At 42.4% G+C, this 72,089-nt stretch overlaps 2 protein-coding genes across 4 annotated transcripts; one reads left to right on the forward strand and one right to left on the reverse strand.

The window, feature by feature from the left end:
- Positions 1-12,487: 12,487 nt before the first annotated feature.
- On the forward strand, positions 12,488-30,754 carry LOC147613826 (alpha-soluble NSF attachment protein 2-like). Of its 3 annotated transcripts, XR_015263272.1 has the most exons (10): positions 12,494-12,786; positions 13,344-13,393; positions 13,728-13,800; positions 13,918-13,997; positions 27,602-27,753; positions 27,849-28,008; positions 28,123-28,170; positions 28,273-28,353; positions 29,044-29,205; positions 30,069-30,754. XR_015263272.1 is itself a non-coding variant. In XM_086781790.1 (9 exons), exons 1-9 carry the CDS (start codon positions 12,642-12,644, stop codon positions 29,122-29,124), a joined length of 870 nt encoding a protein of 289 aa, XP_086637916.1. In that variant the 5' UTR covers positions 12,495-12,641; the 3' UTR covers positions 29,125-29,459. The 3 variants fall into 3 exon arrangements, 2 of the variants coding, with proteins under 2 accessions (XP_086637917.1, XP_086637916.1); XM_086781790.1 differs by lacking the exon at positions 30,069-30,754 and having other exon boundaries at positions 12,495-12,786; positions 29,044-29,459; XM_086781791.1 differs by lacking the exons at positions 28,123-28,170; positions 30,069-30,754 and having other exon boundaries at positions 12,488-12,786; positions 29,044-29,459.
- Positions 30,755-38,501: 7,747 nt separating this feature from the next.
- On the reverse strand, positions 38,502-40,174 carry LOC147613827 (24-methylenesterol C-methyltransferase 2-like). Its single transcript, XM_086781792.1, has one exon. The coding sequence runs from the start codon at positions 40,004-40,006 to the stop codon at positions 38,906-38,908; it is 1,101 nt and encodes a 366-aa protein (XP_086637918.1). The 5' UTR covers positions 40,007-40,174; the 3' UTR covers positions 38,502-38,905.
- Positions 40,175-72,089: the final 31,915 nt, after the last annotated feature.

Consider the following 72,089-nt stretch of genomic DNA (forward strand, 5'->3'; position numbering starts at 1 on the left):
GGGTAATATCCAGGCCGCTAGTGAAAAGCGAGCATCAAGCAATATCTGTCTTTGTTACCCAAGAAACAAAGCAGGCTGCTGCTAAGCAGCCTATAGCATGTAAGAGCTTGAAGGCGGGAATTTTAGCATAGAAGAGCCAGGAGCTAGCGGGCAGCAGCCATAGTGCTGCAATAAAGAGCAGGCGGACAAGGCTATGTGTGTGGTGCCGGAGGAAACAAGCAGCAGATGCGGGACTGATCAGCAGGGAGTTAATCTTGGGGCAGCACCTGCAGGAGAGGCTGCAGAAGTCTCTAGCTCTCTGCGCAATGCACATTGCATGTATGTGCCGATAAGTGCATGTATGAGCCGATAAAGGGGGTGGTGCTTGCAGAGATGGGCACGAAGGAGCACGCTACACGAGAAGGCACCATGTTTGCACACATACAAGAGCCGCAGCAGAGGGGTCGAAGCTTGTAGCAGCGCAGGGATGAGTGTGGTTGAGAGAGGTCAAAAGCTTATCCTCTTCCTCCAGTGCCCCATGCACACCCACGTGGACCTTGCAGAGATGGGTGTGTGCATGCGCAGATAATTGAGAGGGGCGTGTGTGAGCACGTGGGCTGCAGGGATATCTTCTTTGCCTCCGTGTAATGCACGCTGACAGCATGGTGCTTCAACTCCACACAATTGAATTTTGTAGCCTTTGAATTTTTAAAAAGGATTTTTAAAAAAAGGGGGTGTTTCCCATGAGAGTAAGGCCCCAGTGCCCATATCGTAATTCGTAGCAGTGCCTTTGTAGCCACATGTACACCTTACTTATGCCGTAGTGCATAAGATCGAATCATAGAAGCACTCACTTCTATGCTACGGACATAGCCCACGTGACATAGCCCACGTTTATGCTGGAGTCGATCGAAACTCCTCCACTGGCTCTAATGTAGAAAATGATTGCGACAATAGTCTTTACACCTTGCCTATGCGCAATGCCTGCATCCTCCAATGTTTGGTACCAGTTGTGGATGCATTGGTAGAGTCCAACCCAATCGTGTCGTAGTGTACGTATGCCCTCATGTCTGATTCGTGCCGTAGTGCACATGCTTTGCATTCATGGTGTAGTAGACGAATATATGTGCCGTAGCACACTAACCAGAAGTGTGGCACAGTCGTGCCGTAGTGCACCCTGGCCATTTGTGGCATAACGCACTTGCTCGTGCGGTGCACGTACGTCTAAGGGTGCCGTAGCGTGCCCATGTCTGCTGAACCATTGACAGTCTTGCACACACGTCATGTCATGGCGTGCACCTGTTGGTGTCACGTCGTAAGTGCACTCATACCCACATTGTGCCGTAGTGCACTAGAATTTTTTTAAGGTGGCAAGATGGAAATCGATGGTAATGTTCTCGCGTAGTTCGAGAAGTATTCGTTGACAATACATAAATACATGATATAAATTCTCTCTGTTAGTGGTTTAACCATGTGGTTTACCACAAAGTAATATGAGAGCAGATCAGACACATTGTTCTTGTTGAAAGTCCACAAGAAGAAGTTCGTGACTCCAATGTGCTTAGACCCAACTGCAGTGTGATGAAAAATGTCTACTTGGATGTGGTCCATTGACGAACAAGTGTAGTCCGTAGAGACACTTTTGCAAGCGTAGTCTTGCCATGGTCATGACTTCTAAAATTGGTGCGATGGCATTTAAGATAGCTGGGATTGAGGTCGCGTTTGTTGATTACCTGCTAGTAGCCTTGATCACATGATCCCATTAGCAACGTACTCTCTAGACATGACTAGTGTTAGACTCTAGGAGCGTAGCCTCGCCAGATTTCAATTTCCACTTTTGCGAATGTCGTCTTGCTAGAGTTAAAGTTTTTGTTCGGACAAATTTGTGTTTGTTTTGTAGTGACAAACAAATGTGTTCTTCTGTAGACACACCTTCTCTGCAGTGTCACCACTCAGGTCTAGTCCGGAGTGACTTGGTCCTAGTTCGAAGTGAATTGAAGGTAGCACATGTGGTGATCACACATTTGGTTCAGGGAGACTAAATTTAAGCTGAGCATAGACTTAGTATTGACCATCAAAGTCACGTAGTTTGGCTATAGTGTAAATCTAAAACTGCGGTGTGTTTTACTTGGGCTAAGAGGATCGGCAGTGGCGTCAGTTGTGCCCAAATTAGACGAAGTGCTTATCACGAGAAATCAAGGTAAGCCTAATTGAGCCGTAGTGCTCATAACCCTTCACAATCTTTTAACAGTTGCTAGAAGATTGTGATAAACTTTGGCAAATGAGAACCATGTACAAGCGTAGTCTTAATGTGGTTATTCCTTGTGTCCAAACAAGTTGCTTACTGTTTGTAGCAACAAGAGAGCCTTGGCCCGTAGAGGCAAGCTGGCCCTTGTAACAAAATAGTGTCACTACTTGGGCCTAGAGAGTAGTGACTAGTTTGATTTAGTCACGTAGATTGCCTTGTAAAAGTAATCCCTAAGGTGTGTATTACTTGGGATAAAGGGGCTAGCAATGCTGCTAGCAGTACTCAATTGAATGGTTTATCTAGGAGTACTAATCTGAGGGATTAGCATACGCCTAGATAATAATAGCATATTTAGGATTGATTTGTAGAAATCAAAGGTAAATCTGAAGGGGTATAGTCTTGAGATGTAATGCTCAATGCCCTTATAGAAGTTGATCGAAGAGAACTGTTCTTAAACTTACTAGCATGGTTTTCTCTTCTTTTTATTGCCATGCGTCGACATCCCACTGCTCGAGAGTTTGTGGTGATCTTTCGAGGGGGGAAAGAGCCTTTTTATATGTCACATCAATTGGTTTGGTGGTAATTTGATGGTATGGGACATCAAATTCTCACGGAATCGATTGTAGTCTTGGTGGAATGGGACGCCAAGGCTTGTGCATGTAACTTGACTCTTTGGCAGGTCTATATGTACACTTGTCTGTAGTGATAAAGTGTGCAAGATAAAATTTGAACTTTGAAAATTACCAAATATAGCCATAAGTTGGGATAAAACCCAGTTACAGAGTTCGGAGAAGCTCTAGGTAGCAAGACCATGATGGTGTACTAGTGCTAACAGAGTGATTTAGTTCCGAAGTGATCTAAATCTAGAGGTTAGCAGTAAGACTAGTTTGGTTAGACAATTTCATGCATGGGGGACGCCCTATAGCATTTTGCAAGCGTAGTCTTGCCTATGTTCAACATAAGTGTGCGAGCACATTTTAGTTGCTACCATATGAATTTGGGAAATATATTACTTTCCTACATAACAATTGTAATATTGCATGACAGGCTATTTTGCTTACAAAGTTCATGTGCGTGTAAACCCTATAAGTCGTATGACCCCTGGGGAATGAGTGGAGCATTTCTAGGATTTAATAAAGTTTTACATGGCAATAGTGAGTAGTATCTCACTCCAGACGAGCCTGGTTGTTGTTAGTATCGGATCCGACATATGTAGTGTACATAAACTCGGGCTGAGTTAGGATAGGAGGCTAAGCCGGAGAGCTTAGTGGTAAATCCTACTGTATCTGGTGAGTTTTGACTTAACCAGAGTGTTAAGAAGTAAACTCAAAGTCTGGGGCTGATTTGGAGTGTTCGGAGGCAGACATATCTTTTGTTAAATCGGAGAATTTAGCAACAGATGAGCTTGGGGTGAACCATAATACCCAGGAAAAAAGCTCTTCACACTAAAATAGTGCACAATAATTTTAGGGTGATAAAAATCCATCGCAAGAATGTTTTACAACTTTCCATATATGATAGATGAAGACCATGTACTTTACGGAGTTAAAGTACATAGGTGGTGACTTCGGCGCCACATTTTTTGTAAGAAGTCACCAGTGGTGTGGTTAGGTCAACCGAGACTCCACAAGACCTATGCACTAGTTTTTAAGTTGACCTCTATGATAAGGACGTCCAAAAATTCGTGTTGTAATACCAGAGATTGTACTGCAATGTGCAATGGAGGGGTCAATTTGTGTAGTCACATCTTAGCAGCAAGTGACTTAAGCATCTTGTTATAGATGGTTGTATATGGTACTCCCACTCGGGGGAGGTACGCCATTGGGTACGGAGTTACTCACAGACTAGTATGGAGCTACTAGTGTGATGATAGTGGGTACGTAGTTACTCACTACTAATACATAGCTGCTAATAAAATTAAGATCCTGGAGTGAAAGATACTCTAGATCAACATTTTAAATTACCGAACCACAATCCATGAGTATCGAGGTACTCATAAATATGTTGACGTTGCTCAAATCGAGGGACCGATTTGTTCGATGGTATGGAATAAGCAAGGAGAGTGGAGTAACTTAAAAGTTACACATCACTAGTCCTAGTGAGTTGTCAAGGTCATCCGTAGCTTGATGATCCCCTCTACCTATCAGACAACATTCAATTTTGCAAGCCCTGGCATTTAATCCGTAGTGATTATGAGTTTGGTGTGAGATATGGTTATGAAGTTCTTACAAGAGTACTCGTTTATTTGCTTGTCATCGGTTATAGCTTGGTAAAGATTGCCACCTGTGATGGGTAGGTAGCTTTGCCGCTATAATGAGGAGGCAGCAAATAATGTTCTCATAGTTATACTTCATACCAACACCAAACAGGGATAGGATGAAATTCCTAAGTTCATCATCACGAAGTACTGTGATGTTTGCATTTATATTGAATGTATGATGTAATGAGACATTGGGCTTGTGTAATTACCATCAATTATCTAGCAACCTATGGCTTCGCAGCAAGCTCAGTCATTATCTATGGATTGATAATGTGGTTATTAGTAGTTTGGAATTTTTCTTGATAGATGGTACAACACACCCAAATGATTCATAAGTGTGTAACCGCTTATGAAGGGTAATAATATGCAACAATGAAGCACTTTGTTACAAGTGTGAAACCACTGATCTGTTGCAAAGCAATTTATCAATAGTACCACCATATGTGCGTAGACACTATACCACATCTTCATTGCAAGATGTTTAAAAGTTTCTTGGAAGGACTCAAGAATATAACATATGATATTAAACACGGTCTAGATTTGTTCTTGGACCTATGACACTAGCGCGGCTACAGTCCGCTTGAGAGTAGAGTTTTTGAAGGTTTTTGAGGACAAAAACATTTCTTGAGGGAAAGGAGGGATATCCTCAAATATCACATAAACTCGAATAGTTGTGTGAGTCCAGACAATACTTGAAGGGATGTGTCTGGTAATAGCAACAAAGAGTTGTAAGTGATTGGATGTAACTCCAAACACCCGTAGTGGTGCAAGAATCTTTATCAAACATCTCCACATACTATATGGTCTGCCCGCAGATATAGTATGGCATAAGAGATAGGAAGTTTGATTGTTATATTTGAAGGGAAATTTTCAAAACTTACATTTACTCTGAGTTAGAGTGGAGTTTAACCATCCGTAGATTGATGGTAGTTAGAAACTCAACAAGATTCTAGAGCATATGCTTGTGCAAAGATGTTACTCTAAGAAAGTATCTCTCAGCTTTGGAACTAATCTTTGTAATGCATGATTAGATTGGCTCTAGTTTATTTCTCCTATGGCCATAGAGCTTTCCAAGGAGAAGTTTTAACAAGTTGGTGATGCAACATGGTAGTGTAGTCTACAAATATCTAGTAGCATAGTCTAAGAACTTGCGCTACTAGAGTGCTCTCTAGTACATTAGCTTCTGTGCTAATGACATGCAAAATCAAGGCATGAAATTTGCCTTGGGGTTTTGGTTGAAATACCAAATCACGGCTTGCGTGAGTACTACTAGACATTTGCTTACCAATGACTTCCCCAGTTTGTTTTCGAGGACGAAAACTCTTTAGAAGGGGGGGGTAATGTCACGTAGCCTGTAATGGCACGTCGGATTGCCCGTAGCGATGGTTGAGCTCGACCGGACACGTAGACCACACGTCGGAGTATGGGTGGCGAAGGTGTCCGGGGTTTAGGGGTGAGGGCGCCTTGTCGGAGTACCGCGGGCGGTCGGGTTAGTGTGGGCAGGCAGGCCACCACTATATATGACCTGGTCATGAGGTGTTATCCTCATTCTCATATATGGCTCTCTTGAGAGCATGCCCTCTATGGTTGGGTGGTGACCACGAGCTCCTTACCCTCTCGGCTATGGCGGAGTCCATGGCGTCGTTACGTTGGCGTAACACCCTATGTTGGGCAAGCTGTATGTAGTGGGCTAGGCTAGGAGAGTTGTGTAGTGAACAATACTTGACTAGAAGAATTTTAAGTGTCTTTTGGATGATTAGAGAGAGGCATCTACACAACATCTTAAAGGGAATCACCAACGGATTGCATAGACTTAGCTATACCTAACCATTGGATCACTATGGTACAATTTTTAGATGAGTACCTTCACTTGTGGTTAGGGGTTTTTTATCGGATAGGCATGCCCCTTTAGGTGTTGGAATTCTCGAAGTTAGAGGAGGAAGAGGGTGTTTCCTTCTATTTCATTCAGTACGTATGGTGGATGGAGAGATGTGATGTACATGTGATCACACTTGGCTCTGTGATCCATCCAATAAAGAGTAGTGGGTCACTTTGGGAAGTGTTAGTATACTAACTCTTCCCCAATGATAGTTACTCATGTTTTGTGGTGCCTATCGCTATATCGTGAATGCCCTATTAGATATCTCCATTGGGACGACCTTGGTGAGTGGGAATGGACTTATGTGACTAACACCATGAGGAGCATACCTTTCTAGATACATTGTGTGTAACATCAGGTTGCTCATGCTTGGATAGTCCTAGAGAATTCCCTCTTAGACCTCATTGGGAGGCGTATGACATTATGTCTCCCATTACCCATTCAAAAGAGATTATGGTAGAGACTCTGGCACTCATACAATGAAAAGATGCAGGGGGGAAGAGAGCTTGAGCTCTTGCAAGCACACACACACACTCACAAAACCCTAATAGAGAACACACAAGGTGAGAGGCTGAAAATCTTCTTCTTCTTCACTCAACACTCAACACACCATATACAAAGATAAGAGTACACAACAATATGAAAGGTACTCAACCAAATACATACACGGGTTCTCTATAGTGTGAACCCGACTAAATGAGCTGGCGCTATAACTATGCCAGTCTCTAGAATGGCTGTCACACAGCCTGTCATCCAACTGGCCGCATATCACCCAAGATCTCACCAACCATGCCAGTGGTGTAAGTGTGAGGCCCATCCCCCAGGCGGGTCATCAGTGGCCACCGCCTCACTAGACGAGCTCGATATCTCAACATACAAGAGAAGCTAGATATCTTTCTTCTCTGGCTATTCCTACACGGTGGGTTGCCCACCAACTAGATCTATTTTTGGCATGGACCCCTCTTATCCTCAATGCCCAGCTCCATCTAAGATAATGTGTTAACCCTTGCTGGAGACCTCTACGGTGTCGATGCTGGGCCACCGTATCATTTTCACCACCTTTGGGCCATAGGCATCGAAATGTGCAAAATTCACTTTAAAACCATGTATTGTATATTTTATGTGTGTGCTCATCGCTTGTCTATTAAAGGCACACCACGGGATTTTAGGTAGAGAGTACTATTTGTGGATTAGGTGTTACACAAGCTAGAGTGGCCGAATGAGCCCTAGGACCTAATTTTTAACTTTGGCTGCCCAACAGTGTAAACCCTAGCAGCCACACATAAGAGGCAAAATGTAACTCTCACAACTCATTATTTTATGCTAATTCAACAGAGTGCTCTTCTTCTCTACTATCTTATGCTATTGGTATCTTATGCTATTTCTTGCTTGCTTGTTTGAGCTCTTATGTGTGCTTGTTTGCTTGCATGTGAGAGAGTGAGTGTGAGAGATTAAGCTGTGAGGAGGGTTGAGCTTTCTTTGGAGTACAGTGGCAGTGGTGGAGTGGAGATTTTGGGTGCGAGCTGCATGGCAACATTGTCTCCTACAAGAATCCCATGCAACAAGCTTTCACGAGGTGAGTGACACACCTTGATTGTGCATTTATGTGGTAGGCATGATAATTTGGTTTCTTGGTTGAGTTGTTTGTGCTCTTGAGTGTGGTTGGACAAAGCCCCACAACATTGGGTGTACCCTGCATTCTTTCTATGGTGCAAGGGCTTCCCATAAGTGGCACCACTATCAGGGAATAGCCCCAATGCATGGCATCAATGCATTTTGAAAGCTTTTGAATGGTTAATTGATCAATTTCTAGTTTTTGAAAGAGAAGAGTAGATAGGAAATCTAAAAACAACTCTGCTTTTGTTGCACATTCTTGTTTTTGTTGTATTCTTTTGTTATCTTAGGAATTCTTTGTTCAAATTTTCATGTTATCTTGAAATTGTGTGTTCTTTGAATTCTGCAATTTAAGTTTTTGTTTTGTGCATTTTTTCAATTTCACACATCAAAAACAATAAATTGGGCTTTAAATTTAAGGAATTAGGTGAAACAGACCTTGAAATGGGTTTACTCCAATTTGGACTCCTTACATGGAGAAATTGGGTTAGAATTAAAAATTTTGGGGTAGGATTTGCAAACTAGAATTATTTCTATGTTTTGCAAGTTTTTTTTACGTTTTTGCACTAGTGCAAATTATGTAGATTAACATAACTTAATCCACCTGTACTTTGGGACACAAGTTGTAAGTCTCTTAGGTGGCCGTGTTTAACGTGTGCAAGCTTTAGGCCCCAAGTCAAAAGGGAATCTTGGAAAAAACCCTAACCACCCATTTTCGGGTAGTTGTGGTGGTGAAATCAAAAACCACAAAAGCGAAAAGCTTTAAAAAAAGTAAAAAAACAAAATTCAAAAAGTTTTAAAAAAAAGGAAAAAAGAAAAGGAAAAAAGAAAAAGAGAAAAGGTAAGGCCCGTGGGCAAAAAAGGAGAAAAGTTTTAAAAAGTGCAGGCACAAGTTTGCCTATTATATAGGTTTTAGGCCGTGATCATTTTGGCGCACTTGATACAAAACCTAAAAAATTTGTAATTTTCTCGACCCACAACCCTTTGGTCGGCCCAAAAAATTACATGTACAACCCTTCAAAACTGTCTGAAACCCATTTTTGACAAGATTATCGAACACCAAAAAATAAAAAATTAAATTAAAAAATAATAGTAAAAATCGGCCATTCAGTTCCTTCGTCCTCCCTGACCAGCCTTAAGTCACATGCACTTATGGTCTGGACGTGTATTAGAGGTCTATTTAGACAATGGTGTATCTATCAAGCTAGGTGTGTACCACCTACACTAGGCTCAAGACCTTCGGTCTAAATCTAGTTTAGCATTGTACAAGGGGGCGAGTGATACTTTGTCTGACTTCGAGTCAATAGAAGGATCCCCAGTTCCAAGAAGTGAGAACCCTTACCTCACCTCACCTCACCTCACCAGTCTGCCGAAATCAGTCTTTTTGACCACATAGCTAGCTACCTCAGAGGTTCGGCCTTAACCGCCGCTACCTCTGAACCAAATCTTACTACATACCGACCACATGATGAAGAAGTTCAGGTAAACTCTAGAGAGACACTTGGTGTAGTCTCATCATTACAAGCAAGGAGAATTCATGTTGATATCCCTCTCCATAGCTCCTATTGCACCTACCCCCTGCATAAGTGCTTATGCCTGATGGTAGAACATTAGAAGTGCAGGCAATAGAGGCACTAATCTAGGTTGCTAGAGCAAAGGAAGAAGAGACTTTGCAATTGGCACAGATTACCAACCCAAATAGCTCAGTATGCCCAAAACGAGTCCCAAGCTATGACTGCACAAGTACTGCCCGACAATCCCGACCTAGGCAATAACATTGCATCTGCCTCGGGGTGGAAAAAGAGCTATGCTTGCAAATCTAGGATCAACATACTCACAAATGATTGGGATCATGACGCATCAATAGAGATTCTTGTGGATTTTGCTACAACCCAAGCTTATGGTGTTAGTTGGGAAGGGATTGTCCAGTCAATATGGGGCCACAACAAAGGAGGAACAATTACATGGCGTCTGTAATTGCATACATAGGATCATTGAAACATAAAAGGATCCAAAGATCTATGGTGCAAATCGAGATGTCTAAAGCAAGAATTCCCATAATGAGTGAAATGGTAACAGCTCCTATGAGCCCATTGGATTCTACTTTTGTAGTATTACCTGGCTACATGATGGACCAAGCCTCAACTGCTGTCACCAAGAAATGCTAGGAGAAGATGGCCAGGAACGCCTAGAAGTCTTAGACATCATTGTCAAGATGGTTGATGGAACTATCGTCATACTTATTGGGATGCTATAAGGTCTAAAGATCAAGGTTCTTAAACATCAAGTTAAACATACCTTCATTATATGGCTTTTCCAAATGACCTGAATCATATGAAATGATCTTAGATCACATTATCCTAGCTAAAGGTATTAAGGTAGACCTCAAAAAAGTTTAGACTATTAAAACTTGGCCTACTCCTAAAAATGTTAATGAGGTTCAGTCTTTTCTTGGTCTTTGTAGTTACTATAGAATTTTTTTCCATAAGTTTTTTTAATTGCTTTACCTTTGATTACACCTGCACATTTAGTAGAATGATGAGCCACATTTTCTTGAAACATTAACATTTCGTTATTGTTTTCTTTGATAATATTCTTGTAGTCAAAATGAAGTAGAACACCAACAACATTTAACCTTTGTCTTCAAACTTTTGAAAGAAAACCAATTGTTTGCTAATCCTCAGCATGTGATCTAAACTTTTTTGGGGTCTACCCTTAATAACATTCTTAGGAGTAGGGCAATTCTTAATAGTCTAACTTTTTTGGGCTTTACCCTAATACCTTCAGCTAAGGCAATGTGACCTAGCTATTATATTTTCTTTTAAAAGAAAGAGATTTCTCAAGGTATTAGGGTAGACCCCAAAAACGATTAAATCACATTGTCTTAGTTGAAGGTATTAGGGTAGACCACAAAAAAGTATAGACTATTAAAACTTGGCCTACTCCCTAAGAGTGTTAATGAGGTTCGTTCTTTTCTCGATCTTTGTAGTTACTATTAAAAAAATTTCTTAAAATTTTTAATTGCTTACCTTTGATTATGCTTCTTTAAAAGTAGAATGTTTTTTATTGGGGTGAGCACCACGAGAAATATTTTGACATTCTCAAGCATATTTTGACTCATGCCTCAGTACTTCAATTACTAGATTTTTCTTGACCTTGCTTATTTGTAGTCACTAATGCCAATGGATCAGGCATTGGTGATTTTCATGATGCATGGTTAAAGATGCACTCTAATCATTAATTACATGTTAATAATTATTCCTACACAATGAAAGATTTCTTTTCTTTGAAAAGTGTTTATGCATTACTCTTTCATTTAAACAACTGTTCTTAGAAGAATTGTATAATCCTCCTTACATAGGTCATCGAAGTATACTTACTAATTTAAAAATAGTAATAGATGATTTATATTGGACTAATGTAATGAATGATGTTTCCAAATTTATTTTTTAAAGTCTTGTTTGTCAAAGAGTTAAGCGGATCATGGGAAACAACATGGCTTATTCATGCTATTGCTTATTTCTAATGGCCCTTGGGAAGAAATTGCTATGGTTTTTATTACTGGTTTACGTGTTACTTCTACACATGAAATGATATGCTTTGGACTATTGTTCATAGATTTAGTAATAAGGAAGCATATTTTATTCTATGCAAGAAGACTTTGCGTGCTTCACAAGTTGCATATCTTTTCATTAAGCATGTTTTTACATATCATGGTTTGCCTAAAGTTATTGTATCTGATCGAGATTCCAGATTTTGTAATCATTTTAGGATTGCTTTATTTCCTAATCTCGGATCTAAAATTGATTTCACATCTGTTTTTCATCCCGAGAGTAATGAACAAACTAAAGCAACTAATAGCACTATTCTAAACTTGTTAAGGTCCTACACTATAGCAAGTTATTTTTGCTTGAGATCGGCATATTTGTAAAAGGGAAGCTATCTTGAGCCCCGCAAGTTATTTCAAGTTAATATACTTAAAATACACTAAGGGGAAGCGTGGGGGCAAATTTGACCCAATATCGTGATTTTGTCTCTACTCTATCATTTTTGATGCAATTTATTATTGAAGGGTCTTACTCTCCCAACAATCCCAATCCGAATAACTGAAAATCTATTCTAATATATATTGGCCTTTTACTGAAATAATACTTCTTTCTTTTTGTGACATTATTATGGAGGCAATTGATTTTGATGGTTATATCATGTTGTTTTTTTTTTGCATCTCTTGGAAATAGTATGCTCACATTCTTGCAAGTGATCATAAAATTTTTTTTGGGTGAAAATGATAACCTGAAGGCCTTTATCTAAGAGGTGAAATTCAGGTACATGTTCTTAAAATAGCCCCTTTTCTAATCGTGAAGTAGACAACATTAAAAATGACCAATCCAAAATTTCAAGCTTCAAGCAACAGAAGATTGCGGAGTTATTGGAGTGGATAGAGGTGTTGCTTGAGAGTCCCAAGGTCATGGGTTCAAGCCCTAAAAGTGTGACTGAATTTTCAAATTCGAGCCTAGCTTAAAAAGTGTGACTGAATTTTCAAATTCGAGCCTAGCTTAAAAGAGAAAAAGAAGATTGCATTTCGGTCACATCCTTCAGGATTCTGTCGCCTTCTTTCACAAAATCGTTTGAAGTTTGAAGCTCTCTGTCTGCACGCGGTGATGACCGATCAGGAAGCAAAAGGGGACGATCTGGAGAAGAAGGCAGAGAAGAAGCTCCAGGCGTGGGGGATCTTCGGTTCCAAGTACGACGACGCCGCCGAGCTCTTCGAGAAAGCTGGCAACTGCTACAAACTCGCCAAATCCTGTATGTACCCTTTCCTTCACATCTGCGATGCAATCCCTGTTTATGCGATCAAGAAAATCTAGGGTTTGCAAACTATTAGGGTTTTCCGAGAGGGTTTGCAGAGAGAAAAACATGGCAAGAATGTAACAGAGTGTCTAGGGTTCTGGCATCGCAATCTAGGGTTTTCAGTAGACAAGCTATGCCGCTGTGACAAGGCCGAATGGGGTGCTTTATTTTTTATTTCCAACAATCAAATAATTGGATGATAGTATGCACTAGGGTTTAGTTCTAGGGTGAGTCAATCCTCGATGAAGCTTAAGATTTCAGGTCTATCATACTCGTCTCTATGTATGTATGTATTTGTGTGTGTGTGTGTGTGTGTGTGTGTGTGTGTGTGTGTGTGTGTGTTATGGAGTTTAAAGGGTGTCTCAAGGTTAAGCATTTAGGGGGTGTGTATATGTGTGCATGCAAGCATTTGGTTATGTGGTTCTGGAGTTCAAAGGGTAATTGTTATGGTTTAACATTATCACGCTTACGATCGTTGGACATCCTAAACATAATTATGATGTTTATTTCAGGGGTTAAAGCAGCAAATGTGTATATTAAGCTTGCAAATTGCCACGTAAAGGTATAGGGCTCAGGACACATCCTGCTCTACACTCTATCAATATGACTGGTACTTGATCATGGATTTTTTTTGGGTGTTTCTGGATGATACACATCTTCTGACTGCAAACAAACCCATTAGCAAGAAGTATGTCAGTCACTTGCATGCTGGGTGGCTTGCAAGCATGGGCTCAGTAACCATATTCCATATGCCTTATGGGTGTGTGGAGTGGAAATGTACAGTTGCACCTGCTACCAAAACATTGCTAAGAATCATATGATTAGGTGTAGGAAAGGTTTGTTCAACTTGTAAACCGTTTGAAGCTGAAGATCTAATTGATCGGTATACACCACAGCTTGAAAGCAAGCATGAAGCTGCCTCTGCGTATGTTGATGCTGCTAATTGCTACAAAAAGTTCGACTCCGAAGGTAAGGGTTCTTGTTTAGAAGCTTGATCCTACCATCGATGACCCTTTAAAGAAGTTCTCTTCAAAGTTATGTGTTGATAATTGAGTTTGAGGGATGCTTATTTGTTCCTTTGAGCAGAAGCAGTGAGACATTTGAACCTGGCAGTTCAGTTGTTCATGGAAATTGGAAGATTATCAATGGCTGCAAAGTATTACAAGGTTTGTTCTTTTTTCTGACTACCAGAATTAAGTTTGAGGAGGATTTGGAATGGAAACACGATCATAGATGCACATGGTGCCACAAGAAGTCTCATGTATGTGCACAAGTCATGGGTACCTCCTGTATATCCTCATGTCTACCTTGGTCATGCATCAGGTACTCTGGCAGAAGTGTTTACTTTCAATCAATGTTTTAATGCCATTGAATTGTAATATTTATGATGAGTCACCCACATGAGGGATACCAGCACGGGTCCCAATTGTCCAGCTCGGCCCTCTCAAGGCAAAGTATTTGCTTTAGGGCTAACTTACAAGAAAAGGATTTGATTGCTAGTTACCTCCTGCAGCAAGGAATTTGAATTTGTAATCGAGAATACACAAAGAAGAGGAGAGAGGAAGAGAAATCAACAGCAAAAGGCGCAGAGTGTTTCAAATCAAGCCTACAAATTTACAAAGAAACTTGCTAGATCTCTTAAGAATGGAACTGCGTACAAAACTCAAAGAAGCAAGATTGTAAATGTAACCCACCTGCAGGTACAAGGGCAGGTTTGGGCCTGCAAGTTGCCAGGCGCCCACATGTGAGAGTTGGACCTTTATTATATGGTTATTTTGGTCAGTTTATTGCAGGCCAACCAGCCCACAACCCACATAAATATACAGCATTTTGTTATCAAAGATAACTGTTATGTCCCAAGGCTAATCAAGGTTAACACCGTCAGGTTATTAGGTTAACCTCTGTCTGGGGTTAGGCATCTTAAGTGGGGGTTAGTAGCTTTTACGAGACACGTGCTATATTTGGCTAATTGGTCCCTGGTTTAAAGGAGGCCCATATAAGTGACTTTATGAGTCAGTTTGAGGGAGAGCTCCTTAGACGTGGACTCGAGGCCTTGAGACTATTCTGGGCTTACATCCGATGGGTGTACTTTTGGTATGAGACGCCAAGGATTTTGCATGTGGAGCCGTGTCTCGGATGCTACCTTCCCCCCTGCGCTCAAGGGTGAGATTCAACGGCTCTAAGGTTGGGCGATGATTTAGATGCTAGTGTCCGTGTTTCCATGTTTTGCTTATTTGTAGGGTCTATTAGCCTGGGGGCTTTACATTGGTATCAAAGCCAAACCTGCTGGAATTAAGTGTTGTAAATTCCGAAAGGAGGAGAGGAGGAAATCCATCGCCGGGTTTCTTCCGAATTTGAGTCTGTGGGCTGCTTTTTGTCTACCAAGGCCTAGTGATATTGGACACTTCAGGCGGAAGACGGAGCAATGTCATACGGTTAGATATACGTGACTACAGTCTTTGTGCTGTTGTGTATATATGGAAAAAGCAGGAGCTTTTTGCTATGTCAGTTTTGCATGGTCCTTGACTGGCCCTTGTATGCGTGTGTTTGTGGGTGAAACCCTAGGCCTTGGTTGTTTTCATGCATAAGAGGTTTTGGAACTGTTTGTTGAGTCATACGGAGAGCTGGTTGAGTTTTGCAGAGGGCTGAATCCTATGCGCTTTTGGGTGTGGATGGGAGTTTTTGCTTTTTGGGACTTTACTGGATGCTTTTTGTGTATGTGGATGCGAACAGTAATAGACTGTAGGAAGGGTAAACCCTAGCACATGCCGGACGTCCGTTTCATGGGAGAGGAGCGTGTGGAAGAAAGAGAGAGGTGTGTGAACTGTAGTGCATGCCAGAATATGCTTCAGAACTGCTGAAGGGTTTTGTTGGCCTTGTGCACATGTTTGTGATGGTCCTTCTATAGCTGGCCATACAGTAGGAGACCCAATGTGAGGCGGATAAAGGGCTGAAGGTGGCTATAGGCATGGGCGCACTAGAGATACACGCCCATCTCAAAAAAAGCAGGTGTATGAGGTATGTGCAACCTCTACCTTTTGGGCAGCCTTCACCTGCACCTCAACCTCTTGCATCTCTTGTGGATACTAAGTACTCCACTGTTCTTGATTTGCAGAGATAGTTTGCGGAGCTACGCTTCCAGGCTCCCCAAGCGGCAGCTAGTAATCCTCCTCTGCAAGTCTCTTTTCATCCGAAATCATTTTCGTGAGATGAAAGAGTGTGAGGAGCTTACTTGGATACCTATTAGGATAAGTACTTTAAGTGCGTTCACTTTTTAAAATAATGTATATATAATAAAATATATATATTATAAACCATTCATAATTTAGTAACATTGGTACACAAAATCGCACAAAAAACAATTGAAATTTAAATACTATGCTCTATAAATGTCAAATGGGTTGCGGGCATACAACATGAAGTCTTGTTGAGTCTGAAATCCTTGTACAGTAACCACTGACTAGTCACATATTCAACTTGTAGCTACTAGCGCCTAGCCTTGTACTTTCATGATTTATGATCAAACATGTATGATGTCGTATTATTTTGTGCCGGCCATATGGCTATTGACGTTTACTAAAATAAATACTATTATGCTAACTGCTAACTAGTAAGAGCAACTAGTCATCACAAGGCCATTGGCTAATAAATCAAATCTCATGAGTCACCACTCACTCATCATCATCCTGAAGATGAGAATGATGGGTAGTCTCCATCTATGAGGAGATTTCTATCAACACCTAGTACATCAGTACTCGGTATCTCCTCAACAATGGTAGAGGGTCCAGGTCTCTCCTCTGGAAGAGTGTGGTTTTGGTGCTCTGGATCACCTCTACTGGTCGCTTTGGCAGGTCTTTGGTGCACCACAAGTATACGCCTTGGTGTCTTTAGAGGTGGAAGAACGACTCTGCTGAGTTGAAGAAGTGAGGGAAGTGGTCGTGAGAGCTTGAGAGTGAGCTTGAGTGACTGTGTGTGTGTGTGTGTGTGTGTGTGTGTGTGATAGTAGCATTCCGTACTCATATTCATCCGTTTGCCGTTTGGTACTTTCAATATGTACCATACTGGTACCATGCTTTCCGTACCTACACACACACACACTCTCTCTCTCTCTCTCTCTCTCCACACTTTTTTTTAGTCAAAATGCTAGGTTACACACACACACACACACACACACACACACACACACACACACACACACTATCTTCAACTCCCCCAAGCTTGTCTTTTGTTGGAGGGCTGGTAGGCAGAGTGGGGACGTGCCTTAGAATGCCACTACCGTGGAAGGCCCATGCGGATGTGTGTGCCTCTAGGGGTACTAGCGGCTATAGAATGCACGCTGGGCACATATGCCGGCCTGCCGCCATCTATTCTGATCTTGATGTGAGAACCATGACACATCATGGACGGTGGTTCTCTCTTTGTATGAAATGTTTATGCAACATCTGGGAGAGGTATGAAATGTTTGTGAAACGCTTTGCATCGGATCTCTCTTATTGCACCTTTTGTTTCATGTGAGGGCTGTTGGGGTAAAGGCGTTATGCCCACCCTTATAGTGTGTACAAGCCCATAAGTTATAGTACATAGTACACTTAGTACTTTTAATGTACTAAGTGCACTATGTGTACTAGTGCAATATACATGTGTGATAGGGGAGTCACACACTCATATCATGAGTTGACTTATCCCCACAACTCTCTCTCTCTCTCTCTCTCTCTCTCTCTCTCTCTCCCTTGCTTCTCCGTGTATGTCTCCCACATGAATTAACCTAACCCTAATTCTCCCACACAACTGGTATCAGAGCCGGTGCCCTTCGAATCTCTGTGCAGTAGCAATCAGCTCGACTCTCCCATTCAATTGGTCGTGGCAAAAGGTAGCCAACAGCCAGTTGTAGGCTTGCAGCAAGGCAGTGAAGTGCAGGCAGACGGAGTAGTCAGGCGCCTACAGCAACCTAGGAGAAGAAGCGCAAGGACACGACAAGAGTAGCTTGCAACAGGCTAGGCGAAGGCAGCGCTGGCTCTTCAGCGTGAGCAACGAGCGAGAGGAAGGCCCGTCGCGTGTAGTGCTATCCATTAGGTGGTGGGCGTTGAATCACACGCAGGCGAAGGCGAGCTCGTATAGCGAACCAACACGCGAGGCCACCTAGCAGCACGGCGAAGCCGTAAGGGAAGCAACGCACAAGGCGTAAGACACGTATGCGAAGGCAGTAAAGCGTATTAGCGTGGAGTGAACACAAGCGCACAGCAGAACGAGACACTCCACCAGCCACGCCTCCTGCTATCAGCGACTTGCAGACAGTCACGACGTTGCTTCCAGGCGCCTTGACATCAGCTGTTGCGAGCTTCGCCTCTCCAGCAAGTGTAACCAGGGTGGAGGCCGCAGATTCCTCACCATTAACATACAGAGGAGATCGCTGGCAGAAGGCTACGTTATCCTCTTCTGTACGAGCTTGGCTGCCATACTTCTTTCGTAGACTGGACGTTGTGGCCTCCGTCTGAGAAACCATCGAGAGCAGGCAAAGAACTGGAGCTACTCTAAGAGGTGAAAGCCGTAGCTGATTAGGGCAAAGAATCTGCAGCACGCCTGAAGAGTCCTCCAACAGCATCAGGTTTCTGCAGAGCAGTACCAAATTCAGCACACCCTCCTTTCCTGCAACAAAATTCAAAAATTACAAGGTATTCTGCTTCAATTTTTTTTGGGATTTGCAATTGAGCAAGTACAGTAATCAATTGAGCAGGTACAGGTGCCCAAGTGCTCAATTTTTGAGCAAAATTGGCAAAATTGGGTGACATTGGTCCATAGTCACAAGGGAACGGGAACGTTTTGGGGAACGGATGACTGTTTGGAACGGGAACGAAAAGCTTGAATAAAAGGGAACGGAATCGGGAACGCCACATCATTGCATAAATGTGTTTATAAATGTACTTTATATATCTGTAAATGCTTTGGAAAGAGGCATAGTAAAGAAAGAACCTCAAACCATCTCAGTAGTGGCCATGATAATGCATAGATGTGTTCTACATGATACATAGTTCACTTATATTTCTTACATGGTCTGCGGTGCCATTTTGGAACGGGAACGGGAACGGCTATCTCTATGGAACGCGCTCCCCCGTTCCAAGAGCTTGGAACGACGTTCCCTTGTGACTATGCATTGGTCACAATCAGGATCAATTTGCAGGAAATTGGTCACAATCAAGATCAATTTGCAAGAAATTGGATGTCAAAATTTGGGGCTTTTGATGTAATTGTGCAATTAAGCACTCATACATGTTGTATGATGTGAAAAATCGCACATTTGGGCAAAATTGCAGCAAATTGCAGTGCAAATCAAGGGGCTTTTGTGCCGATTGGATTGATTTGCATGTAGGCAATCGCATTTGATGCTGTGGATAATGTGTTGATGCCTTACAAGCACTCAATGTGCCTGTAAATCAAGGGGCTTTTATGTACTGGATGTATATGTGGCCAGGGGGAAGCATCGTGAACACTCTGGATGCCTTCATGTGCGTCAATGTACCATGTATGATCAAAAATTGATCTTAAATCAAGGGGCTTTTCAAGTTCGTATGCTTGTTGAGCTTGGCAAAGCAGCAGGCAAGACATTAAAGCCTTGAATCCTCAAAAAATCAGCTTGCAGTCAAGGGGCTTTTGCCCAATTTCTGTTCGGGACTGTTGTATGCAGTGTACAGGACTGTAAAAGTTTGTTTTTCACTCATTTGGACAGCCAGGAGAGCATTTATTGCTATTGTACCTGCTGGTACAGATTTGGCACAGCTTTGTGCAAGTTTTGGCATGGCTGTACATTGTTTTGAGTGACCAAAAGGTTCAATTTCAGCTGCTGTACTTGCCGGTACAGGTTTGGTACATCACAGGTGAGCACTTAGTACTGCTGTACAGTACTTTGGAAGGGCAATAGAGCACATTTAAGGTGCTGTCCAAAATCTGCAGCAACCAGATTTTGGTGATTTCATCACATAAAGTGGGAGAAAAGTTGCATTCTTGCTTCCGCAGTGGGAGATAAAGCTTGGGAGAACAACTGTGAGCACTTTGTGTGCTTTTGGTGCAGTGTTTGCACATTTTGCAGGGAGTCAGGCATTGACAGGTTGCATATTGCTATGGCAACCACAGGTGAGAGCTCTTCATTGCTTCACATCAAGAAGCTTGAAGGCTCGCATAACTATGATATTTGGCAAACCCAGTGCTACAATGTGTTGCTCCAGAAAAAGCAGCACAAGCCTATCAAAGAAAGGGGTGTAATGCCCGCTTCTCTTACTGCTGAAGAGTGGGAAGATATGGATGAGCTGGCAAGATCTACTATCATGTTGTCTGTGTCAGACTCATTACTTTTCAGCATTCGTGAAGAGAAGACAGCTTGGGGAATGTGGCAGAGATTGCAGGACTTGTATGCCCAACAAAGTGCCTCAAGCAAAGTGTATTGGTTGAAGAAACTCATAGGTCTTCAGATGAAGGAAGGGGCGTCTATGACAGCCCATCTAAATGAGTTTAATGGTATTGTCAGCCAGGTCATTAATCAAAAATTGGCAATGGACGATGAGTTCAAAGCCACTTTTCTGTTATGCACTTTGCCAGAGAGTTGGGACACATTCAGGACAGCCACTAGCAATTCGCATGCTATGCTGTCATATGCAGATGTTGAGGGTGCTCTTCTTCAAGAAGAGATGAACAGGAAAAACAACTCTGTTGGAAAGTCCAATGCAATGAATGCACGTGGGAGATCCCAACAAAGGGGAAAAAGCCAAGAACGGGAAAGGAGCAAGTCTCGCTCCAAAAAGAATTTGGAATGCCATTATTGTGGCAAGAAGGGACACATTAAAAAGCAATGCTACAAATGGAAAAATGATCAAAAGGAAAAGGGAAAAGACAAAGACAAAGAGAAAGATGAAGCCAAAGATGTAAAGCCAAAGGGCAAAAGTGGAGTCAAGATTGAAGAAATCAATGTGTCACATGCAGGTGACAGGGAGGATGAGGTCCTATTCACGTCTTCACTTGATGCCCATTCACTTCTTACAGGTGGTCATGGTATGCACTCATGGATCATTGATTCAGGTGCCTCCTTTCATGTCACAGGTTGCAGAGACTTGTTTGTCAGGTATACTGCTGGCAATGAAGGAGTGGTTTATTTGGGTGATAACCATGCATGCAAGATTCTTGGCAGAGGTGATGTGAGGCTTGTGTTTTCAGATGGCTCACAGCTTATGCTCCATGATGTCAGGCATGTGCTTGAGATCAAGAAGAATCTACTTTCTATTGGACAGCTTGATGATGCTGATTATGTTACCACATTTGGTCGTGGAAAGTGGAAGATTAGTAAGGGCTCACTGGTTGTTGCCAGAGGCTCTAAGGTGGACACTCTTTATTTCATGCATGCAGGTGTTTGTCACCATGCTAATGTAAATGCAACCGAGCTGCCGGAAATTTCTATGTGGCATAGCCGGTTGGGACACATGAGTGTCAAGGGAATGGAGCAATTGTCTCGTTTGGGTTACTTGCCTTCTCTAAAGTTTTCAAGTTTTCAGTTTTGTGAGCATTGTATATATGGTAGGCAACTACAGTGCCCCCACAAGAAAGCTCTTGGACAGAAAGATGCTCAGTTAGAGCTTGTGCCTACAGATGTATGTGAGATGCCTCAGCTTTCTTTGGGAGGGGCAAAATATTTTGTCTTTTATTGATGATGCCACACGCAAGGTGTGGGTTTATCCTCTTCGTTTGAAGAGTGATACATTCTCAGTGTTTCAGAAGTTTGTTGCTCTTGTTGAGAATCAAACTGGCAAAACACTGAAGGCTTTGCGTTCCGACAATGGTGGAGAGTATATGTCCAAACAGTTTCAGGACTTTTGTGATGCTAAAGGCATCAAGAGGGAGCTCTCTACTCCTTATGATCCTCCACAAAACGGGACAGCAGAGAGGATGAACAGGACCATTCAGGAGAAGGTCCGTTCTATGTTGTCACATGCTGCACTACCTCATGGTTTTTGGTCTGAAGCTGTTATGACAGCCGTTCACCTTATAATTAGGTCACCTAACACGAGGCTTGGTTGTTGGGGTAAAGGCGTTATGCCCACCCTTATAGTGTGTACAAGCCCATAAGTTATAGTACATAGTACACTTAGTACTTTTAATGTACTAAGTGCACTATGTGTACTAGTGCAATATACATGTGTGATAGGGGAGTCACACACTCATGCTTTTCATGAGTTGACTTATCCCCACAACTCTCTCTCTCTCTCTCCCTTGCTTCTCTGTGTATGTCTCCCATGAATGAACTCTAAACCCTAATTGACAGGTTTCTCCCCATCAACTGGTATCAGAGCTGGTTGTTGTTCCTGCTCCTGCCTGGTGAAGCATTTTCGTCGCGAAGAACCTCTTCTGCTCTGCTGGCCGCCCCCTCCCCCTGCTGATTTCTGTCGCCCTGCTCCTTGCAGCACAAAAGGGGCTGGCCAACCAGCTGCCTACACAACTGGTATCCAGCCAGCCCACGTGGCTGCCCAGGCTGCTACTCGGTGAAGAGGCTAGAGGCGAAGGCAACGGCAAACACGAGTGAAGAAGCGATAGGCGAATACGTCATCTAGCGGAAACCACTGGAGCGAAGACTCGTTGGGCATCTGAGCGTGGAGCGAAGACTCGTCATCTGCACGTGCGGGCGGCCTTGGAGTCTCCCCACTACATTCTGGGCGTACCTTCTACTGCCCAGTGTGAAGAGAGAGATATTCTCCTAGTTGGCCATGGCAGCACTTCGAACGATTTTCACAGCAAGTCTGGTTCGCAGAGCTTACGCAAGAGCACGTGTGGGAAGCCTATCACCTTCTTTTTCGTCTCGTCCAGTGCCAGGCAGCGGACCTTCACCTTGCACCTGAGCACGCCTGAAGAGCCCAGCCATCCGTACATCGCACAATTGCAGCAGCAACTGCATAATCATCAGCATCAGCAAACCCCCCTCCTGCAACAGAAATCAACCTGCAAATCAGAGAAATTCAGAAATTTACAAGGTATTTTGCTTCAAATTTTTTTTGGGACTTGCAATTGAGCAGGTACAATTATCAATTGAGCAGGTACAGGTGCCCAATTGCTCAATTTTTGAGCAAAATTGGCAAAATTGGGTGACATTGGTCACAATCAGGATAAATTTGCAGGAAATTGATCAAATCAGGATCAATTTGCAGGAAATTGGTCAAATCAGGATCAATTTGCAGGAAATTGGATGTCGAAATTTGGGGCTTTTGATGTAATTGTGCAATTAAGCACTCATACATGCTGTATGATGTGAAAAATTGCACATTTGGGCAAAATTGCAGCAAATTGCAGCAAATTGCAGTGCAAATCAAGGGGCTTTTGTGCCGATTTGGTTGATTTGCTAAAGGCAATCGCATTTGATGCTGTGGATAATGTGTTGATGCCTTACAAGCACTCAATGTGCCTGTAAAACAAGGGGCTTTCATGTATTTGATGTATATGTGGCCAGGGGAAGCATCGTGAACACTCTGGATGTCTTTACGTGCGTCAATGTACCATGTATGATCAGAAATTGATCTCAAATCAAGGGGCTTTTCAAGTTTGTATGCTTGTTGAGCTTGGCAAAGCAGCAGGCAAGACATTTATGTCTTGAATCCTTAAAAATCAGCTTGCAGTCAAGGGGCTTTTGCCCAATTTCTGTTCGGGACTGTTTTATGCAGTGTTCGTGACTGTAAAAGTTTGATTTTTACTCATTTGGACAGCCAGGAGAGCATTTATTGCTACTGTACATGCTGGTACAGATTTGGTACAGTTTTGTACATGTTTTGGCATGGCTGTACACTGTTTTGAGTGATCAAAAGGTTCAAATTCAGCTGCTGAAATTGCCGGTACAGGTTTGGTACATCATTGGTGAGCGCTTAGTACTGCTGTACAGTACTTTGGAAGGGCAAAAGAGCACATTTAAGGTGCTGTCCAAAATCTGCAGCAACCAGATTTTGGTGTTTTCATCACAAAAAGTGGGAGAAAAGTTGCATTCTTGCTTCCGCAGTGGGAGATAAAGCTTGGGAGAACATTCGTGAGCACTTTGTGTGCTTTGGGTGCAGTGTTTGCACATCTTGGGTGCAGTGTTTGCACATTTGCAGGGAGTCAGGCATTAAAGGTTGCATATTGCTATGGCAACCACAGGTGAGAGCTCTTCATTGCTTCACATCAAAAAGCTTGAAGGCTCGCATAACTATGATATTTGGCAAACCCAGTGCTACAATGTGTTGCTCCAGAAAAAGCAGCACAAGCCTATCAAAGAAAGGGGTGTGATGCCCGCTTCTCTTACAGCTGAAGAGTGGGAAGATATGGATGAGCTGGCAAGATCTACTATCATGTTGTCTGTGTCAGACTCATTACTTTTCAGCATTCGTGAAGAGAAGACAGCTTGGGGAATGTGGCAGAGATTGCAGGACTTGTATGCCCAACATTGGTGGGAAAGTGCCAGAGGAAGTATGGACAGGGAAGCCTCCGTCATACAAGCACTTGAGAGGGTTTGGTTGCGTTGCGTACGTGCACATACGCAGGGAAATGCGCACCAAACTTGATCCTAAGTCTCACTCATTTTTGATGAAACATGCATGTATAAGGAGCCTGCAAGGCAACAGGAGCCTGGAAGAGTCATCTTTGATGATGATGGACATCATGGACAACAACCAAGGGCTGTAAATCAGCCATTACAGCAGGAAAACCAGCCCTTAAATGGTGCTGAAAATGGTCCAAATGGACAGCCAGAGATGGCAGAAGATATCCCTATGGATATACCACAGTTAGAGGAGATACCGGGCATGATTTTTCAGCCTTATGGCATGGAACAGGAGCCACCAATGGGTGATATGCAGGCTGGACAGCAACCTGCAAATGATGGTCATTGGGTACGGAGGTCCACAAGACCCTCGAGAGCCCCTGACAGGTTTGTTCCAGGGGTTGACTACTTGATGCTTACTGACTGTGGGGAGCCCTCATGTTATAAGGAGGCTTTACAGAGGGCAGACAAAGCTCTATGGGAGCGTGCCATGAAGTCAGAGATGGATTCTCTTCACAAAAATGGAACATGGAAGTTGGTGCATTTGCCTGCAGGCAAGAAGGTTTTGCCATGCAAGTGGGTTTACAGGCTCAAAGTTGCACCAGATGCAAAGCCAAGGTACAAAGCCAGGTTAGTGGCTAAGGGCTTCAAGCAGGAATATGGTGTGGACTTTGATGAGATCTTCTCTCCAGTGGTCAAAATGACCACATTTAGAGCTGTATTGGCTTTGGTTGCTCATGATGATCTGGACTTGATTCAGATGGATGTGAAGACTGCTTTCTTTCACGGTGATCTCCATGAGGAGATATATATGCATCAGCCAGAGGGTTATGCAGTGAGTGGAAAGGAGAAGCTTGTATGCAAGCTGAAAAAGAGTCTTTATGGGCTCAAACAGGCACCAAGGGAATGGTATCATAAATTTGATACATTCATGAAATCCTAGAAATTCAGGAGAAGTGACATAGATCACTGCTTGTACACCAAGAAAGCTTTGGATGGCAGTCTATTGATCCTCATCTTGTATGTTGATGATATGTTGATTGCCGGGAAATCTCGTAAGGAGATGGATACCTTGAAGCAGAGGTTGCATCAAACCTTTGATATGAAGGATTTGGGTGATGCAAATCACATCTTGGGTATGCGAATACTTCGGGACAGAAATCAGCATGTGTTGTATTTGTCTCAAATGGAATACATTGGCAAAGTCTTGCAGAGGTTCAATATGGACGGGGGGAAGAAGACTAGTACTCCTTTGCCTCCATATGTGAAACTCAGTGCTATGGACAGCCCACAGTCAGATAGAGACAGGGCTGATATGGCCAAGATTCCGTATGCTTCAGCTTGTGGCAGTCTCATGTATGCCATGGTTGCTACTAGGCCGGACATTGCATTTGCAGTGGGAGTGGTTTCTAGAAGCATTGGGAAGCAGTGAAAGGTGTCATGAGATACCTGAAGGGCACACAGGATATGTGCATATGTTTTGGCAAACAGGATGCATTAGTGCATGGTTACACGGATTCGGATTATGCCGGTCATCCAGATAACCGGAAGTCTACTACCGGTTATGTATTTACATTCACAGGAGGTGCTGTGTCATGGATATCCAGGATGCAGAAGTGCACTGCCTTATCTACTACAGAGGCCGAGTATATTGCAGCCACAGAGGCTTGCAAGGAGGCATTATGGCTATCTCGGTTAGTGGTTGATTTGGGTTATACAGGGGATATTCCATTGTTGCATTGTGATAGTCAGAGTGCCATCCAGTTGGCAAAGAACCCTGTCTTTCATGCAAAGACAAAGCATGTGGATGTGAAGTATCACTTCATCAGAGAGGTGATAGAGAACAAGCAAATTCAGCTTGTTAAGATTCACACGGATGACAACCCGTCTGATCTGTTGACAAAGAGTTTGCCTCCGGAGCGGTTTGCTCATTGCAGACACTTGATGGGCATTGGATGAGGCTAGTTTCAGCCTTGATATGGCCTTGTATATTATCATGTACATGCTGATTTTTTCTTTTCCTTTACTTAAGGGCACTTTGCCTTTAAGTGGGAGGTTGTTGGGGTAAAGGCGTTATGCCCACCCTTATAGTGTGTACAAGCCCATAAGTTATAGTACATAGTACACTTAGTACTTTTAATGTACTAAGTGGACTATGTGTACTAGTGCAATATACATGTGTGATAGGGGAGTCCACACACTCATATCATGAGTTGACTTATCCCCACAACTCTCTCTCTCTCTCTCTCTCTCCCTTGCTTCTCCGTGTATGTCTCCCACATGAATTAACCTAACCCTAATTCTCCCACACAAGGGCAAATGAGAATATGATCGGATCTCTCCTATTGCGAAGACACATAACATCTCTCTGACCACAGCTCCCCATCCACCATGATTGTTGTCATTCCACCAACTCCATGTTAGGTTTTGAAGGCTGGTCTTTTCTTTAGACAAACTCTCATGGAATGTATTCCAGTTAATAAACTCCGCAGCTATCTTCAAAAGAAAAATCTGGACATGTCAAAGACTCCGTCAAACACCTCTAATGGCATTGAAGGTTCTTGATTACATGACTGGAAACCTTGTGGTTTTGTGACCGCTTTCCACTTGATAAACCCCACCGCTCTGCCAAATCGCAAATGGTTGGGTGGGCTGCTTGTTTGAAGCATTATGCAAAGATAGCTTTCCTGATAATAGACGAGCCTCAAGGAAGAGGGAAAGATTTCACCATAAAACTACATCATGTCTACACATATATGCCTCTAAACCATGCATGTTGTAGATTGACTAAGATTGTCGTCATGCCAACACTGCACGTACGGCAAGGTCTCAAAGAATCTGGAGTGATGGAGTCCCCCCGGCGCCCCCCCCCCCCCCCCCCCCCCAAAAAAAAAGAAAAAAAAAGAAAGGAAAGAAAAGATCCTTCCATTAGTTACCAAAATGTAGCGGAAACGGCTAAGTACATGACCCAGTCTCAATCGAGGGATGGAGTTTTATGTTTTCATTGGCTTGAAATCATTATTTTATTGCTGACAATGGATGCCATTTCGGACCAATGCGGTGGTCTCTCCCCAGTGTGAGGCCTTTTGATTTAGGCCACCTGAACAGTCCATTGTAGCCTCTATGGTGTAGATGACCCTCAATTCTAGTAGATGTTGCATGCACAGACTGATTTCTTTACTCAGAGATGAGTTTCATTTTTTTTTTTGGGGCCTGTTGTGCTCGACTCAGGAAATTGCAGAGACATATGAAAAGGAGGAAAAACTTGCAGAGGCTATGGAGTACTATGAGAAATCTGCAGAACTTTATGAGGGTGAAGAGGCCACCAGTCAGGGGAACCAATGCAAGCTGAAGGTTGCCCAGTTTGCAGCTGTGCTTGAACAGTAGGTGTGATGCTATCATAATGTTAAAAAAAAGAAGAATTGGTTAGTTTGGCCTCTTTTGAAATAATGATGGGGAATCTCCTCTCGTTTTGCAGGTATGAGAAGGCCATAGAGATTTTCGAGCTGGTGGCTCACCAGTCTATGAACAACCACCTCTCAAGATATAGTGTGAAAGGCTACCTATTGAATGCGGGTCTGTGTCAGCTGTGTAAATGCGATCCCGTGGCTATATCAAATGCCCTTGAAAAGTATCAGGTGAGCTGATGGTGTGTCAACATGCCATAATCCTGGTCATCATTGGGATGATTACGACTGCATGAGGAGTATTTTTTTTGCGTGCTTTGGATTTGACATTGTTTAAAACCTCAGGAGTTGGACCCATCTTTTACAAACAGTCGAGAGTGCAAACTTTTGTCAGTAAGGATCTAACTGTGCCTAATTTTGACTCCTTTTTTTAGTAGAATGTGAAAGGTGGTGACTTGACCTTTTTGAATCGTTGTGTTGGTTACAATGAACCAGGACTTGGCAGCTTCGATTGAGGAGGAGGACGTTGCAAGGTTTACGGATGCCATGAAGGAGTTCGACAGCATGACTCGCTTGGTACACCCTCTCAATGGCTTTACAACTGAATGTGTGACTGCATGTGAGAAAGTGTAGAAGATCTGTTACTTTTGGAAGGGTACAAAAGCTCACTGGATGTGTTAGGCATCTGGCCTGGGCACCCTGGACATAATTTTTTGCTTGGTGAACTCAATATGTCAGCAGGCACAGACGTTGTGAACAAGCCCCCCTTGACTGGGCCATGTAGCCATGATCCACATTCCGCCTCTGTGTGAACCCAGCCTAAGCAGTGGACCTGTCAAATAAAAGACTAGGTTTCGAGTAGTTGATTCATTGAATTGAGGGGCTTTAGACACGTCCGGCTGAACACAGCTGACCTCTTCCACAAGCATGTGGCCACAGGCAGCCGTCATACTTGGGTCCACCTGTATGTGAACCCAGGCTAAGCAGTGGACCTGTCAAATAGCAGGCTAGGTTTTTGGGTAGCTGGCTCGCCCTGCTGAGCAGAGCACCCATTTATAGCGACCTCTTTTGCGAGCAGGTTGCTGCCTGTACTTCACAAGGGCTGGGCAAAAACGTACAGCCCCCTTGATGGGACTTATGTGTGATGCATTTGAAATTGGCCTTGATGGGACTTATGTGTGATGCTTTAATGCGGTGTAAATGCATGTCGAGAAAGTTGATCTAAACATTACTGACTGGCTGTGGCTGTTTGTGTTCTCTCTGCAGGACCAGTGGAAGACGGCCATCTTACTCAAAGCAAAGGACGCTTTGAAAGACAAGGAAATTGAAGAAATTGACATAAGGTGATGGGGAGCATGTAGTATATATGATAAATGACAGCATGGGAGGCAATAGATGTTTCTGAGGAGTGTTTATTTTTCCCATTTGGCTGCAACTCTGGAAAAGATTCCTTCAATCTTTGATGTCTCTATTTTTCAAGCGCACCTTTCATGGACTTCATATGTGGGTAAGGGTTGGTAAATTTTTGTTAACTTGTGTTGCAGCCCTTAATGGTTTGGCCATATATTGCTGTGATATATTATGTACATAATGTAACATTGCAGGCAGGAAACTCTGAAGTATGTTGTGCGCCATATGTGCATGACAATGTGATTTTTGTAATAAAAACCACACGTTGGTGCTTTGACAATGTCCTAAACTTACCTGGTCTCGGTTCTTTTGTGCGTGTGGGGCCGCTGGGGGTTTGTTTTAGACACTGGAGCCCACTCTCACCCCTGCTCAGGAAGGGACCAGGGCTTCAAAATGTAGTGCACTATAGCCATCGAGCTGCCTTGAAGTGGCCTTAAAGAGTGTGAACAAGGTCAGTCCATATAGCGAGATGATCTCTGCAGGAGGTGTTCTCAAGCCTTGATGGCAAAACATGTGTTAATTTTGATGTGTAGAGTAAAATTTGTGAACTGAAAATCACGGCTTCCATGTGGACAGCCAATCGGTGTATTGGTTGGGCTTAGAAAGATAAAAATGTTACCATTCTACAAGTTTATAAATCAAAATAACAGCTTTTTCACTCACATAATACAAGACAAAAGAATTTTCTTTTGCAGGTTTGTGTTTTAGTTTTGCACTCACCAGCAAATACCAAATTCTAAGAAGTGATTCCTTTCTTTCTTGAGCTTTGCATGTCCAATCTTTTCTTGACCTCACCCCTTTCCTCTACAGCCGATTTACTTCAGCTCCCTTCAGCCTCCCAAGTCTTTCCCTACCTTTGAACTCAATGCCCTGGGGGGAAGCAACATTGAAGTTAAGTTTTGGTAACGGCTCATTGAAAGTCCGTAAACACTAGATGACATCGTTAATAGTTTAGCCGTAATGGAGTCGTCGGGTGGGGTTGCATAGATAACTACTGCTCATCCCTCACCTCCCATAGTCATACCTACATCCTTTGAGGAAAGCTAGCAAGCCTTGCCATCTACATCAGCTTGTGAAAATTCTTGAGAAAGAGACGATGAAATCTACATTGGAGGACATGCATCTCAGGTTTGGGTTAAATAGCAAGATTATGAAGGTCATGATGAAGCGATTTTACATAGATTCATTTTTTGTTGCAAAAATTCTCAAGGGCAGACAAGGTGAAAGACTTCTAAATGTTGTAGGCATTGAGTCTACATGGGTTAAATTTTGGCACCCTGACATTGTTGGTCTGCTCGCAATTTTTGGGAGATCTCCTATGATCATTTTCAAATTTTGAAGGATTCGATGTTGGAGCGCTAGCATTTCGCATGGTGGGATGGTTCTCGCGAGACATGCTCCTACATATTTTGTGTAATATTCTTTGCTTGCTGTGGATATAATTGGTGGTACTGTAAGTGAGTTGTTCCAGCTCAACCAACATTTATAATTCATTGCTCTTAACAAAAGAACATCACTCTTGTAATCATTTAGACATCTTTTGCAAATTAAAATTTTGTTATCTTTTTGTCTACTTTTCTCAAGTTTAATTTTTGTCAAGTATTTTATGCTTTTGCAATAAACATACCTATAATGTTAAGAGTTAAAAGAGAAAACACATTCGATAGTATCGGCATAGATTTGTAGATTCCCAAAAGAAAGTGCATAATTCATACATCAATAACAATTTAAAAAAACACAGATATTGATTCATAAATCACCTTAAAGAAGAGAAAAAAGATATTGATTGATCGGTTAACATGTTAATTAATTGATTGTTGATAAAGATGAAACTCGTGTTGTATAATTATAGTAGCATCCGTTAAGTTTGGATTTTTTCCATTTAATTGTTCAAAGCACGCGTAGATCAAACTAGCTTGTAAACATTCAAACACAAGATATGCAGTTGCAAACTGTGTTGCACAAAATGTTAGTAGAACCAAGTTTTTTGAATGCAAGCAGAATAAGATATCCACAATTTGATGTTCTTTGAGTGTCCACAAGTGTCCATTGTATGAAGTCAAAATTATTAAATATCTTTCAAGAAAGTTCAAAATTTGTGCAACACAAGGTACCCAAGTAAATTCTAGATACTTTGCCATCATATGTTTTTCCCTGCAAGCTTATAAATTGTTGTATTATCCAAGACAATGGTGAAACAATACGGGACTATATTGCTAGAACCACGTATCTCTACATGACATTTAGCCCTCACTAGAGACTAAATGACTTATTACTCATTGATTGAAATATGGCCCGCTTTAGTTGAATAGAACCAGTGGTGAAACCCACTCGCCTTGAGCTTGAGTTCCTCCTTCCAGAAGAAAGACAACCTAGTTGCATGGCCCTCCTTAGTTGACACACCAAGGCTACCCACAATGTGTTGTCTTGGGAGATGTGGACGCACACCCCTTGCACCATCCGGAGAACACATTAGCACGGTAAACAAGTCCCAATCTATGAGCCGTTGACTATTTTGAAGCTGAATTTTATATTGAAACTAAACCTACATCTTGCAAAAGCTTGACGTGACCCCTCCACATACAATGAAAGAGAGAATCATCCTCGGGAAGGGATGGATTGCAACCATTGATTGTGTAGTCACTTGGCGAAAAAGAATTGTAACACCCGAACTTTCCCATAGATTGGTTATTGTACAACGTTTTGTGGATGAGGGCAATCGCATCTATCAACATCCCAAGTTTTGTCCACTTACTAGCCATCACCTCAAGTAATCTCTAACAATCAACACTCCTCTCGCCTTGTTGTGCCGACCACATCCAAAACCTCGCTGGCGAAGACAAAGACCATCCCCCAAATCTCAACCTCAACAAACCTTCAGGGAGGTCACCAAGAAGGACTGGGTACCCGAGAGTACCCTGGCTAACAAGGAAAGTATGATGCCCATACAAAGACCTAGCACAACCACCATTTAGCTAGAAGCCTACCCATGTTTGCCAATTGGAAGCCCATGCAACAAAGTTTTATCCAGCCCCCACAATGTTAGAAGCTCAAGGATTCTATGATGAGAAATATTTCGTTTGGATCCCAAAAACCTGGCGGACCGCACCCCAATTTCCAAATCCAAAGAGAGTAAGGTGGTGGCCTTTAATCCTAGTTTGAGCCTAGGTGGCAGACCGCACCCCAATTTCCAAATCCAAAGAGAGTCAGGTGCTGGCCTAGAATGCTAGTTTGAGCCCAATAGTCAACATTCTATTAGGTCCCAACCAAGCTGCTAGAAGTGCCCTCTACCACCCTAGCATATGAAGGTTTCCAAAAAAAATTATGGCATGATCTGTGTTGCCCTCTCTCTCGCACCACCTCTTCCTCCCCCGCATGCCCATACCTCCCTACTATGTAGCCCCCTACTACTTCTCTCCTTCGTTTAGTCATCCCCCTCCCTCATCCCCTTTGCTGACTTGCACACCAAGATAGTCTCATACCCTATCCATCCTCAATTCGTGTTTTAAAAAAAAACCTACTAGGCCTTGGAGAGATGGGGGGTAAAGAGAGAAATATCTCTCTCTCTCTCTCTCTCTCTCTCTCTCTCTCTCTTTCATAGAGGCAAGGAGCTGTGGATGAGGAATCAAGGTTTTTTGTCATCCAAAATAACTATTACAAACTTTCCCATATATGTACAAAAGATATCTTTCATTGTTTGTTGGAAAATAGTTGGTGCATTTGTGAGTCCTAAGGGTAAAAAAAGAACTCATAATGTCCATACTTGGTCATGATCTTAAAGACATCATCTTCAAATATCATAATCTTGTGGTGGTAACTTATCCTCAGATCTATCTTCGTGAAGTATCTCAATCCATAAATTCGAACAATAAAGTCATCCATCCTCGATAAAGGATATTTGTTCTTAATAGTAAACTTGTTAAGACCCTTGCAATTTTGCACACATCTTCTTGTTTACTACATGGTAACTTGCTAGGCCTCACATGCCCCATCCGGAGGTCATTTGGAGGTACTCCTAAAGTTATCTAGCAAATTCATCCTCCTCAGATTCACTCAACCTGCTACCTTAATACTAGGTGTGCCCTATAAGCTCAATCTTATAGAATAACGGTGCTCCCCAATGACAGCTTGCTAGGCCTCACATGCCCCATCTTGAAGTTATCTAATAGTAACTTCATCGTCCTCGTATCTTAAACTATAAGGCTTCTTAATCAATGGTGCCTAAACACTGGTTGTGTCCTAGTTATAGGCTCAATCTTATGGTCTAAACCCCTCACAGATGGTAAATCATGTGGTAGTTTTGTTGAAAATATGCCCGAACATTCAGATACTTTTTGTGCCCTAGTTATACTATTAATCTTATGGTCTAAACCCCTCACAGTAAATCATGTGGTAGTTTTGTTGAAAATATGCCCGAACATTCAGATACTTTTTGTGCCCTAGTTATACTATTAATCTTATGGTCTAAACCCCTCATAGGTGGTAAACCATGTGCCATTTCCTTTGGAAACACACTTGAACATTAAGACATAATCTCACAAAAAGGTTGTGTCCCTCAGGAGTACCCATACTCCGAACGTCAACACCCTTCATGCTTGCCATATCCACGACACGAGAGCTCGAACTAGCTTATTGGTCTCCAACAACTAAACTCTCAAGAAGACCTAGAGTTAAACTCATATCTCCAGTAGCATCTTGCATAGCATCAACTCTATGTTGTGGAAAATAACTAGCAACAGCTTTTTGAAACTCGAAATGTTTCAAACTTATTCTTAAGCAAAGTTGCATATATATTATGAAATTTCAGAATTTAGAAATGCTTCAAACTTATTCTTATAAGCAAAGAATGAACTTTTTGAATTTATAAATGCTTCAAACGTATTCTTAAGTGAAGATGATGTAATACTATTATCACGAAATTATTCTTAAGAACACAATAAAGAACATCACATTCATCGTTGCAAAGCATTTCCACAACTTCCAAAGAAGAACACATAAGACTATAATCACGAGATACGTTTGAGTGATCTACATAAGAAGATATCTTGCTCATTGGACTAGAGAGATCGCCATATAAGGATATAATCTACATAAGAAAAAATCTTGCTCATTAGACCACAGAGATTCCCATATAAGGAAAAATCCTTCTCATTATGTACAAAGGTAATTTACATGATGTTTATGGTCAATATTTACATCAAGGCACTTGTGGAAAAACCACTCCTTGCTTAGCAATACATCAATGTTGTCAAGGTGCATAATAAGAAAGAACAGTTCTTCCTTGTAGTTTTGAATCTTCAAAGAAACTCGACGAAACTTTCTTTGCCAACAACACTGGGTGACATCCTAAGCAAGCTCACTTGACACCATTGGAATAGGTAATCTCTAGACAAGAGAAGGATCAATAAAATTATGAGTAGTACTATCATCAAATAAAACATGCACAGGGGTTTCCATGACTTCACTCTCAACATATGAATTAAATCCCCATGTTAAGATGAAACTTCTCACGATTTTTATTGAAGGAGTAGACACCAATACTATCAATGAGTGGAGCACCTGGAACTATACCAAACTATACTATTGTGTGTGTGTGTGTGTGTGTGCCTGTGGTTCCACAACTTTGCCACCACCAGGAGGCTTCTCTTTGAATGGACATAGAAAAAAATAGTTATGAAATTTATAACATGCCCCTTTGTGAGCCTCAAGGATCAGAACATAGTTATGAAATTTAAAACATGCCCCTTTGTGAGCCTCAATCAGAACATAGTGATGAAATTTAAAACATGCCCCTTTGCGAGCCTCAAGGATCAAACATAATCTAGTCAAGGTCTCTTTCCTTGAGGTCTTAACTTTGGTTGCTTAATAACAAAGACCTGATTGCTAGGTCTCTAGGCTGCTACTATCTGTGGTTCTTTTTTCTTGTTAAATTCACTTTGCTGATCAGAAGGACCCACAATATCATTATAAGCAGTCCCCACCATCGTATCATCATAGATAGAAGGACCCACAATATCATTCCAAGTAGTCCCCACCACTGTATCATCATAGATAAGTGCAAAGTCTAATGCATCTTCAAAAGACTTGATCCAATGTTTATTTCAACACTTCTTTTGATAATCCTGGGGAAGTTCTTGTAGAAAGAACAAGTGGACATAACAATTAGGGAGGTCAAAGAACTGAGTAATGAGTTCTCTAAACTCTTGAGTGTGCATCAAAAGTTCCCCTGAAGTCTACTTCCTTTGATATTTCAACAACTTAGACTACTTTCTTTGACATTTTTCTTTTGATTTGACGACTGGCTCCATGGATCACACTACTTTCCTTAACACTTTCCCAACTCAATCTACTTTCTTTGATTTTTTTCATGCAATGCGGATTGGTTAAATGAATAAAGCAACACTTATCATTGTCATACTTGCCTGTTAAAACCATGTAAGTTTTTGGGTGTAATCATCTCTAGGTTGTGATAGATATGCCTTGGATCCAACTCCCATGGAGTTGCTAGACTGTTGATGAACAAACTTGTAATACCCCTTGGGACGTGCACGCGTTGGAGACACCTTCATTTAATTTTTTTACCAAGTTGGAAGGTGAAATGCACACTTGGCTATGTAGAAACTTTCTCATGTTGCTGTCTTAGAGTTAAAGTTGATTGATTTTCCCTTAATTAGTTGCTTCCCTTTGGCAATCCAAGCCGAGCGTTGTGTCCAATCTTTGGTTCTACCGATAACTAATGAAGTAGTTGCCTTAAGCCTTGTTCTTCTTAATATGACATGTATAAGGTAGTCTCCTAGATGTGTTGATGTGCTTTATTGTTTGCCTTGGGCACCCAATTTCTCGTGTTGCCTTGATAAAACCCTTGGGCTTCTAATAGTCACCGTGTACCCACATAGTCCTTCTGATTGTAGCTTGTTGTGCTATTATTGCTTGGCTCTTTCGTGTTCAACCCATTTTAATCCTTGGGGCTTTCTTTAACCTTTGTTATGCTATCATTTGGTATGCATATGATCGCATTGCCATGATAGAATCCTTGTGCTTCAAGGAGTTATGGTCGCTAGCACTCACGGTCATTCTTTTGGGTATGTATTAGGTATGATAAAACTTGGTATATGACTTTGGGAGTTACTTTACCACCACTTGACACTCCTAGTTTAGGCATGATAAAACCTGGTATATTGAACTTAGGCAGATACTTTACCACCACTTGCAAAACCCTCCTTCTATGAGACATGGTTATGGACAACTTCTTTGTGGCCTTTGGTCCACATCACTGAATCAGATGGGTCGGTGGAGTCGTACATGCCTTGTGTCTGTGCCCTCACCCTGAGATTCTATAAATCTCTTCTTAGAGTAGAGCCAAAAGATCCCACAGAAGTGCTAGGCATGTCAGGGTGTCTAGTAGCATTGTTCCCCCAACACCTCCTTCAAGCAAAGTCCTTCGGAGATATTCTTATTCAAGGTGCATGGAGAGAGTACTGGAACATCTCTCAACAATCAGTTTGTTAAAGCTACCATCTAGCTCCATGAGGAGGCAGCTTTGTGAGGCTAAGGCCATAAGTTGCCTTCGGCTTGCCATTTGCACATTGGAGGAGCTCCTAGGCTCTGAGTTCGAGGATGACACACTTGCAGCCCACCTTGCCAAAGTACAACGATTTGCCACCACAAATGAGGAGTTTTTCCTCACCTCCACAACAAAGATTAGCACAAGTCATGTAGAATTTGGGTTGGCCCCTCCACTTGGAGACAAATAACAGACTTTTAAGTGGATCTCTTGATGACATCACCCCTTGTGTGTATCGGGGATGCCATATCAACATCGAGAACTCACTAGGTCAGCAAAGACCTACCCTAGTGAATCAATAGTAATTATTTGTTTTCAAGAAGCATGGCACCTTTGATCATTCCAGAAGACAAAAAGGTTTGCACAAAGGTTGCCAACACTCTCCAAGGAGCTCAATTGACCCGACCACCCCCAAGCTATCTCACTCGCCCTCGCCCCCTTTCTCTAGTTAGTTGCTAAAAGCCTTGCAATGAGCACATAGTTCCAACTCCCCAATGTTGTGCTCTCAAGAAGTCTTAATGCCATTCCCTTTGGGACTTCCCAAGCAATTTTTGTGACTTTGTTACTTTGGGGGTTTGGTTTGACCCTTCAATCTTGAAAGTGAGTTCTATAAATAAAAATACAAACAAAGAGCTCAAAACAAGGTGCTCAGTTTTCTACATCTAGTGAGTCTAAATTTCCTACATTTTGCATCAAAAAGATTGCTTTTTATGCCAAAAATTGCTTTATTGGCTGCTTTTTCTACAGAACAGACGATATTTTTGGTTTAAAATTTTTATACATTTTTTTATAGTAAGGGGAAAAAGCACATAGAAACAAAAACTTACAATTATGCTACCGGACATTAGTTTAGCTCAATTAAGATGTGGCATGTGTAGAGAGCTCGTGTCACCCCACAAGCTTGAGAACTGAATTCAAGAAGGTTGAAAGCACCTGTGAGGCTAAAGACTAGGGCAAGCCAAGGAGGACCTTCAAGGGCTCCAAAATGCACAGCTTAAAGAGTATTCTGAATGCCATCCAGAGTGCAATATCGATACCCCAAAATCAGTGGTTCATTTCACAATTGACTGTCTCCACCATGTTCCCACTTGCCTCCTTGCACCTGATCCGTAAATTAGACCTGGAAGTCACATTCCGCATTGAAGTTCATAATTCCCATGAGGTTTCAGGGTCTCAGCACCAGGGTCTGTAACATAGAACCTCAAAGCGTGCCTCCTTGGAGATCAAAAGCCATAGCAGCTCACCTTGTGTAGCCAAAAAGCTGATTCACACCCAGCGAAGGTGCTCATTTCTAATCGAATGACCTCACAAGAATGCAGGCCCCCTTGTGCGCACTCTGAAAAGCTTCAAGCTAACTTTGCTATACATGGCTCAACCCTTTAACTCAATACAGAGATATTGATTACCTACTACAAATCTCCTAACAAAGATCTTTATAGCAGCCCTGTCCTTAACCCTTTAACTCAATACAGAGATATTGACTGCCTACTACAAATCTCCTAACAGCCATATCCTTATCCATGCTTTCCACAAGTCAAACCACAAGCAGATGGAACAGTAAAGGAGCAGGAGCAGGAGCAGTAGCAGAGGAGAGAGAGAGAGAGAGAGAGAGAGAGAGAGAGAGGGGGGCAGGACAGTATGACCACAGGATTGCAAATGGGAAAGAAAACACACTGCAAATGCACCCACAAATACAGCACACAATTCTAGATACATGTAAAAAACAGACATAAACACAACGATGCAATACTAAAAAAAAACAAGTTTTTCACAATTTATTTCCTGTGCACCCGAATAAGCTCCAGCATAATCAAGGCTATATTTTTTGAACCTTCTCCAAGCAAACAGACTTGACTTACAATAATCAAAGACAAAGCTCTCATCCATGGGAGAGCACAGGCTGAATCAAAACAACGTCAACTCATGCCAGCAACTCTGAGCCATTGCAAAAAGCAATTGCAATGCATAACTTGAAAAAAATGTGCACCACATCAACCACACAGGCAATCGGATGTGAAAATGTTGGCCCATGGGATGTCCAAAAACCTGCCTTGGCATCAAATAAGAGCAGACAACAGATCCCCAGGCCTTCTCTCTAATCTCACCAACAGACAATGCAGGCAAAACCCCTGGGCAAGGGTCACAGTAACATGATCACTGCACAGTTCCAGGCTTGCGGCAAACGAGGAGGTGCATGGGGGTGAAGATCCCAGTCTCTCCGCCTCGTGAGAGATAAGCCGCTGTCTTGAACAACATCTCGTGCACATCAACCACACCCTGAGGAGCAATCCCAAGGAAAGATAGTAGGGCAATGACAATATGATTTCTGTAATAAGCAAATCGACCCATTTTCAGCCTGTCAAACCAAGGCTGAGCAGGGGGCAAAGCCAGATCTTTATCCTCAAGCACCTCAAATCCAACTTCCTTTGCAATCTCTACTACCTGTGAGTAGCTCCGGATCCCAGGAAGGGCATCCCCATGTTCAATGCCATGGATGATTTCAACATGCTCCCTGTTATCAGATTGATACAAGGGGGTTGTGACCCATTCATAGGTAACGTAAAGCTTGCCAGGTTTAAGGACTCTGTAAATCTCAGCATACACATCACGAAGCTGGGGGGCGTGGCATGTAGCCTCAATGGAGTACGCACCATCAAAAAAGCTATCAGAAAAGGGCATGTGAAGGAAGTTACCGCAGATCACCTCGCAGAGGGAGTCAAGGCCGGCCTTCTTGTTGTGGCTGCGGGCACGCGCAACCTGGTAGTCATTGATGGTGATGCCAACAACATTAGAACCAGAGTGGGCGGCGATGGCACGCATGGGGCCGCCGACACCACAGCCAGCATCGAGGACCTTGTCACCCGGCTTGATATGCAGAAGGTCAGCAACGCGCTCCTCATGGAGCCGGGTCTGCTCACGGTGGGATTTACCCTGTACAGCTGGAGAGAAGTGGAAGCTCTGCCCCCATCCCCACTCATAGATATCTGTGACCAAGTTGTAGAAGGTGTCTACAAGCTTGGGGACATTGTCGGGTGTCTCGATCTGCTTCGGCTTTTTAAAGAAAGCAGCATACTCTTTGTAGTTGTCAGCGACTTGCTCCCGGGCCAGAGATCCCCCTCCCAGCTCTACTGCAGACTTGCCCTTTGTCTCCGCAGGCCCCAGCACGAAGACCACATAGTAGATGCATGCGGCAAGGGCCACAGAGATGGCGACGACAGAGAAGGTGAGAGGATCTGCTGTCACAGCCATTGCCATGGCCCTGAGAAGCGACGAAGGTCGGGTTCTGCAGTAAATGGAAAATTAGGTTTTCTAGAAGTTGCAGAGCTTTCTTAGGGTTTGCAGCATGTCAAATTCGCGAGGCCTGCAGAAGCAGAAGGGGATGCTTTCTGCTTTGCTAGGGTTTGCAGGAAATGGGTGGATCGAGAGCTTATACCAGGTCAGGAAAAATGGCGACCGGCGTAACCGGCTGGGACAGGCTCGTCCTGTGCATTGCCAACGTCAAGTCCCTAAGAGCTGCTTCCCACGGTGCAATGTCTAGGAAACGGGGAAACAAGGGAGAGTTCCCACCGCATAAGGAATATTGGGCAGCTGCTCAAAGAGGCAGGTGTGAGTGGGCGTACCAGAGTTCTTCAAGGAAGGTAACAAAAACTCTCCAAACTTTAGCTTTTGAAGGCATGCTAGTTGTCCAAACATGCCATTCGGAAGTGCTTGTATGCCGCAACAACCCACCAAGTGCAGCTCCTCCAGCCCTGTGAGGCTTCTTATATTTCTAGGCAGTGAGACCGGAGGCTCCCACACCAAGACAAGTCGAGGCTCATCAAGCCCGTCAAGCTTGTCACTCCTGTCGGTATCGACTGGAGGCTTCGACACCGAGATAAGCCGAGGCTCATCAAGCCCGTCAAGCTTGCCACTCCTTGCGATAGCGCCTGGAGGCTCCTACACTGAGACAAGTCGAGGCTCGTCAAGCCCGTTCCCTACCCACTAAGAAAGGGGGAAAAACTCCTTGTGTCTGTAAACACCCTAAATCGGAAGTGCCCCGATGAGCGGACCTTCCAAAGTTTTAGGGTGTTCACACTTGTACAAGCTTATGTTTTTTGTTTCCAATTTGTAACAGCCCACTAACATCCACTCAGGTTTTTGTCACTACTTGTACAAGCTTATGCTTGTCTTTGTTACAACCTTGTAATAGCCCACTAACATTTGCTCAGGTTTCTTGTACAAGCTTATGTTATTACATCCTTGTGATAACCAAAGTTTTTAATGGGGCTAACTTGCTGAGGTTTTTGTCACTACTTGTACAAGTTTATGTTGTTATATCCTTGGACTACCCAAAGTTTTTAATGGCTAACTAAGGTTAGTGGGATCCACACTAGGATGTAGAAGTCTCTTGAGGGTAGATGCCCTACCCGTAGGGGTTTGAATTAGAAGTTAGTGGTTAAAGATCTCACGAGTTTTAATCCTAACCTAGATTTGACCTTAAGCTAAAATCATTAATATTAATAAAAACGAAGACAAACCTTAGGTAAATAGAAGGTTATCGATGAAATCAGCACCATGTTTGATCATTGAATTGAATTACTGAAATTTTGGTTCGACTAGCTAGGTAAAATCAATGAGAGGCCAATTATGTTGTTAATAGGGCTTCTTGTCTTGGTCTACTAAGATACCTTGTTCAATTTTGTATTATGGTTCCCATGGATCTTAACTCTACATTGGGTTAAACCTATTAAATAATGGAATGATTTAAATACTTTAGATGTTCATGTTGTTTATATGATCTCTAATGCAACATATAGTCGTTACTTACTTACTTGTTTGTGTTGTCCAATAAGCATAGATGATAACAACATTTGATTATAATGGTAAATGGATCCAAGGAGTAACTATATTAATTTAGGACTTCATTAGTGATGAGTAAGCCTAGTTTGCTTCCCAAAGGAAGAGTTACATTCCTGTACGATTGTCCTTACTCCATCTTTTTAGAGGGGGATGGAAAATCCAAAATAAGAACTCTTTTCAAAGGTGGTGATGACTAAAGCTAATCAAGTGGGATGCCTCACTCTCCATATTAAAATTTAATGAGCAACCAACCTTTAGGCACCTACGAAGGTGATGTGATAGTTCTTTTAGACCTAACTACATCCATATCCTTCTAGTTGTATATCTCTTATGAATGTGTCAGGATCTTTAAGACACTTGGAGAAGAATTCTAATTCTCAATCACAAAAATTAAAGCATAGCATATACTTGCACAAATTAAAAGTATAAACCTTAATAGACAAAATTAAATAAACAAGAAATATGGAAAATAGAAGAGATCACTGTTGACACAAGATTGGGTTGAATCTCCCCTAGATGAGCGTAGTCTTTATACCACTCAACCATATTTATATGTATTTAAAAGCTTGCTTTTCAAAAAGATAACTCCAAAAACAAAGCACAAGTGGCTTTGAGTTTTTGAGCATAAAAGCCTTATAAAAAAATATAGCAAGCTATAAATATAAAGTCTTGGGTCTACCAAAAGTATAAAATAATAACTAGTATGTAAATATTAATGCCAAAATATGAACCATAATAGGTCACATGGCTTCCAAAATATCTCATAGTGATTCAACACATGTTCCACTCCCAATTAACACATAAGTCACCACTTAATCATTGCCTACATCCAAAATAATATTAGTACACACAGTTGATTAAACACATTAATTATCCTGACTATATCATACCAACACACACATCTGATTAAACATATTAATCATGATAAATAATATAAATAAAAGGCACATCTAAAATAAAATAATGGGCATTCCCATAGAGGTTATAACTAACATTCACTGTTAGGATCTTTAAGACACTTGGAGAAGAATTCTAATTCTCAGTCACAAAAAATAGAGCATAGCATATACTTGCACAAAAAATAGAGCATAGCATATACTTGCACAAATTAAAGGTATTAACCTTAACAGAAAAAATTAAATAAACAAGAAATATGGAACATAGAGAAGAGATCACCCTATCGACACAAGATTGGGTTGAATCTCCCTTGGATGAGTGTGGCTCTCATACCACGCACTCATATTTATATGCATTAAAAATCTTTCTTTTCAAAAAGATAACTCCAAAAACAAAGCACAAGTTATTTAGAGTTTTTGAGCGTTTACAAAAAAATATAGTAAGATACAAATATAAAGTCTTGGGCCTACCAAAAGTATAAATTCTAATTAGTACGTACAAAGCACAAGATTGGGTTGAATCTCCCTTGGATGAGTGTGGCTCTCATACCACTCACTCATATTTATATGCATATATTCGGACAAGAGACTAATCCATCGGTTTTTCCAAAACCACATACATCCACATCCACATCCACATCCACATCCATATCTACATCCACACACAATAGACTTAGGAGTGAAGCATCAACAATAGCTCCTAAGAGGGTTCAACTGAACTAAGCATTGATGGACCAGAACATCGAAGGAGGAAGCTGTCTAGATAGGCCGAATAGCATCCAAAGGCAATGTAGCCTACCATTTCTTGCAGTGGGGGAGGGGGGGGCAGGCCAGAACGTTCATCACCTAGAGGATGTGAGAAACTTTGCATCAACAGTTTCACCATAGCCTGCAAGCTTGAGAAACGCAAGTGATTGGTGAAGATAGCCATGAATTGAAAATGCTATTGTTGTAGACAAGTTCCTTCCAAAGGTTACCCACAACGACGTAGCTTGTCCTCAGCATCGACATCACATTTGGCTGGTACAATCACGAGAAATCTGGTAATCTAGCACTTGCGTTCATTTTTGCATCATTCTTTTTGCATCGTTTATTATTTGCACTAATGGTATTAAGTTGTGATAGCCCAACCCGACCTTAGGGGGTGTTTCCAGGGTCTTGTCACCTTTCTCCGGCTTGACACAAGCTGACTTGCTCATATGCTGCAATAAATACACGCACGTCAGATGGAGCCCATTTGTCCTCCACTAACAACCCGACTTGGCACGCATGAGACTGGTAGTTCTCATAGTGCGACCCAGAATTTACCATTGTCCTTTGAGGCGCCCTTCTCCTCCCATGACCTGCCCATGCTCCACCTCTCTCTAGCCATTGGCATCACTTTCCAACTCATCAAGTCGTGAAATTCATGGAGGTTTATCTCTCTCATTAAGAAGCTAATAAGAGTGATCAGGTTTTCACAAGAAGTTTTGCAAATTTTCCCTTATGAGAAAGAGACCCCCTTTCCCTTATGTTTCCCTACAGTGTTCAACATCGTGAGCTTCTAACAGATGAGGCTCTGCATAGCTAGCTAGGTGCAGTGCAGGGTAGGGGGCTGCCAGCGCCCCCTCCTGGGGCCAGCAGTCCCCCTGCCCCTCACTGCACCTAGCTAGGGATGCTACGCCTCAACCTGCAGAAGCTCATGATGATAGCGTTGACACATGCAAGATAATGAAAAAGGGTGCCCCGTTGAGTTTTGCAAAGAAAAAATCTAATTACAAAATGTGAAAGCAACTGGAACACGCCATCACCTTTGGGCGCAGATATTCATGAACTCTAAAAGGTGCGGATTCCATGTTTATATCCCAAAGCTGCAACATGAAATTCAGCTTAGAACAAGGGCACAGCTGTATAACCACAAAAAGACTCGCTTCAGCACTGCGACATTTGACCTCTTTCACAAAAAGTTTCTAGCATTTTCCCTTGTGGGAAAGAGGATCCCTTTCCCTTATGTTTCCCTATAGTGTTCAACATCATGAGCTTCTGCAGATGAGGCTCCACATAATGAGCTAGGTGCAGTGGGGCTAAGGGGACTGTTGCTCCCCCCCCCCCGGCCCCCCCGGGGCCAGTAGTCCCCCTGCCTCTCCCACTGCACAAAGCTAGTAGGTATGCTACGCCTCGCCTGCCTGCAGAAGCTTGTGATGTTGTCGTAATCTACTAAGTGGGAATTATAGTGGGAAAATGTCAAAATTTCTTGCGTCTATGCTCAAAGCATGGATTAAAAATTGCTTAAGCAAGACAAGGAAGAATTATCTGAGAACCTTGATAGTCATATAATCCCTGGTAAGCATGTAACGGCCATCCCGGGCAAACTTGAGATCCGAAATAGAAGCAATGATCTCTGTAAAGAAGGAACCAGAACCAGGCACTTCTCGTTCCTCAAACCTGTCATAGCAAAGATTTCACCCTTCAACCTGCAAACGAAAAAGCAAATGACATTTGGTAAAATCAATATAAGAAAGTCAGGGGGACTTACAGCTTTGCGTGCCTATCACACCAGGCTGATTCACGCATGTCTATGAGACGGACTGTCCCCTTGGAACTGCTGTAAGCTAGAGTATTGCAATGGGATGGATGAAACTCAGCTGATGTAATTACCTCTGCATGAAGATAAAGAAAGCAATGAGACTACATTTCAATGAGGCAAGTCTTACCAAAACTTCTGAGTTAGCAAAAGCCATGCAGTATAGTTTGGTCCATGTGGTTGGTTGCCCAACTTCCCTCCACTCTTCATTAAGTGGAGGACAACTTTGTGCATCTTATTGCACTTCACTGATTAAGTGACGTGTGTACTTGAGCCTTCTAAGGCCATTTCTAACATAATGTTGGGCATGGCCATTGGCTGCTTCAAACCCATTAATCTTGTTGCTACTACTAAAGCCTCTAGGCTCTCTATCCATAAGGCACGGAGATTGAGCAAAGCCCTTACTCGCCACAAGAAGCGAGCTCATGAGATTGAGAAATACCAGGAGATCCATCATCTATTCGCGATGGAGTCGTGGAAGCGCTTTAGAGAGCCCCGCCCCTCCACAACTATTACCAACCCCTAGATATGGCACACTTATGATGAGTCACTCTATCATGTTATTGATCAGCCCCCTCTACCGCACCCCGCAAAGCCTCAACCCATCACATCCACTTTCTTCACGAGTCACCATGGTGATGAAAGCCATGACCAGGTTACAGCATGGGCGATCCACAAATCATACAAGGATACGGGGGGGTGAGCTTTCTCCGACAAGCAAAGAGCATTTGGTTTGTAAGCTCAAGAAGAGCCTTTATGGTCTCAAGCAGGCACCAAGGGAATGGTATCATAAATTCCATTCATTTATCTTGTCTCAAGGCTTCAAGAGAAGTGACTTTGATCATTGCCTCTACACTAAGAAAGCTGCAGATGGTAGCTTGAATATCTTGATCCTATATGTGGATGATATGTTACTTGCCGGTAAAAGCAGTGATGATGTGACAGCCTTGAAATCAAAATTACATGTGAATTTTGATATGAAAGATCTGGGTGATGCTAGTCATATTTTGGGCATGCGTATTCAACGACAGATCTCCGCAGTTGCTTTATTTGTCTCAGGCAGAATACATTAACAGGCTTTTATATGGAAAGTGGAAAGGTATTGAGTACTCCATTGCCTTCATATGTGAAGTTGTCTAGCAAAGATTGTCCCAATTCTGATGCAGAAAAGGCTGAGATGGCAAAGGTGCCTTATGCATCTTGCAGTTGGCAGTTTGATGTATGCCATGATTGCTACACGCCCGGATATTGCATTTGCAGTGGGAGTGGTTAGCAGATATATGTCAAACCCTGGCAAGAAACACTAGGAGGCAGTCAAAGGAGTGATGAGGTATTTGAATGGCACGAAGCATTTGTGCATAAACTTTGGAAAGAAGGAAGCATATGTAGTTGGCTACACTGATGCAGATTATGCAGAAGATTTGGACAACAGAAGGTCCACTTCTAGCTTTGGTGGTCTCATGGTGGCCATCTCATTTGCAGAGTTGTACATCACAGTCTACCACTAAGGTAGAATATATTACAGCATCAGAAGCATGCAAGGAAGCATTATGGCTTACATGTCTAGTGGGAGATTTGGGTATAACTAGTGAGATGCCGATTTTGCATTGTGATAGTAGTCAGAGTGCTATCATGTTGGCCAAGAATCCAGTGTTTCATGCAAAGGCTAAGCACATTGATGTGAAGTATCACTTCTTGCGTGAAGTGCTTTGATGATAAGCGTATGCAGCTTATCAAGGTTCACACAGATGACAATCTTGCTGATCTATTATCCAAAGGCTTACCTTCGCGGGCAGCGCGGTATGCACATTGCAGGGCACTTCTGGGTGTTGGGTGGGTAGATGGTCATTGTCTACCTGTATTGTATGTACATGTATACATTTTCACCGATCTATTAACCAAAGGCTTACCTTCGTGTGGGTAGCGCAGTATGCACATTGCAGGGCACTTCTGGGTGTTGGGTAGATGGTCGTTGTCTACCTGTATTGTATGTAAATTTAGAAAAGTCCACATAAAAAAGAGGATTCCCTAACTACCAAAATGATATTGCAACGAATGGATATGTTTCAAACACTGAAGCCCAATATCCTCTATGATTTTGAAATGGTGATAAAGAAATTCATAGAGGCACACACCAAGATAGGTATCAAACATAACATGGTCACCCAAGATAGGTATCAAACATAACACGGTCACCCAAATCCGTCACCCAAGATAGGTATCAAACATAAGACGGTCACCCAAATCTTGAATTTTAAGCAGCGAGCCAATCAAGTGATGTATTTATAGAATGAAGCAATATATTGCTTGTTGTCTTGTGGTTGAGTTGCCAAAGGAAGAGAGGTTGATTTCTTGTTTTCTTGAAGGATTACTTGATGATGATCTCTATCGAACACTATTTGTAGTGAATCACACTGATTTTGAAGTTTGTTGCTTTGAGACTCAATGCCTAGACAATAACTATAAGAACAAGAACTCGAATGATGGGCATGGATCACAACAATGAGTGACACCAGACGAGGAGAGGATGTTGTGATTCAATTTGCAATAGATAGGATAGTGTGCCTATTGAGGCAAGATGGAAGAGTTGGCTAGCTTCTATCAAGGATGTACCAACCAACACCACCTTTGAGGGAGTCTCCAAGAGAACCTCTCAAATGGTGTGAGCCATGCCGTAGATGGGGAAACCATAGCACCAATGAATGCTATAGTCAAACAAGGCAAGGATTGGCAAGGAAGACCCACAGGTCATCAAAAAATTTATCCTAAGCTCTCCAAGAGGTATCATGGTCCATTTCAGATTCTTGAGAGAATCAATGAAATATCTTATAGAATCAAGCTACCAGAGCATTGGCATATACATAATGCCTTCCATGTGAGTCTATTAAAGCTGTTTAAAGGCACACCTCCAATGGACCCTATAGAAGAGGATCCTCCTGAGATTGAGGAGGACCAAGAGGAGATCCTATGACCTGTGGTGATACTTGAGAGAAATCGGAGGAGCCATGATAGGTGAGCACATGTCCTCTACACCATATCAAGGTGCATTAATGAGTGAAAGAGCAAGACTGGTCTTAGGAACCCAACCAAACCCATTGAGGTATGTTGAGATGGAGGAGGGAAGACCATCAGTGGGAAATTCTTCCACTATCTTCCAATTTGATGGATCCCTCTTCACTTCAAATGGCACACTCAATCAACTAATCAACCTTGATTCATTCAACTCGATGGTACAAGTGCTTGCACAGACTTTATACATGTTCACAAATGGTGGCTCTCAATCCTCGCGCGCGAGAGAGGATACCCGAGGTCGACAAGACATGACCTTGTTTTGAGTGTGGATGAGGATCATTGGGTGAGAGATTGTCCAAGGAGAAAAGAGACAATGGGAACAAGTTGGAGAGTAGCCTGGCTTAGAGTGCCAAGATATTGTGCAGGATGTGGCATTGAACATGTGGCCAAAGACTATCCCTATAATCCAAACAAAATAGAGGAGCCAGACCTAAAGGGGAAAACAACTCTTAGATTGATAGAGCTCATTCCATCTCCGTCTCCCTTAGAAAAAGAGGCTGAACTTGAAAGTGAGATTAGATCATGAGGGAAGTGACTCAAAATGAAGGTAAAAAAGACCATCCCACAAAACAAGGAAGTGCAACAACTAAGCACTTTAAACCCAAAGGATGGCATAAAAACCAATTGAAGCAAGACAAAGTGAGAAGAAGTGAGGATCATTGTTCTTCCCAACAATTCTGATATTTGTAATTCAGGATCATGGGAGTCCATAATTCTTGAGCTACTGGATGGGGTTAGGAGAGAATTCATTGTAAAACATCCTAAGACGATGAAAATTAATCAGGTAGAAACAAACACACAACAAGCAATGCCTAAAAGCAAGCTAGTTTGGGTAGTCGCTCATGCTCACACCAACACCTCTACACCAAAACAAAAGGAAAATCAAATAGGGGAAATGTCAGAACTTATTAAACAAAAAAAGAAACGAGGTAGAACACCTAAGAAATCAAGTCCAAATGCACTTAAATTACTCCAAAGCAAGGAAACAGGAACAAAGTTAGATACTCAATGTTCTCAAACAGGAGCACTCGCGTGGGAGATAAAAATATAGGGAAAACAGCACAAACTTTTGTGAGTGAGAACCCATAAGCCCTTTTGGATCCAAACACAACCAAGGCCCAGTTAAGTATTCAGAAAAAAGCTTTAGCAGTTCTATTTTGGTTGAAAAAGTAAATGAGGTGTACCCATTACAACACTCCAATAGGAAATAGTAGATGAACTATGGGACAAGGCCAGGAACTTCAAGGAGAGGGAGGCCATGTCTGAACCATCGACACCTTTCTCTATTAGTCAGCTCCTCTCAGGCTCGAGAATAGGCTTGATGGAGACCCATGCTATGGACTATGTGGTGGTTGATGAAGATGTTCAAAGGCGAGCAAACACGCTAGCAATGCTTCCCTCTTATCTAGGTAAGATGGAGATAGGCACCAAAATCCTGCCTTTTCCTTCCTATCAGCACAAGTGACATTGGATACAAAAGATACACTAAGCTTATAGGCCATTCTTTTGCGCTTGTGACCATGATCTTACCCCTGATGGATTTCTTGAAAGTTAAACTAGAGATGTGGGGTCAAGTGTCTAGGGTGTTAAGAAGTAAAGGCTATATTGTTGATGAGGTCTTGAGGCTAGCTATACAACTTTCATCAACCTCAAGCTCGAGCATAGTGCAAAAAGTTCCCTTGAATAAGGTGAACAAGTATGAAAAGCAAAGCAAGGATAAGGGGAATGCCATGCTACCCATAAATATGAATGGTGTGAAAACCTTTGTGATTCTCGACACAACAACGAGCATTAGTATTGCGACAAAAGCAATGTGGATCAAGTGGGGTAAAAGAGATTTACGAAAAACACGAATGAAACTATAGCTCGCTGATGGCAATCTTGAGAATCCACTTGGGTTACTCGAAGATGTGGTTATGGAATCCTGCGGTGTAAAGTATGAGCATACTTTTGCTATAGTAGATTTTGGTCACGACCCCAACTAGGCAATTATACTAGGCAGGCCCTTCATGTGACAATTGAAGGTTTTTAAAGATTGGGGATACAATTTTCTATATCTTTGCCATGAGGATGTTACAACAAAGGTCAACCTTATTGACTTCACTTATCAGGATGTGGCAAGGACCCTAGTTGATGAGTTCGACTCATTTTCATTCGGATTGTCCTTAACTTTGACCTCAATTTAGCGGACGGTTATATCATGAGAAGGCATGGCTCTTGCAGAAACATAGCAATGAAGCTCTTGAGTCAGATTCTAGGGCAAAGGATAAAGTTGTGATGGATGAGGCATATACTCCAGCTCCATTCCTAGAGCATGTAATTGATGACCTTAAGTGGATGCAGATTCTAGTAACCATTAACACTTGTACCCTCCCTCGAGAAATTCAGTTTTGTGACAAGGATTGAAATGATGTGATCTCTCTACAAATGATCAATTTGAAGCACATGCATGTAGATAAAACAAGGAAGGAGGCTCAACTGCAATTGAAAGAAGAAGCACAGGTGGAAGTAAGGGAACGCACTGCAAAAGCAAAGGCTAGAAAGAGCCAAATCTCTGCACTATCTATAATCAAAAAGTTTTTCAAGGATGAGGACGTGGAACTAATATTGCTTTCAGTAGGATTAGCATCATCACAAGCCACCTGTACAACTATTTTAGATTCAGGAGTTGACATGAATGTCATGGTGGGCTAATGAATTATACCTATGATTGATCCACACTCCATTAGCTTCTGACACCACAATCACCTTCAATAGCTTCAACAACCAAGAAACGCAGTGCAAAGCAGTGGTAACCATCATGCTACATGTGGATGAGCACACAGAACTTTGTACATTTTATGTGGCTAATGCCAACGAATGTGCTTATGACCTCATAACTTGTGGTGCTTGGATGCAGCACCACAAGTTCTCCTTTGACCGGGATGAATGCACAATCATGCTCACATTCAATGGCCAAAGGTCTTACATTAGAGAACCGTCAACCCCATCCCAATGCTTCAACAAGTTTCTACAAAAGCATGCACTATGCGCACCTTTGAAAGAAAGTGGTAACCAAAGCAAGAGGGCATCCAAGGAGGCACTAAATAGCCAAGACAACATCCTAAGCATCTTTCCTATCAACCCAAGCACAAACTTGTGCACCAATGATGGATACCAAAGTTGATACTTCAAGCTCAAGGCTTCTATGAGGGGGCAAAGCAGATTTGGTTACCAAAAAACCCTAGCTACACTAGTATGCTCTGCACCTCTTTCCCACCTCCCCACTCGATCAAATATTGATTCTTCCATGCACTTCCATGCTATTTCTCTAGGGCGAGTAGTGGCTTCTTCCAAAGTCACTAGAGCCATAGGGGAGTGAGTAGCCTACCTTGACAACAAGAATCATTGTACCACCTTCACCAAGCAGGCCACTTCGCACCAACCACCTACAAGATCAACAAAGGGAAAGTGGATTCCAAAAATTTCCACCACACACGAGTAGGTGCCACCCTTAGATCAGCAAGCCTCTGCCTCAATCGCCACTCTTCTCTCACCATCACTCTCACATGGAGCAACAGCGAATCATATCAGTATAGCAGCCTACGCAGCAATGCATATACAATGTTAATACCTTAGGGGACCGAAAGCTTGGACAGTCGGAGGCCACGCTAGATTGTCAGTCTAGGTGAATTAAACTGGCCAAACGTAATGAGAATACCATAAGAGCTCATGCATGAACCTAAGGACAGTAATCTAAGATGCACTAATGAGATATGGTTCAAATCGACATTAGAGGACAAGACATGATTGCTTACGCTACTAGGACTCCATCCATACCATTAGAATCACCAGATGCTGAGAAATCATAAGTTAGGTGCACGACACAAGTAGTGAGCAAGAACTCAGATCTACAAGGATTCGGCACTCCAAATCATGATCTCAATGCATAGACGTGTGTACTAAGGTATAAGGAAGACATCCCTAAGATCTCATTGAAATCCGGCAGCGTTTAGGCATCAAAACCCATCCGTGACACAATCGTGTCCCAGACGTGAAAATGTCAAGAAAATGACGACTTGCTCTAGATCTGCTATCTACACATCATAAGGATCCCGAATATGGTCTTATGTCGAAAAATGGTGTTTTCTACAAGCGGCTATGGCCACAAGTATTTCGCATGCATACGCGACAACTACGACACACACACGCACTCATACGATGCAAGAAGCACATCAATGTCAAGCACGCACATTAAGGAACACATGTATGAAAGCTCAAATGAAAACACTCACTCGTTTGCGTGTAGAATGAGCTAGAAAATCACCACAATCTATAAACGAGCTCAACTCTTCAATTTGCTCACAAGAGAATTGTCTTTACAAATTACAAGTGCCGGCTTTTATACCCCCCAACAACAATGAGAACTCAAAATGTATAATCCCTAATCTATCAGAGGCTTCTATCCTAACTCATATTTACAACTTGGAAGCCATAATAGCCCCTAGATTACAAAATTGAAGGGATTTTAATATTACAATGATGGCTTTTTTTCGGTAAAATTGGCGTTGACGAACTTGGCAAAGCATCTCCCCCCCACCTAGATCGGTGTCCGTCCTCGGACACTGTAGTCGTGCCCTTGGTCTCCAAAATTGGGGTGGCGGTCTTCAAAATTTGTCCTTAGTAGTATTGACCATGGAAGATGGTGTAGTTGGTAGCTTTGTGTACCTTTCCTGGCGTAAAGATTTTTTTCGTTTTAGCGTATCGCCTGATGAAAAGGTCGCCTTTTGTTGGTAGACTGTTGACCTGTAATCACTGTGTGACTTGAAGTTCATCGTCCTTCCTGTTTGAGGTTTTTGTTTGCTCTGCGAGGCTGTTTCCAACTGCTACAACTTTGATAGATGAAAAGAAACTACCTTTTTCTCTTAGCAGATTTTGTCCAAACTTGAAACTGGAGATGGATCTGAGTTGTGCACAGTGTATACATGCTAACTAGGATGTCAATTTTAGCAGATTTAGCAGCTGCTACTATGACACAGGTGCAACTGGGTCACACATGCACATTTTCACACTTTTTGCCTGGCATCAGCTTCGACATGTCTGGTATATGCTCTGGTTCAAATTTGATCACTTTTGGTGTCCGTATGACCTTCAAACATAAGTTTCTTCGTTTTTGAGCGTCTTTTCTAGTTGTTGATGATTCCAGTCTTTTCTGAGGTGGCAACTTGAAAATTTTCACATGGTTAGTTCCACCTATGTCACATCTACCTTGTATATTGTTGGGTATGAGTTTGCATCTCCGGATCTTAGTAGATCTAAGAATCTGCGCTATGGAGTTGTTTCAGCAAATCTGACAATATCTGCCACTCCACTTATCATTTTCCACATGCACACATCTAGATGATCCTTAGGACATGCAGAACATGACGATGATGTCAAATCTTCCAAAATCCCCACCTTGACATGGACGCGTCTAGCTGCATTTTTTTGCATTTTTTCAGCATTGCCTTGTTTCCCTTTGTTCTTGGAGTCCTTGGTACCCCTTCGGATTGTCATTTGGCCTTCTGGATCTTGGTTTACTGGTACCTTTTGTCACTAACAGCTATCTTTCGCACCTTCATTTTGGCTTTCAAACTTCCTCGATTGATCTTTTGCTTTATCTGGGTCTGGCTTTTGAAGACTTTTCTCTCTTTTTGCATGAGCCTGTCTTGAATTTTTTATGATTTTTAAAAGAAAAAAAGATAAAATAGTAAAACTTCTAGAAAAAACCAAAAATTACCTACTCATAATAAAAATTGTATAATTATGTACAAAAGAAGCACTATGCTTTAGTCACAGATTCGACTATGTATGTAGTCCCTATCATCACTATTTGGCATAATTCTGTGCATTTTTGTGCATCTGGGCTTGTTTTTTCCACCAAAAACAAAAGAAAACAAAAGAAAAATAAGAAAATCAAAATAAAATAACTTCTTCAGCAACATTGCCCAGTGTGTGTGCATACGCATTTAGTACAACTCTATAGTAACACACACATCTCAACTCACGGTTGACCTGTCTCGCACTCGTGCTCCCCCCCACCTAATCGAAGCACTACGTGCGACGATCGGTTATGGTCGTAGGAGTGTGCAAGGTTTTCAAAAGATCGTGCCTTTTGCAAGGTCATGTAATGCGACCCTATATATGCGTTGATCAAACAATGCAAGCAAAAACATGCTGGGCAAGGAACAAGGTCATGGTACAATGTGTCCCATGGGCGTTTGCTGACGAGGTTAACACCTAACTAGCCTAATCTACTATATACAAGTTTGTCTGATGGTGCTTATGACTTTGAAGTTTCGTTTTCTTTAGGGCGTTGTCACGCTGGCTTTGCGAATGACGCTAATTTGGAGTAGCCTTGCTGTCGACGAACAAAATCTAGCCATGTATGGCATGGCAATAGCACATACGTAAACCCAAATAGCTTGAGTTGAAGATCTAATGCCCTGAAGTTGATTGGCTTTAATGATGTTGCTGGAGCCTTCTTGTTTGTTCGCGTTGGTTGAACCTGTTTGGGTTTCCAAACCTTGATTTCTTTCGTTAAATTCTTCTTGACCTTCACAGCAGGTAGTATTAGATGAACTGTCCTTGGTAAAGTAGCTTTAACTTTCCAAACTTGTTTGTTCTTTTTACCTTGCCAAGTCTCTCGTGGTTTGACTTTTTGCTTGAGGCTTTTGCCTTGGGTCTCCACACCTGTTTTAAGATTTTTGATTGTTGATGTGCTGTGTGGTGATGAGTAAGGCTTTGATCGATTGGTTTTTTAGCAGCTTTCTTGGATAAATCTGTTACCAAGTTTTTAGGAATCCAAGCCTTCCCATCTGCAGTGTAATGAAGAGATGTCTTTGGAACCCATACATGCTTAATTGACTGTGTAGGAAACTTCGCACTTGTTAGTTGGGTTTGATTTCTCTTCTTTGACTTACGTGGCTTTGGAGATGGCATTGGTGATGGTCTTTGAATCTTTGGAACCCAAATATACGCTGAACCTGTTTGAGCTTTGAAGTAGCGCTTTAGGGATCCATCTTTTTGTTTCCTAAACTTGATCTTTTAAAAGATTTATTGACCACTTGTTTGTTGACGTTTTAGCTGCTTGCTTGGATTTTGGCATTTTTTGTGCCTTCGAAGCATTGACTGTCTTTGTTGCTGACACATCTGTTTTCTTTACCCAAATCCATTTGAGTTGAGCTTCTTCGTTCTTCTTGTTGGCGTTAGCGCTCTTTGGCTCTTGTGGCTGTGTTGGTGGCTTTGTTATTTCTTTTGTCTTTACTTACTTAATTGTGTTTGATGGTGGTGAACTTGTTGTCGTCTTTTCAGAGGAATCCGGCAGTTCCCGGACAGTCGCGGCATATGCTTCATCTGGTTGTGGCAGAGGTACCCACAGTCGATTGTTGGCACTCTGACAATGTACTAACTTTCTTTCCCAGTTGATGAAGCAGTTGTGCTTCCTTTGCCATGTCCTTCCTAAGATCAGCGGAGTATCCTGCATTTTCACTTGGGTGACAAAGAACTTGTCCCCGCCGCAGCTTAGTTCACTTACAAACAATTGCAATTCACAAATGCCATGAGCTTTAATTTTATCACCAGTGAACGCTTCAAACATGGCATTCGTTTCTTTAAGTTTCGTGTTTTTAGTTGAGAAAATAATTCAAACGAGATTGTGTTCCCGTCCGCCCCCGAGTCAATAAACGCGTAGGTTTGTAAGCGTTGTTCCCCAACTTGAACAGCAATGAAGAGAGGAGGTGTTTCATCCTCGGACTCTCCATCCTTAAGACGCTGCGTTATGTTAAACTTACAACGTTTAGACAACCCCTCGGTTAACGGAATCACTCGTCGCATTCTGCGTTTGTTCGCTCTTTCTCTGGCTTCTTCTTGAGCCATTTCAGCCACACTAGTTTTCATTTTTCTTGTCGCCATGCAACCTATCAAGCTCAGCTTGCGTTAGCGGAATGTTGTACTTTTTGATTCGGCATCCACTTATCCAGTTGGGGGCATTTCTTCACCAACATCAAGCGTTGAAAGCTTAACTGCACCAATGGATGATAGTCTAGAAATCACATACGGGCTGCGTCCTCGCTTGGTGAACTTAGCCTGGAACTCCTTTGAGAGTGAAAACCAGAACTAAATCTCCCAATTGAAACTCTTTTGTCATGATTCGACTATCATGGAATTGCTTTTGCCTTCTTTTCAAAGCGTACATTCCTGCTACTGCAGCCAGTCTCATTTCATCTAGCTTTTCTAGCTCTTCTAGCCTCTCTAATAGTTCATGTCCTATCCAATTAAGCTCTTTAGCCACTCGTAAGGTTGGGATTAAAAATTTCATGGGAAAAATAGCATCTAGACCAAACACCATATTGAACGGTGTTGTTCCAATAGCTGTTTTATAAGCTACCCTCCCTGTATGCCTAAATGACGGAATGTAACTTCATTTCCCAATCCCTTTTCGAATCGCTCACTATTTTTCGTTAGTACCACTCCAAGTATCTTGTTCGTGCTTTCAGCTTGGCCATTAGCTTGCGGATGATAGGGTGCTGACTTCTTATGAAGAACGACCATAAAGACATCCAAAAGATTTTCAATAACTTCATTCAAGAAGTGCTTTCCTCGATCACTTACAATTTCAATTGGTAGGCCGTATCTTGTAAAAACATTTTCAAACAAGAACTTTGTTGTTGTGCGAGTTCTTCACTGTGGCTTTTGCCTCAACCCACTTGGTTACATAATCTGTGTGGCAACAATAATGTATTGCACATGTGTATGAGCAGCCGGTGGATCAATTGGTCCAATAAAATCAATTCCCCACTTAGCAAATACTCGTGCTCCCATCATTGGTCTTAGTGGCATTTCATCGCGCGATGAATCGGAGCTTTGTACCTTTGGCATTCATCGCATCGCTTTACGTACTCCGACGCATCTTTGAACAAAGTAGGCCACCATAACCCTGCTCTCATTATAGCTTGCTGCTGTCACATTAGTAGAGAAATGACCTCCAAGAATACTAGCGTGAGCATGAGCTAACACTGCTACATATTCTTTTTCCGTCACATAGATTCTCATTTGTCCATCTTTACCACGATGGTATAGTTGATTGGCAATGATACTAAAGTCTTGAGCTTGTTTTTGCAGGTATCTTTGCCTTAACTTGTTCATCTTCTCTGGAAATATGTTAGTAGACAAATACTCCACAAGAGTCTCTACCCACTTCGACGCTATCAGTGATACTCTTTCTCTCTTGACCCTTCCTAATCACACACACAAACTAAGAGCAAACAGATTTGCATCCAAAACTCAATCATAAGTTAATTGACTCTTAACGAATTAATGTAAGCTCATGCATAACTCAATCTCAAGCATATATTAATCAAAACGTGATTACACAATCAGCCCACAACATAAAAATGCAAACACATTAGATTAACAAAAATGCAAGAGAGTTTAGCATGATTGAGAGTTAATGATGCTCGATTAGCAAGTGAAAAGTGGAGATTAATATATCTCTTAGGATTAGAAAATGGTTTATAGAATAAGAGTAGAGTAAGGCATTTGGGAGAGGAGGAAAGAGAGCTTACAAAAACTATGAACGAGTTCTCTAGATCTCTCTTTCACAAATGAGGTAAAAAGGTCCCATCTCTAACCTAGAATGTCTTTTTATAGCCATTTGAAGGTGCCCTTTCACATTTGGATGCCCAATACGGCTAAAAACCCTAAGGTCCCTATTAATACAAATTGGAACTCACATGAGCCCATAAAAATTTATGCATGATACAACATAAATGTCCTGTGAGCCCAATCCATGATCATAAGATTTTGTGCTGCAAACACTCCCCCCTTCCTAGTCTGCGCACGTCCTCGAGTGCGGCAATGTCAAGTCTGCAAAACAAGAGATGATAGTGAAGAAAAATGCCAAGAAAGGGAGCATTGTTGGAGCATCATAGCATAGCGTAGTAGCTACACATAGCCATCCAATGGATTGTCAATCCGAGGATTAACTCGGTTAGTGCATGGAGGCTATCCCAAATGGGAGATCAACTTATATGTATGCCTGAAGTGTTACAAACATATAACTCCTGGAAAATTGGTCCACAGCATCTCCTTTGCATTAGGAGATGTTGAACCCATATAACAAATGGCCTGCTTTGTGGAAATAGGGTAATTCTCATCACTCAAATTTAAAGCATAAAATGAAAAAGATGATGACATCATTAAATAAACAAACAATGACATACATTAACTCAATAAGGTATGTAAATGTACCTCAATATTAAATGGTGAGAGAGAAAAATTGGATTGGATTGCTGATGGAGAGCAAATGGTATCTCGAAACAATTGCAGCTTGTTTACTAGGTGCACACATAAAAGTAATTGTTTACTAGGTGCACACATAAAAGTAATTGTGTTCATAAATTAGAAGAAAGATCTTTGTCACATTCACTCTCACTTACTCCCACACAAATACCTATATTAATCTCCCACATACTCTTTTGAAGCTCAATTACATGTATGCATATATCTTATCTCAATGTATATATACACATTCTCTCTTTAGACACATGCTCACTCTGTCTCTATACACTTATACACTTATGCATAAGCATTTATGTATATGCGCTTAAGCGCATAAGGCTTAATCATATGCATAAGTGCTTAGGCATATGCTTATGTGCTTAGGAGTAAGTGCTTTTTCTTATGCCAAATTGCTTATGCATATACACTTATGCATAACTAGGCATGTGTATATGCACTAAGGCATATCCATAACAATTTAGGCCTATGCTTATGCACTTATGTGTAACTACTTAGGTAGAAGCATACAGGCACAAGGCTTAAGCATATACGCTTATAAATAAGCATTTATGCATATGCATGGATGATTAGGTATATGCCTAAGTACTTATACCTGAGCATTTATGCATAAATACTTAAGCATAAGTGCTTATGTATAAACGCTTATGCATATGCATAAGTGCTAAGGTATATACATATGCTTAAGCATTTATGCATAAATACTTAGCGATAAGCGCTTATGCATATGTACATAAGGGCTTATGTATATGCTCTTAGGCATAAGGCTTAGGCATATACATAAGCGCTTATGTAGAAACTCTAGGATATAAGTGCCTATGCTTATATCGAAGCAGTTATGCCTATGCCTAAGCATTTGTGCGCTGCATAAATATCCATACCCATGCATAAATACATATAAATTTGCACTAATGTATATGCACTTAGTCTATACATAAGTAGTAGATATGCATAAATGCTTATGCGTAATCATAAGTGCATATGTGTTAGCACTTATGCATATGCATTAGCATTAATGCATATGTGCATATATGTTAGCGTATATGTATATATACATATGCATTAGCGCATATGCAAAAGTGTATATGCATGTCTACCATGAATAGACATATATGCTTGAATGGGTATGCATGCATATATGTCTATGTTTGGTGTATATGCATGTGTGTATATACCAAGCATAAACATATATATATATATATATATGCCTATGCTCAGCAAACAAATATAAATATATGCATATGTATAGGTGTATATACATATACGTCAAGCATAGATGTATATATATACATGCCTATGCATAGGCATATATATACTTATACTTAGTGTTTATACATATACACCTATTCATAGGCATACATGCATATAAGTCTATGCTTGATTTGTACGCATACAAGCCTATGCATACACTTACATGTGTATACACCAAGCATAAGTGTATATACGTATACATCTATGCTTGGCATATATGCATGCATGCCTACACATAGGTGTATAAGCAAACACATCTATGCATAGGCATACATGAATATACTTCTATGCTTATTGTGAGGATGTATATATGCAAGCATAGGCATATATGTGAGGATGTATATATGCAAGCATAGGCATATATGTATGTACACCTATCGATATGCGTATGTGCATATATGCCAAGCATAGAGTGCATAGGCATACATGTATATATTGAAAACATAGGCATATATACTCTTACGCTTATGCATAAGCGTAAATGCATATAATATACACCTATGCCTGGCGTATATGCATATACATGTGTACATGTGTGTATACCCAAGTATAGAGTTTGTGTGTGGATAGGAATATGTGTGTTTGTGTGTGTGTGTATGTGTGTGTGTGTGTGTGTGTGTGAGAGAGAGAGAGAGAGAGAGAGAGAGAGAGAGAGAGAGTAGGTAAGAGCACTCACATACTTGGGCTCGAGAGTGTAGATCTGGGGAGCAAAGGTGGATAGATTGAAAATATAGATCACCAGAAAAGAAGTTAGTCAATCCCACACACACACACACCACACAAACACATACCACACACACACAAAATAGACACACACACACAAACATAGATAGAGACACACATTCACAATGGTGAGCTCAAAACACACCCACACCCACACACCCACACATGATGCTACACATATAAATACGCACATTCTCTCTCTCTGTCTCTCTCTCTCTCTCTCTCTCTCACACACACACACACACACACACACACACACACAAATCATTGTATATATATTGAGAGAGAGAGAGAGCATACCTGTAGATTCAATAGAGAGAGCTCTTCCTAGCCGCGCACATTACAAATAACAAAGCGTTGCTGTAAAACTTACGATCATCGGTATGAGCATCGAAACAAGTGTTGGAATAGTGGTCGGTATGAGCATCGATAATTTGCTTTCTTTTTAAATTCCCCCCTCTTCTTGATGTTTTAGATGCATATATCGACACTCGCCGTTGCTGTAAGTAACCAACCTATGCGTATAGTAGTGATACCCAAGGTACCTCATAATGTACATGGTATTCATTCGTATCCCACCTCACCCCTTGAGCGCCTAAAAGCCCTACATTTTGGCCTCTATGTGGCACCGAATCGTGCCACGTGATATTTCCCGACATCCCCCTATCCCTCCCCCCGACTCTTTGCCAAAGTTTACAAACAATGTAAAACTAGAAGTACTTCCACATGTAGTGCCGCCATGGCTACTTTAATTGCACCCCACTTCCCCACCATCGATCCCTTCATTTGAGACATTTTGTGGAGACAATGCTAAGGGAGGCTTGCTACACGTCTTGATAAAGGATTGGAGTACTGATCTGTCCCACAATGGATTGGCGTCGGAAGAGACGTTAGCTAGTTACAGCGTGGTTGCCTTCGTTTGGGATGTTAGAGTTTTGCTGATTAAACGAAGCTTTCCTAGCTCTGCAAAGTCTTTCAACACAAGGATCCTTTAACACCGTAAACTTCGAATCAGCTGACATCGATCCCTCCTTCTCATGTCATTCAGGGAGCTGATTGGCCCCACCAGTGCCACATGCGTAGGTCGGATGGAGGTAGAGCAGGTGACGAGGGAAATTTGGTGGCACAAGATTATGGTGATTATTGAGTGACTCAAGGCAAAGAAAGGACAAACAGCAGATATTTCGTTGCTTCTTATTCTTTTATACTGATCGTTTACTGTTTAACTCGCTATGTCCTTCTTGATCAAAAAGTAGCAGCGGCTATGGAGCCGGTAGCAAAGAAGAAGAGAGTTTCTAGCTGTAGTGATCAGTCTCAGAGCAAAGAAACCAGGGGCCACGTTAGCAGTGGAAGCAGCAGCTTCCATAGCCAGGTGATAAACGAGGAAGAAGATGAAGCATCAAGGGGGGACAGGATCAAGCGCAGGCTGTCTTTCGACAGCAACAGGAGCGGAAGCAGCACCACGTCTAGCAATTTATTGAGCAGAAGTTTGCAGTCGGGAAGCTTAGCTTCGAAGGCGAAGTGTTTTGAAGCAGAGAATCAAAATTCTGCAAGTAGTTATCGGCGTGTGGTTGTGGAGAACTGGTGGAGCAGCAGGTAGCAACAGGTGGAAGTAGAGGCAAGCAGTGGCTAGAAACGGTGGTAGAGAAACTTTACAGCATAGAAGAACAGCTTGACGTTTTGGAGCTTGATGGCATGGAGCTTCTTGACCATGATCAAGACCTCGCATTGGCCCTTCTCTGTGATCCCGATGCCTTTGCTACCGAGCTTATGGACCACATTCTTCTCCTCCTCTCCTCAGGCCATCTTTGGAAGAGCCACCTTAGCTCTTCCCCCCTTGATGCCCGGCCTGCTCGCGGCTCCCGCCTCTGGATCCGCTTTACTTCTGTCCCTTTGCCTCTCCTTCCCCTCCACGCCTTGCAACGCCAGTTCTCAAAGCTCACCTGCACCAACAATGGCACCGACAAGCAGCTTGTGTATGTTTATGGCATCGTGTACTCCATATCCAACATCACAAGAAGATATTCTTTCTTCTTTTCTTTAATTAGCCTCTGTTTGATTCTTTTTATGCGTTCTGCATTACAATCTTCAAAGAAAATTTCTCCAACCAAGTCCAACATGGATGCGTTTCCTGCATATCGCAATATCTTTCACGGAATCTTTTATGCATTTTGCGTTACATTTTTCACAGAAAGTACTAGGACGTGCATCACCGGCTCCATTTTTTGATCTGTCGCTTAGCAATTTGCTTATTACAGCTTCTTCTTTTTCATGGAAGAGCATTTCGGGGCTTGGTGTTACCGTTTCTTCTACCTTTGTTTTCGCTAAAAGCCATCCCTGATCTGCATTCCACATTCTTTTCTATGATGTTGAAGACATGTCTGCCTGGCTTAGATGTTTAATTAAATGCGATCCTTGACAAGAATCTTTACAATTTTCTGTCAAAGGTATATCTGCAAAGGCTGCAACAAGAATGCGTACGATGCCTACCAAGGATGTAAACTTTCACTTGCCCCTGACTTGGATTCATGAAGACATCGAATCCCATGACTACCTTCCTCACTAGGTTGAACTTGTTCCTTCCTTTACTAATTCGACATGTCAGGACTATGGTCCTACGGAAGTCGAACCCTAGCATAAGTTAATAGCTTTCGGAGTCTCGAGAGTATTATTAGTGCTAGCGGGGTTCAGGGGTTAATGGGCGTTAGGGTTTGGTCGATGTGTGTACACATCTAAGTTAGCACGGCTCTTAAGTAAGATGGGCGGCCGGGCTAGGAAGTGTGGACACAGGCCAGGGTTTTGGTATAAAACCCAACGAGAAACCCTAACTCGTCATTATATGGTTGGGAGGTGAACCGACTTCCATCCTCTCTTCTTCTCCACGTCTAGGCTATGGCGGCTTGAGGAAGACGCAGCCGTAGTGGTCAAACATGGATTCATGAAGACATCGAATCCCATGACTACCTTCCTCACTAGGTTGAACTTGTTCCTTCCTTTACTAATTCGACGTGTCAGGACTATGGTCCTACGGAAGTCGAACCCTAGCATAAGTTAATAGCTTTCGGAGTCTCGAGAGTATTATTAGTGCTAGCGGGGTTCAGGGGTTAATGGGCGTTAGGGTTTGGTCGATGTGTGTACACATCTAAGTTAGCACGGCTCTTAAGTAAGATGGGCGGCCGGGCTAGGAGGTATGGACACAGGCCAGGGTTTTGGTATAAAACCCAACGAGAAACCCTAACTCGTCATTATATGGTTGGGAGGTGAACCGACTTCCATCCTCTCTTCTTCTCCACGTCTAGGCTATGGCGGCTTGAGGAAAACGCAGCCGTAGTGGTCAAACATGGATTCATGAAGACATCGAATCCCATGACTACCTTCCTCACTAGGTTGAACTTGTTCCTTCCTTTACTAATTCGACATGTCAGGACTATGGTCCTGCTGAACGAACCCTAGCATAAGTTAATAGCTTTCGGAGTCTCGAGAGTATTATTAGTGCTAGCGGGGTTCAGGGGTTAATGGGCGTTAGGGTTTGGTCGATATGTGTACACATCTAAGTTAGCACGGCTCTTAAGTAAGATGGGCGGCCGGGCTAGGAGGTGTGGACACAGGCCAGGGTTTTGGTATAAAACCCAACGAAAAACCCTAACTCGTCATTATATGGTTGGGAGGTGAACCGACTTCCATCCTCTCTTCTTCTCCACGTCTAGGCTATGGCGGCTTGAGGAAGACGCAGCCGTAGTGGAGGCGTTACACTGGTATCAGAGCCAGCGGGCGACCGACGCGACCTGCACGAGAAAGAGCTCAACGCCGCAGCAAAAGAAACGAGCGCAGCCGCCGCCCGTACGGTGACCTACACGAGCGCAGCCGCAACCTACCGCGCCTGCGTGAACAGACCACAGCGAGCGCCGCCGCCGCCTACCCGTCGTCCGAGCGGCCACCACAGCGGACGCCTAAGGTAGGACCAAGGCAGACCGGCAGTCCTCGAAGGCGATCGGTGAGCGATCGTTGGCGCGCCGTTGGCGAGCGCGCGAGAATTCTCCCTTACTTGAGTGGCACAAGGGGGAGGCTTCACCATCCAAGGAGTGGGGTTTTGAACCCACCACCTCAAGCTCCAAGGCAAGTGTGCTAGCCACTTCACCTTTTCACTTGTGTTGTTCTTCTCTTCAAAAGAGCTCTACTTATTCTTTCAAGGGAGGACACAAACTACAAGGAAAGTGACACAAACTACAAGGAAAGTGACCTTTTCACCTTCAACTTTCCTTCTTTCAATTTGTGAGAGGAGTTTTCTATGCTCCAAGTTTGGAAGTTTTTGGTGAACGGATCTTCAACGACATGCTACATGCAACACACTTTTTTGCATGCATGTGTTGATTGACAACTCGAGTGGCGATTTCTTCTCGATTTCCGTGCATGCAAGAGGAATTCTTCTACGACGCTTCAATTGGAGTTCGCTTTTGAAGGTAATCCGTTCTCTATTTGTAAGCACGTGCATACCATGGCCTCAGCGGAACCGTCTCATGTTCACTTCGATTTTGAGAATGATATGCATGATGTTAGTGAGGCACACCCTTTGGGTGGTGGTGTGGGTGATTCGCGACAGGCCGTTGCGCCTGATCGGGATGACAACATGACCGATGCCGAAGGGGGTGCGAGTCCAATAGATGATTATGGTTTGGTAGACACGGTAGAGTTTGGGCGTCTCACTTCAAGGGTAGTTGTACTTGAGCGCACTATAATAAATGTCAATACCAATCTCACAAACATGAGCACGCTTTTTACTGAATTTATGGCACGTTTTGCAAGTGGATCGGCGGCAAGTGGAGGGCCTATTCCGATAGTTATGCCTCCTCTTGTTCCAAATCCTACAGTAGAATCTATTGCACCATCTGCAACGCAGGAAGGGGCTATGTTGAAAAACGTGAAGCCGCCTGTGTTTAAGGGAGAGGAGCGCGATCGTAACAAGGATGCGGTCCATACATTTTTACACAAGTGGACGGACTTGCATCGCTTACGCCGCACTCCCGCTGCTGTTATGGTCACTGAGACGAGTCTCACACTTGAAGGTAAAGCCTACAAGTGGTGGATGAGTCTACCTATTGAAACTCGCCCTAAGACTTGGGAGGAGTTTGCGGCAGCATTTAAAAAGGAGTTCTTACCGCAAAACGAGAAAGATCAGAGTTGGACAGCCTGGGACAAGTGCAAGATGGAAGGTCTTACACTTAATCAGTATGTGTCCAAATACCGTGAAGTCATTCTCAAGCTAGATGGTTTGGACGACTTTCAAAAGGTTCGTGGGTTTGTTAGAGGCCTTGATAAAGAATATCAGGCAAAGGTTAAAACCCAGTATCCTAAAACTTTGGAAGCAGCTATCCAAAGTGCCCTTATCTTTGATGACACCATGGATAAGAAGGGCATGGATAGACCGGCCAAATTCAATGGCTCGCAATTTAATGCTAATAAGCGTAAACTTGCCAGCAATTCTACTAAAAACACAAAGAAGTCTAAAGGGTCAAGTGGCCCGTTGTCTCCACAAGACTATGAACGGGCCAAGAAGGAGAAACTATGTTATCATTGCTTAGGTAGTGATCATGAGAAGAAAAATTGTCCACAGTTGCCTCGCAAGAATAAGGATAAGGTCAAGGAGAAGGCTGTACACATGGTGCAAACGCTTCCCTTGGATGCTGATCCTAAGTATTCTGCGGTAGAGGTTTCGCACACTGCCGAGATACATGAGTGTAATCTCACTGCATCTATGTGGCAAGAGACAGTTGGACCACATGATTTGGTCCGTATGCATGGCTCCATTTATGGTCATCGAGTACGTATTCTCATTGACGATGGTGCCACGCATAATTTCTTGAACTATGCATTAGTTAAGAAATTAAAGTTGTCGGAGACAAAGAGTTCTCATCGTTATGTGGTGTCCACCATTCAGGGGGATGATCACGATGTGTGGGATACTCTAGTACGGCAAGTGCCTGTGTTTGTGCAAGAACACACTATGGTTCTTTATAGTGGGTTTGATGTGCATGATGTTTCTTCTTCAAATGAATCTTCCTCAGCGATGCCTTCTTTCTCTTTACCTTCTTCTAAAATCTCTTTAAATAATCTTAAGCAACTAGTTAATGCTTTGTTTTTGCAACAACTGTTACAAGAATTTAAAGATATTTTTCCTAATGATTTACCAGAGGGTTTGCCACCTGAACGAGCTTTGCCTCATCGCATTGATGTCGTTCCGGGCACCAAACCAATTAGTAAGCCGTCGTACAGGCTTAGTGCGACTGAAGCAGCTGAGGTGGAACGTCAGCTTGCTGATTACCTTAGTAAGGGCTTCATTCGCCATAGTGCTTCACCATGGGCATCGCCCATTCTTTTGGTGAAGAAAAAGGATGGATCCATGCGCATGTGTGTGGATTATCGCTCCTTGAATGCGGTAACCATTAAGAACAAATACCCGCTACCTAAGATAGATGAGTTGTTTGATCAACTCAAAGGTGCGAAGTATTTTTCTAAAATTGATTTACGTTCAGGATATCATCAAGTGCGTATTAACGCTGATGATATAACCAAGACTGCGTTCCGGACTCGCTTTGGACACTATGAGTTTTTGGTTATGCCGTTTGGGCTTACTAATGCCCCGGCAACGTTTATGACGCTTATGGATAGCGTACTAAGGCTGTACTTAGGCAAATTTGTCATTGTCTTTCTTGATGACATTTTGGTCTATAGTTTGACTTTAGAAGAGCATTTGGAACACTTACGAAAAGTTTTTCAGTTACTACGCGAGAATGCACTTTACGCGAAAGAAAGTAAGTGCGAATTTCTCAAGGATAGCATACAATACCTAGGTCATGTAATTTCTGCAGACGGAATTGCTATGGATGCTAGTAAGGTTGATGCTATTATGCGATGGCCAACACCTCGAAGTAAGGAAGAACTTCAAATCTTCTTGGAAATGGCAGGATTTTATCGCAAATATGTGAACAGTTATGCAAAGATTGCCGCTCCCATGACTGATCAATTGAAAGGTGCGGCAATTACCTTTCAATGGCGTGAGGAGCAACAACGTAGCTTTGATAAGCTTAAAGTTGCTTTGGCTATAGCTCCCATCTTGGCAATTGTGGATCCTCAAAAACCATTTGTGATTGAAACGGATGCCAGTGCTAAGGCAGTGGGTGCAGTTCTCATTCAAGATGGTCATCCTGTTGCCTATGAGAGCAAGAAGCTCAATCGTGCTCAACAAAACTACTCAGCTTACGAGCGTGAGCTCTTTGCCATCATATATGCCTTACGAAAATGGCGACATTACTTATATGGTGCGCAATTCGAGCTTGTTTTTGATCATGAAAGCATAAAGTGGTTTATGAACCAAACAGATTTGCAGGGTCGAAAGGCCAGATGGGCTGAGATCCTTCAGGAGTATGATTGCAAGCTACGCTATCGCAAAGGACGTTACAATATTGTGGCTGATGCTTTGAGTCGTATGCCGGAGATTAATTCGCTGCTATTCACAGAGTTGAAAAGCGAATTGTTAGAATCTTTACGAGGCAAATGCAAGCAGGATTCAACATACTCAAAGGTGTGGAATCATGTTCAAATGAGGGGTCCCTCTCACTCAAAAGGTAGTGTTCCTAGTTCTTCCACACATGGTTCTTCTTTATCACAAGATGAACTACAGTGATGGAAAAACTTTTCCATCGATGATGGATACTTACTCCACAAGGGGAGAGTTTGTGTTCCATTGGACTTAGACACTAGGCGCCAAATTCTTTTTGAGTGTCATGATAGTCCAAGTGCAGGTCATGCGGGCATTCGCAAAACGTATGCTCTCGTAAGAAAGCATTTCTATTGGCCTGGACTTCACAAGGATGTTACTGACTATGTTCTGCAGTGTCAGAAGTGTCAAGTGAATAAAGCAGAACGTCTTAAAGCTGGCGGGTTACTGCATCCATTAGAGATTCCTGACGGAAAGTGGGAAAGTATCTCTATGGATTTTATAACGGGCTAGCCCACAACGAATCGTGGACATGATGCCATTTGGGTAATCGTGGATCGATTAACCAAGCTTTGTCAGTTTGTGCCTACTAAGAAAACAGTTACAACTCCAGAATTGGGACGCCTTTTCGTGGAGAATGTTTACCGACTTTATGGCTTACCATCCAATATTGTCAGTGATCGCGATCGCAAGTTTAACAGCCATTTTTGGCGAGCAGTATTCAGTAAGCTGGGTACTATGTTGAATCTTAGTGCAGCTGATCATCCGCAGACAGATGGTCAGACTGAACGGGTTAATCAAGTGCTGGAAGATATGCTTAGGGCATATGTCAGCAAAAAACAATCTGATTGGGAGTCTTATTTGCCTATTCTTGAGTTTGCTTATAATAGTGCAAAGCATGTCTCGACAGGCTTTAGCCCTTTCATGTTGATGTATGGTTTTCAGCCACGTTCACCAATGTCGGTGGGACTGGCGAATGAGAAAATCAGTCAGGTTAAGGATTTTATCCAAGACCATGTGGATATGTTGCGCCTTGCACGATTAAATGTTCGTCAAGCGCAAGATCGTTACAAGAAGTTTGCGGACCAGAAACGTAGGCCACTTCACTTTCAAGAAGGTGATTGGGTGTTTCTGAAGGTACCAGAAAACTCCACCAGTTTAAAAACGAGTCCCGTACCAAAATTGTCGCCCCGATTTTGTGGACCGTTTAAGATACTCAAGAAGGTGGGCCCAGTAGCCTATAAACTTGAGTTACCAGCACATTCCAAGGTTCATCCCATCTTTCACGTAAGCCGTTTGAGGAAACGCCTTATGGGTCATGAAAGGCCGGTGGATGATTCTTTCTTGGTAGAATATGTGGAACCCCCAATACTGCCTCATGAACCAGAAAGAGTATTGGATTACCACATGTTACGTACTCGCCACCAAGTTCGGAAACAAGCTCTTATCAAGTGGAAGGACCATCTAGAGGAAGGCTCCACTTGGGAAAACATTAGTGTGATGAGGAAACGTTTCCCCACTTTTGTTTTCGAGGACGAAAACTCTTTTCGAAGGGGGGAGTAATGTCAGGACTATGGTCCTACGGAAGTCGAACCCTAGCATAAGTTAATAGCTTTCGGAGTCTCGAGAGTATTATTAGTGCTAGCGGAGTTCAGGGGTTAATGGGCATTAGGGTTTGGTCGATGTGTGTACACATCTAAGTTAGCACGGCTCTTAAGTAAGATGGGCGGCCGGGCTAGGAGGTGTGGACACAGGCCAGGGTTTTGGTATAAAACCCAACGAGAAACCCTAACTCGTCATTATATGGTTGGGAGGTGAACCGACTTCCATCCTCTCTTCTTCTCCACGTCTAGGCTATGGCGGCTTGAGGAAGACGCAGCCGTAGTGGAGACGTTACACGACAAGTAATGTTACATGAATACCAAGAGCGAGTAGCCTGAGTCTAATATTTACAGGAAATCTTGCTTGTTCCGGTGCCAAGTGTGGCAATGCTGCATGATAATGGTGCAAAGCCGAAACGATTGTTACTGTTTCTTTGTTTGACGACCTCACAGGAAGGCTTGAGCTAGGTGATTCAGTGGCCATTATTGGTCATGCGGTTATGCAAGCCGCATCAGTAGCAGTCAATAACTTCAACTTTGGCAACTTGCCTCCCAGCGGATACCGTTTTGCAAACGTGTGAATAATGGCAAACCATTGATGTAATCACCCATGGGTACACCATCTAGTGCTTCTAACCTAATTGCTCCGCTCGTGTTGAGTTCTTCTACGTACATGTCCACAACTGCAAGGAGACGAGTCTCATCCAATTTCTCCAATTGTTCTAGTCACTCTGAGAGTTCATGTCCCGTCCAATTGAGTTCCTGTGCCACTCGAAGGGTGGGCAACAAAAATTCCATGGGTAGAATGACATTGATTCCGTAGACTAAATCAAAGGGTGTGGCTCCAACCGCTATTTTTAAAAGCCGTACATAAAAGCTGTACGATACGCCCATAAAACAGAAGGTAGCTTTTTCTCCCAATCTGTCCTTGATTCGCTCACGACTTTAGTCAAGGTTGTGCAAATGGTCTTGTTAGAGCTCTCTGCTTGACCATTGGCTTGCAGGTGATAGAGTGAAAAGCATCTATGCACAATCATGAATTCATCAAGCAAGAATTCAATGACTTCATTGATGAAGTGCACTCCTTGGTCACTCACAATCTCGATAGGTAGTCCGAAGCATGTGAAAATGTTCTCGTAAAGAAACTTGTCCGTGGTTCTTACATCATTGCGCACTGTAGCTTTGGCTTCAACCCATTTGGTGAGGTAGTCGGTAGGCGACTATGATGTATTCTGCATGCGTACATTGTGCAGGAGGCCTGATAGGTCCGACAAAATCTATGCCCCACTTAGAGAAAGCTCTTGTTGCCATAATAGATAGGCAGAAGTGGTATACTATCACTAGAAATCGGTGGTTTTGTTCTTTGACAAGCATCGCAACGTTTAACAAATTCTAAAGCATCCCCAAATAAGGTTGGCCCACCACAGACCATAAGATCTTCTTGGCCATGGACTCTCCTGAGAAGTGTCCCCTTGCCACTCCTGTGCGCACGTGGTGTAATACCTCTAAGTATTGGCTCTCATTGACACATAATGCAGATTTCCGTCTCTTCCTCGCTTGTAGAGCTGATCTCCCACTAGAGTGAAATTTTTAGCCTCTACTTCCAAAGCTTTCTTCCTATGTCTAGGCAAGTCTGGGTTTGTGTGGCCGTTTTTGAGGTAATCTTCGATGTAAGAGCTCCATCGCAGGGTAGGAATAGTCATGTAAAGCATTGCAAAGGGTTTTGGTCATCGACTCTGGCAATATTCACAATGCCTCACAAATTCCTCTACATCAGCATAAATGTTTGGCCACCACATACCTTCCCTCATAACATTCCTAGCAGTTTGCATGCTTGAAAGATGGAATCCTGCTATAGTGATATGAGCATTTTGCATCACTTGCTTGTATTCATCTCCCTCTAAGCATAATCATAAAACTTCATCAGACCCCTTTTTGTACAGCCTACCTGATCGTGTAAGGCTTACAAGCTATCATCTCCTTGATAACTTCTATCATGATAAGTCTAAGGGGCTCGATCCAATCTGTGGTTAAAATTTGAAGAATCGGCTTGGCCCATCAAGGTGCTTTTTCAAGCATAAATAATATGGCATCAGGCAAGTCATCCTCCACTCCTACAAGCTGCTCTCTAGAAGTTATTCGTGATAGATGATCAGCCCGTAAAATGCGTTTTCCCTAGTTTTACAGCACTGAAAAGTCAAACTCAAGCAAGATGACAAACCAGTGCACAATCCGTCCAGTTGCACATGGCTTGTTCACCAAGTAGAGTAGTGCTTGGTCAACAAAAAAGATGAAATGGTTAGCCAGTAATAGTGTCAAATCTTCTTTACTGCATACACCATTGCCAATCCCTCTCGCTCAGTGGTAGTATAATTCTTTTTAGCACTAGTTAGTTGTCTACTGGCATAAGAGATAGGCAAATCCATGTTGTGCTCATGTGGTTGAGCTAGAATGTAGCCTATAGCGAAAGTTGAGGCATCAATATGTACGTGGAATACCTTACTCTAGTTAGGTGCCTTAAGGATAGGAGCTGACAATAAAGCTTGCTTCAACTTCTCACATAAGCCTCTTCACAGGCATC

This window comes from Cibotium barometz, chromosome 43, assembly GCF_041138505.1.
Source record: "Cibotium barometz isolate CiBa-2024 chromosome 43, ASM4113850v1, whole genome shotgun sequence".
Lineage (NCBI taxonomy): Eukaryota > Viridiplantae > Streptophyta > Polypodiopsida > Cyatheales > Cibotiaceae > Cibotium > Cibotium barometz.

Coding starts and splice junctions, on each gene's coding strand:
- LOC147613827 (XM_086781792.1), bottom strand. CDS start 40,006: ATGGCAATGGCTGTGACAGCAGATCCTCTCACCTTCTCTGTCGTCGCC.
- LOC147613826 (XM_086781790.1), top strand. CDS start 12,642: ATGACCGATCAGGAAGCAAAAGGGGACGATCTGGAGAAGAAGGCAGAG. Junction 13,394..13,727: donor TTGCAAATTGCCACGTAAAG/GTATAGGGCTCA, acceptor TATACACCACAG/CTTGAAAGCAAGCATGAAGC. Junction 27,754..27,848: donor TTTGCAGCTGTGCTTGAACA/GTAGGTGTGATG, acceptor CTCGTTTTGCAG/GTATGAGAAGGCCATAGAGA.